The sequence below is a fragment of the Pseudopodoces humilis genome, chromosome 3 (genome assembly GCF_049639895.1).
Source record: "Pseudopodoces humilis isolate 2021_Gansu_Grassland_sample_001 chromosome 3, ASM4963989v1, whole genome shotgun sequence".
Classification (NCBI taxonomy): Eukaryota; Metazoa; Chordata; class Aves; order Passeriformes; family Paridae; genus Pseudopodoces; species Pseudopodoces humilis.
The window spans coordinates 95,473,268-95,545,356 of NC_142202.1; the positions used below are offsets into that span (position 1 = coordinate 95,473,268).

A 72,089-nucleotide genomic window follows, 5' to 3' on the forward strand; every position below is an offset into this window, starting at 1 on the left:
GTATAGATGTTTTTGAATAAATAATTTATTGCTCATTAGTGGGGTTTTTTGTCATTTATGAAATAAATATAAGGTATTTGATAGCAGCTATTTGAATTTTATATTTTATCATCAGTGATTTTAGTGTGTTTCTTACTTTTTAAAATTAAGGTTTTGTAACTAGAATACTAAAGGACTTAGTTGCATTTTCCTTTTCATTCAATGAATCATTGTTAGCTTGATCTTGTTGCTGTGAGGAAGCAACTCAAGCAAGATGTGACCTATGATCAGCCCCCAGTCCTTTTAGTTATAAGCCAGCGAAAAGACATTGCCACAGCATCTTCATTTAGTCATCAAGACCAATTTGGCCATGGAAATCAAGATATGGAGGAGGACATGGAAAGTAATTGGAAGCATTTTCATTTTTATGCAGCCAGTATAAATGCAGCCAGTAAGTATTTACTGAAAGGCATAATGACCACCATATACATTTGCTTCAGTGAGAGATTCAATTCTGAATTGAAGAGTACTAAACAGCAAAATGTCTGCAGCCTTCAAAGCTGGGCATGATTCAGATTTGTAATCTAAGATTTCTTCTAGATTTTTTTCTTGCTTTACTAACAGAGAAAAAAATATGGCACATTAGGACCAAGTCGGCTGTACCAGGCAGATGTTTGGAAAATGAGACTTCATAGAAGTTTTATAAACAGAGATTTTTTTTCTTTTTTAATTTCTTCTAGTATATCTAGCTTATATGAAGAAAACACATCTATATTCTGAAGGAAAAGTATAAATCCTGAATTTAAACCTAAAAGAAGAACAATATGTGCTTGTAATAGAGCTGGACTTACTCTCTTAGATAATAACAATAGCAGTGTCATCAAAGACAACCTGTAAGTTGTCTTTAAGTTAACGCATTTCAGTCACCCATCCTCTTAGTCTTTCAATCCAGAGGTATCCTAGTATTACAAAATGGAATCTGAAGTAAGACTTAAACAACTAAACTAAGACAGCACAGAATGAAAAAGCAATCGCAGAAAAAGCCTTTTGTCCATAGTGGCCTATAAATCTTTGCACATCCTTAATGCAACCAATTTCCCACATATTCTTAAGTGTGCTACATGTAGGCAGAGCCCAGCTGGGAGGAAGGCTGTTTGGTCCACAGAAAGGCTTGATACTACAGTGCATTTTTAGTCAGTCTCCCTGGAAGATGACGTGGAAGCTGCAATTTCTATTAAAATATGTACTGGCAGGTGGGGGAAAGCAGAGTAACACCAACATTTAACTGCCCATTGATTACAGCACTGGGCCCGAGAGGAAGATTTCTTTTAGCAAGAGAGCTCCTAAGGCAGACAAATTTTTTGATGCCTGCCTGTTCCTCTTCTCTGCACAGAAGAGACAGCAGAGGAGAGAGTGTGTACTTGCGTTGTGGGTGGCAATCTGGCATTTTAAGTTCAACAGTCCCTGCAGAGGTTAAGTTCAGGGTCTGGCCTGGAGGGACCAACAGGGCAGGAAGGACAGGGGGACAGGGCAGGCAGCTGGGAGGCTGTGTACTCATTCCTTAGGCATCGACTTCTCTCTGCATGTGCCTGAGCCCTTGAGTGCAATATCCTAGCTGCCTTTATTATCTCAGGAGGCTGCTGTGAATGGCAGCACTTTCTGGCCTCCTGCTGAGGTTGTGCCACTGTGGAGGGGAGGAGGCAGATTTGCTGGAGAGGGAAAGTAAGAACAGATGTAAGTGCAAGCTTTGGTAACCCAGCAGGCAGGGCTGTCACCTGGGGAGGTGTAATCCTGAGCTCTGGTTCTGAAGAAAAATATGCAGAGATGTGAGGAAGGTCTCATTTATGTGCAGCTTAAAGTGCATTTTACTATGACATATTGGACTTTTTCACTTCCCCATGGTAGTAAATTGTGCTTTTCATGGCAATAGATGTAATTGCTTTGCACTAAATTATATTAACTATTTCAGGTGGTTTGTTCTGCTTCATGCTTGGAATGACAGAGCTGAATTACTTTCTACAGTATGTAGTTCAAAAGAGAAGATTCCTAGTTATTGGGGGGGGAAAAAATGGTGTTTTTTCAACTGCAAAAAAAAATGTTAAGACAGTGGCAAATTTTAAAGTATTAGCATTTATTCTTTTCTTATGATTTTTAATACTGGTTGGGGATGGATGTAAGCTTAGTGATTTTTGCAAATGAAAGAAGCTGTTATTCACAGCTAATTTTTATGAAACTAGGTTGTACTCAGTCTGCACAGCAGCCCATGAACTGGGGCTAGCATCATTGCACCTGACAGAGAAATGGGTGGGTTAATTTTTAAGTACCCAAAGAGAAGAGGTTGTTTTCCTTTTCTGTCTTCTGAGAGCTGGACTTTGTTGTTCATAAGCAGCCTTATTTAATGATTCAGGTGCAGCTTTTGTGCATCCAAAGGGGGAACTTTACTTGATAGTGTCAAAAGTAGAGCAAGTAGAGCTTGTTCTGTGTCTCTGCCATCTGTGAAATTCCCATTGCATGAAGTACTTATTGCCTACCCAGCACAAAGGATTTTAAAGCATGTAAATCCCTCCTTGTTCTATGCAAAATTGTGATGGAATTCAAAAGAATGGTTTAGCAACAATTAAAAGACCCACAAGAGAAGAGCTAAGCTAAGGACAAAGAATATTAAGCAAAGCAGGGAGGGAGGAGGAGAGGGAGGGAGAGGTAGAGGTAGAAAGGCTGAACAGTTGGAGGGTGGGGGCATGAGGACAGATTGGAAACTGCAGATAGAATGTGAGGTCTGAAAGGGGGGCATACATGATGACACTGAGGGACGTAAAGGTTGGCGAGCTAAGGGATGTAGGGAGGGTGTCTTTGCCTGGAAAATTGGCCAATGCCTGTACCTTTGGTTGAGAATTAGAGCTCCCTCTCAGATATCAATACTGAGCATTTGGAGGTGTGTTACTGGGGCAGGAAGTAGGATGGAAACGCTGATATGAGCTGGGTCAAAAGGCACTGTCAGGTAAGACATTTCCTGGTGAAGCAGGTAAGTTGATAGAGTTTGTTACATGCATAAAGTTACTCAAAATTAATAGAGAAAGATCACAACTGGAAAGAAGGACCTTAAAAGGTTATGGTCTCATATTTTAATTTCTTGACCAGAATATTTAAATTTTATCAGTTTTCATAGTTATTTTGTTGTAATCTGTGCTCTTATCCACTCACTTAGACATTAGGTGTACTCTAAGGAAAGGCTGAGACAGTTACATCTCAAAGTTTTGACCAATGTGGGGAACACAGAAAGGTGAAACTTCATGAAATAAATGAGATCAAGGTAAAATACAGCTGGAAAGAAAAGAGGAGAAAGTTACTGAAGGTTTCAGCAGAAAGTAGTGAGGAAAAGCAAAATCAGAGCAGTCAGTTAAGGATACAGACAGCTAAGCTGCCTGAACCTATTGCTTTACACACATGGGTCAGGTTAACACTGACTCATCAAGCAGGTTTAAATGACAGATCACAACTTCATTTTTGCAAAAGTATTGTATCTAAGCATATCCAAAGCCTCTTAAATAACTGTTGTTTGCCATTTTGTTCTTACCTGTTTAATTCTCTGAGCATTTTGTTCTTGAGAACTACAGTAGTTGATCAATACAAAATATTCTGAAATATAAAAAAATAATATTATCATATTACTAATAACATTTTCAATTGAGGAACTTTCACATTTCTGTAAGAGAGCCCATGTAACTACGACATCTTGTTCCTGTGCCTCTTAAGCCTTCTAACATTTTCTAGAACATCATCTGGCCTCCAGACCTCAGATAAAGTGTTCAGTACCCAAAACTGGGCAAACCAGTCAGTTCACTGCATAGGATTAGCCACAAAGTGTTTGGGTCTTAATGGCAAGAGATGAGTTCTCAGTCTTCTGCAGCTTCTCCTGCTTGAATACCCACATTGAATCTATATATCCCTGGCATTCTCAGGGCTAAAGGAGCATGTGTACACCTGTGCAAGGTTGTACATACTGGCATAGCTATAGATTCATGTACATCTCCTTCCTGTCTCTTAGAGGAGCATTCCTGCATCTTCTGTCCTGCAGCCAAGATGGGACATCTGTTAAACCATTACCCAGACCTGGCAAAAGTACTATTTTAAAAAGAATGTTATGGCACAAGCAGTGGAGTGCAAAAGTCATCACAAACTATGGTCCCTGTGGGGCTCTAGCCATCTGCTTGCTAATTATGTATACCACAGCCTGGCTATTGCACAGAAAACAAACTTTGCTGCTGGCAGATTCGTTCTGCCATATAATTGCTGTGACTGGCACAGGCAGAATTCCAGGAAAGTTATGTCTTTTTCTGCCCATTGCTGTTGCCATTTTTGTGTGTTCCCCCTTGAAAGGATCCACCTGTTCTTTCTGCCTCCTTGTACCTTGTTCTAGCCTTCTCTGCCTTTCCCAGACTGTGCATATTTCTATCTCTCTGACAGTTAAAGTACATCACATTACCTAAGACATGTTCATTATGTGGTGAGAACTTCATATTAAGCTAAGGTTGATATAGCAATGAAGTATTTAGCATCTTTGTGCATATTGAGCTAGTGTTGATATATCAGTGTGTAGTTAGCAACTTTTATGCAACCATAAAAGTCATCTTTGTAATAAGGAAGATACATTCACTGCCTGGGGAAATGAAGTGTCAGATTAAGATCTCAAGATCTTAATCTTAATCTTAATCTTAAAGAATAAGATCTCAAGAGGTGACAGTTAATTCTGAGCAGCCAGCACTTCTTTGTGGTCAAATCTCCATGAAATACCAGGTTTGTACTCATCAGAACTTTTCTTTCCTCCCCACTGCTTTTGCCTGTCTGTGAATAGCTCTCCCCTCTGCCAGAGTAGTTGTTAACAGGGGACAGTCCACTGCGTTCATCTGTTACAGACAGGCTTGAGTCAGAGCAACCTGTGGGAATGAGCACTGAGGCAATGTCACAGGCTGTTTGGGCTGCTGTTGCACTGCTGGCTAGTTATTCTCTTGCACAGAGACACTAACGGGATGAGTTTTAATTAATGAAAATTGGGTGCTATCACATGCAGCAACTGAAAAAAAAACGGTGAGGATCTAAACCTCTCTGTGCCTTGGGGGAAGAGAATATGGACATCATGCTTAGATTTATGTATATTAAAAGAAGCTACCTGTTGTCATAATAATTTTTGGTTTCAAATGATATATGAAGATTATAAACATGTCTGTGTGAGTTACACACTCAACTTCATACCCTACTTAATAATTTCTGCAGGAAGAGGAGTCATTTCTTATTCATGGTACTTCAAGAGAATTACATTATATTTGTCACATCCCAAAGTTTCTACCGGCCCAGTCATCAGTGTGTTCTTATTTATGAATGGATACCCACAACAAATTGATTAATCATGTTCTCCTGTTAGAGCTCTGGGAAGTTCATTTTGTCCTTCAGAGTGGTCATCAGGAGAGCCTGGGACTATTCTATGATGCAATGAAGATTCTGATATGCTTCTGTCTTCCATAGTGGCCACATTCAATCACCTTGAAAAATTTGAGAGCATCCTATATAAACCAAGCTGTTTCTCTAGTGAAGACCTTTTCATCGCTCTGATAAGAGTAAATTAAACTATATTAGGAAATGGCTGGGACTTGGGTTGTGGCTGACTCTAAGGTAAATTTGTGAAAATTGCCTCTGTTATATTTTTGCCCCAGGCGAGTCAACAATATGTTGAAATGCCCCTAGGCATGGCTGAAAAATTAGCACAGGCCAGATGCTGTTTGTTACAGGCTGTGTAACTATGCTCATCTGGATTTGGAGATCTCCAGTGGTATAGATGAAATCTGTAGTGTTTCACCCACCTTTAATTCACTCTGCAGAAGCAGCTTTCCATTTCAGGGACTCCAAGATACATAGACAAGCTCCACCATATGGCATCAGTACCTTGTACCAGAGAAGAGCATCCTTATCTTCCATGCATGCCTTGTGAATAAGAAGTTCTTTTAAGTTGTGATGACTTTGTTGAAAACTAGAAAAAGGAGTTGGATATCAAAATCCTGAAAAATTGCATAGTATAATATTACAGTAACATATATATGTGTTTTGAGGGCATTAATGAGTCCAATGAAATAAGGTTAGAACTCTTGTTGGGAGCACATGTTGCCAGGGTGCTACAGCTGCAAAAGCTGCTTCCCATGAAAGGACATCTCACTCGAGTGTTTATTCCTCATTAACACAAATTTTATTATTTCTCAAGGGAACAGTGATCCTCCCAGTAGGCAAACAATTCTGCTGCCAAATACTATTGATCTGAATTGAGCATAGATTAGGTTTTTTCTGTTGTTGAAGAAAGGGCTACTTTGTGCATCTGAAATCAACTGCATACCTGAAAAAGGAGGGGTAAATTGTTAGAGAAACCTTACATAGACAGTTTTCTAACCATGGTGCTTACAATTATACACAGAAGTGTCGTGCAGGTTTCCAGCAATGAGCTGATCTGCCAGACAAGAAAGACCTCATCCCAGATTACCTATAATGAAACGCCTATCTACCATTACACACCCTGCAATAAGCTGCTGTGTGAAAACCAGCCAGGCGGGTGGTCATGGACGGAGGATGCCCAGGCAGAGCTCACCTCTGCCTGTGGAAGAGCAGGGCCAGGAAGCTGGGCAGGAGCAGGGGAAGGGCAACAGGTAGGTGTTGCATACCAGTCTGCAGGAGGAGTAATGAGTACATAGGTGGGGAGGGTTAAATTTGGTGTTCTTTCTGTCAATTCTTGGGTTTGTTCTCCTTCTCACAAAGAGCTGGTGTGACAACACTGGACACTGGGACCCAAGGGACTTGTATGCAGGACCCCGAACTCAGGCAGGCCTAGTGGGTCAGGACCCTGTGGAGGTTTTCCTTCTTCCTTCTTCACTGCACACCCTTGTAACCACTTTAAATTTTTAATTGTATTTTTTGCTATTTGCAAGCTATGTTTTATTTCATCTCCAGGGTCGTTTAAATCCAGTACAGCTCATTTTCTTATACCTTTTTCTGCAGAAATGAAAATTTGCTCCCTATAGGTTATTTTTTAAAGCGTGAATATTCAACCACTTACAGTGCCAAACTTAAGCACTTTCACAGAACAAACCAAGTACCTTCTCTCCTTTGATCCTCACATGGTTAAAGCTCACTCACAGTTTGCTGATCTCAGAAGTGGATGTGATGGATTTGTAGGAGAATTACCAATTCCAAGTATTGACAGCAGGTCTTTTTTTTTCTTTCTTTCCTTTCTTTCCTTTTTTCTGTTATCCCATGTTTATTATCCATAAAATGTATTTCCAAAGACAAAACTTTATATTTGACTGTATTAGTTTGTTGGGTTTTTTTTAATTCTATATCTATTTATTTAATATCTATATCTATTTATTTATTTAATATCTATTATTAAATAGTATATATCAGTTCAGGTATGAGGACTTCAATAAAAAATTTATTCTTTTGTTGTCTGTGTCCATGCATATATGTGTGTATGTATATATTTTTTATGTGTGTGTATATACCAATACACACACATACTCTTCCATGTTCCTTCACTGATTTGGTAACCTCAGCTTATGATTCACAAAATATTGATTCTTATTAATACTCATTTAAATGTGATTGGTTTCATGCATGCTACTAGCTACTATTTAATGGTGCATGGTTATTAATTCTTATGTGCCTTTTGCATCTGAATGTTTCAACATAGAAATAAGAAAGCTATATCATCTCCTGTTTGTTCACTTTGAGAGTTTTCTAAAATGTACTTTAGCTACAGAATGCTTCAAACTCACAAGGGCGTTAAAAACAACAGTTCAAGATTTTTGGAACCTTGACATGACGTCAAATAGCCAAGATGTTTTTTTCACTCAGCCATAAGGCTCACTTGAACACTAAATATTCCAGAGAGTAGTGCTTTGTGACCTTTTAATATCAGCACTCATGAAGAATGTTTCATTTAACTTCTTCAGATCATTTACTTTCCTGATTTGTGAGAGACTAATGGAAATTTGGAGATTAATTTGGAAGCATACTCATTTGCCTGAGTGAATATGAACTTGGATGAAACAGTTCAAGAGTAACTCATCAGAGTTAAAATGTGGTTTTCAATTAACAAAATGTGTTTATAATGTAGGATGTGTCTAGTGAACAGTCCATTTAATGAGCTGGTGGCCATCTTGAGATCATCAAACATCACTGACTGTTTCCCTTTACTAGTTCTATTTTCAAACAGATAACTCCAAGTCCAGAATGATTTCTTACTGTGTTAATATTAACCATTGCCTTTATCCTTAAATTGATAAAAACAAATTATTAAAAATTAAATAATAAAGTTGAAAGTCAATGCCATGCTTGGGAAAATGCAACCTACCAGGCAGGTTACTAAAGCAGAACAGCAGAAAGTGTTTAAGTGTGAGGACGAATTCAAGCATTGCTCTCCAAGTGATTGCAACATTTGTGTGTACAGAAGGGCTTCCACATCACAACCATCTGTAATGCCTCATTTTGGGCATGGTTTACAGCCTAAAAACTCTCTGAGGTTTTTCTTTCAGACAGTACAGAGAGAGAATAACACTCATCAGAATGGACTGTACCAACACTGTCCTACTGAGATATCTGACCCAGCTCAATAGAACAGCTGAGAACACACAACTACCATAAAACATTCATTATATAGCATTCACTCTGATCTGCAGGGCAGACTCTGTCTCCATTGATTCCCTGTGCTTCTTCCTTTACAGATGTCACCACCTTTTCTTGAGCACTTTGACTACACCACCTTTTTTTTTCTTTCAAATGATAGGTACAAGATGCAAACATTGTCACTGTCTGGATTTTCCAAGTAAGTTGGACCTGGGAGGCAGGAGGTCAAAGACATTGGTCCAGGTCCTAGTGGTATCAAAAGAGCATCTAAAGTAATGTATCCATTTGTCATGATTCCTACCATGGAAATATTTCACTGTAAAAGCAGGACAGAAACATCTGCCATCCTTTGAGTATGGTAATGAATCACTGTCACTACTTTCACTTCCCAGTTTTCCCTCTGGAATGTTAAATTATTTTGTGGATTTGTCCCTAACCATGCTGAGAACCTTATTCACAGCAGGCTGAATACTAAAAATTGTCTCTCATAATTTCATTATGTGGTCAGTGGTTTTGTTTTGCTAATTCCATTTCTGTTTTCTCCTAAGTTACAAAAGATCATCTTGTTTGTCGCCCTGAAAACTCAGATTTCTGAGCTTGCTAACATAGTTTTCTAAAGACTTTCCCAGGACAGTAACTGTAAACATAGATATGTGTACATTCTTTCTGTTACACGTCTTGTGATGGACATATCTCATGGCCAGTGTGGTTGGGAAGGTGTTATCCTGACTATCCAATCCCTGGCCATGGTCAGAAACCTGTAAATCCTGAGAGAAGAAATAAAGCTCTCTCTTCCTTTCACCACACCTCAAGCTGTGTTCGTGTGACCTATTTAATCTCCAGCAGCAATACTTATTAGCATTTGATCAGCTTTAGAACTACTTGACATACTTACTGACCACCCTTAAATCCAAGACATAAACTTCACCATATGAAACTGCAGTGGTCTCTGCAAGAAGTCCATGCATTGGAAGAAGGCAGAAAGTTCATCATTCAGCTTGCAATTAATCTGTCTAAAAGAGTCTGAGTTTGGTCTGAAACTAGTGCTCTGTGAAGATGAAAGATTAATTTTCTGTCTCATTTTAAAATAAAAAGTTTTTGTGATTCAAGCCACTGAATTTCAGACCTTCTATAGATCTTAAAAATTATTCATCTGTTCCACATCCTTTCACATAAATCATAATTTTCTCATTAGTTAAGGCAGAGTTTTCAAACAGTCATATACAGGATTTGCATGCATTCAGACACAAGAAACTGAGTAGGCTCTTCTCTGCCGTTAAGTTTATCTTTACATAGTTTTGTTCTGCAAGTGGGGTTACTCCAGAACAACAGAACATCCAAGGGATTCTTCCTGTAACTGGTTTTCAATGCTTGCTTGCATGATATAAGACATCAATTTGGGTTTAAATCAACATTTTAACAAGACGCTTTCATGTCTATTGATGTCACATTCCACCTTCTACTGAGAAAAATAAATTTAGGACATGATTTCAGCATCATACACTGACCAAATCCAACTTGATCCAACATGTCCAGATAGATCCCTCTGCTGAGCGTTTCTGCTCTGCAGCAGATCAACACTCTCACCCAAACTGGTTTGATCAGCAAACTGACTGAGGGTGCCATCAATCCCCTTGTCCAAATGACTGATGAAGGATTGGCTCAGCACTGACCCCTGGGGAACCCCACCAGTGACTGGCCATCAACTGGATGTGGCAGCATTCACACCCCTCTCTGGGCCCAGCCATCCAACCAAACAAAATAAACCCCAACAAAACAGAAAACAACACCACCAACAACAAAAAAACCAAACATGTGTTAATGCTAGGAAAAGCCTGTAAAAAAAGGATAAAAAAAATTACAGCCATAGTTAATTTGTGATGCAAGACTCCCTGTTGTAAATCTTTTACCTCATAGGCCTTAATATATTTTTAATTTCAAAAAATTGTGACAATATTTCTATGAACTTAGATGAAATTTTTTACCAGACACAAGCTGTTTCATGGTATAGCTTTATGTTGTCTAAATAACAGTACTTTTTTGTTTGTTTTCAGCCCGTATGACCTTTAGTTCTCTACTGGAATAGACAATGAATGATTGTTGTCTATTCACCTTCTTCATCCCATTTCTGACTTTCAGACACCTCTACAAGATCTTCTCTAGCTAAAGAGAGTAATAGCAAAAAAAAACCCCTTTCCAATAAAATTAAATTTATTCCAGAAGAAAGCTAAGTATTTTGAGTAACTAGAAGTAATGGCATCATTGTTACCCAGATAAATTGATCTTTCCCAGTGAACTACTTTTATTTCACCCTTTTCTTGCCTCTTTTGACTTCTGATATTTTGCTTAACATATTAAAATGAGGCTTATTGCTTTTGCTTCTATGTTGTTAAGCTGGAACTTCAGCAAAATTGCTTCTGTTGAAGTATTGTTCAACAATATCCACTTTTTGCCTCTTCTCTTGCAAGAGTGTTCTTAGAACTCTAAAACCCAGGAGAGATTAGAAACTAATTTTGCTGTTATAGATTAGACATCCATATTAACAGTGTCCTTCACGCTTTGCTAGACCCCAGGATTGTCAATAAAAGCTACAAAATGGTGTAATCTGCTATCAAAAATAGCTCCTGCAGCAGCACAGATTTGTGTTGGAGGTCTCATTCTAATCCAATGCTTGTAACAACTGATGATGCCTCAGAGAGCCTGGCACGGCTGCAGGCTGTTACAGTGCAAATGCAAATTGTTTTGAGATTATAGAATTGTGTCTGCTTCCTGTATCAAACATCAGTTGCAATTGCATAATATTTTAAGTATGAGATAATTTTTCTAAATACCATAGTAGGTTTACAGAAATTCATTTATGTGAGTAATCTGAAATTCTATTGCCTTGAGGTATTTCCTTGAACAGAATTTATCTTTTTATCCTCAACTCAAAGATTTATTTTATAGGTCTTTAACTTTTAAGAACATAGATACAGCACCGGTCTTCATGTGCAGATTTAAATATTGGGAATATAGCAAATTGAACAAGTCAATTTAAAACTTAATAATATGATTAACTGTTAAGGTTCACTGCTGCTTTTCTCAAGAGTTTTGTTTAGCATAAGGACTGTTTTATACTGGTCTTGTAGTCCATGCTTAGACCATCACTGATCTGTGCAGTTTCACTGCAGCATGAAGGTCTGACACCCTTTCTGCTGGAAAAATGGCTTAAGACAAACAGCTAACAGAAAATCTGGAACAAAGGGGCTGCATTCAGCATGATTTTCATTGAAATTTTCTGCACTTACAAAGACAGTATGTGAATCTTGGATTAAAAAAATTAAGGCTGTTCTTGAGCACCTTATTTTTACCCTCTTAATTCTCTTTCATCAGATTTCGATAATCAGATTCTGAATGAGCTCCAGTAAGAATAGGAATGCAGTTGTGCCCATCTGTGTGAGTCTGGTGTAATTAAGACTTCACACAGATTTTAACTAAAACTGTATTTGTGGCTCAGCGGGCAGTTAAATATTCATACTTAGAAAAACACAAAATAAATGTTGCCATTCAATTTTTTCGTCACAGACCAATTTACTGTGTGTAACCATTTGAGGCCCACTGTTGACAAATGCTTCAACTGCAACCAATGAGCAGATGTTGAGATCCTTGTTCAAACAAACCTTGATGTAGGTATGCTCTTTTTGAACTAAATGGGCAAGCTTTGATTTTTGACTGTGAAACAGCAAAGAAAATCAAACCTGTTTTTCACTTTAAGAAAGTCTCTCATCTCTCAGAAATTAAATCTGTAGCACTTGTGAAGTATATGAAAGGATATAGTGCAAGCTTTTTATTCTATTAGGTGTTTGGAATGGATCTGCTTTTCTCAATGTATTGCTGTGCCTTAGAAGTCAATCTCCCTTATACTTTCTTATGTAAGGAAACATAATCTTAAAAGATTTACAATTTGAAGCAGGATAAAGGGGTATTGCAAGTTTGACTTCTTGTCTTCAGTCTTAAATTCTCCAGCCAAGGAGCATAAACCTACTTTTCCAATGGAGGTCTGTTCCCCTTTGCTCTGTGCTCACTTCTCAACCATGTCCACTCACCTTTGCAGTGAACAGGTTATGGATGATATTCCCAAACCTCTGTAATAACATCCTGGAGTTTGTCCTCCAGTCAGTTCACATGCTCCTAGGTTTTCTTGCACCACCATGGACCTCAGCCTCAAGGTCCAGGATGCTCCCTGCTCCCCACCTCCTACTCACCTTATACCCCATGGCAGAGGTCAAAACGCTGATGTTGGCTCCACCTTGTGATCTCCCAGGAGAGATCCAACAGAGTAAATGAGGCACTCCTCAATATTGATTTCAGATCTGATGTTGATCTCTCTGCCTCTATAGGAAAATGGAACAAAACCCAGCCGAATAGATTCTTTAGGTCAGAGTACTGACTTTAAAAGAAGCAATAGGGCTGGAAAGTGTAACTAAAGAAAAGTATCTAGGCTCAGAGAAAAAGACTAAATAAAAAGTGCTGGAAGGAATTAACATCTGGGGGTTAACATCTGAATTCCAAATGGTTCTTTTGGTAAAGCACAAATTATAGAATGCATAAAATTGGACACAAAGCTGCCTTTTTGTAAAATAAATTTTTAAAAAGAAAAACTAATGAAAAATAGTTTATTTTACTGTATAACATTATATATATTATATAATTATTATATAATTATATAATTATATACATGTGTATATATATATATTTATTATGAACTTATTTTCCTTCTTAATTTCATGAAAATAATTCTGATGTAAGAACTGACTACACAGTTATCTTTTGGTTCTCAGCAGGAAAAAAATAAGGAAATCAAGTATTAACGTCAGTTTCTGCTTTGTGGGAACATAAATGTGGCCAAAAAGATTTTGAAAAAATTTGCACTGTTAAAGCTTGAGTGAGTACCAGTGCGTGAAGCTGATAGCATAAACTGGGCCCCTGGAAAGTACTTGGCTTTCAGAATTCAGAACAGTTACTGCCATCGATAAAGTACAGAACTGTGGAAGATAATCTCCTCAGCAGACAAAAGGTCAGACAATAAAACTTTTGCTTGCCATTTTCCAGAAGAAATTCATCATATTAACTCTTTAAATCTAAGGGGAATTTTCACATTGAATTTCTATGGGCAAGATAGTTTCTCTGAATTTTCAGACTTGATTATGGTTTTTTAATTTTGATAGGATATGAAGCTAGAAATATTTAAAATATTTCAATTTCCAGTCAACATAATGCATGTGAAAAATTATACCTCTTGGAGAGTTTATATATTTGCACTGCTGTAAGAACTGCCAGAATACCAATACTGAAATGGAGAATGCAGCTCGCCTCAGCCAACTGAGCATATTCACTGTGCTGCTTTGATACCACAGTTATCTCTGACTAGAAGCACAGATTAGGGTCTGATTAATTGCTATTAGTTTGGCCATTTCATTATCTTATCTCCAGTCACAAATTTACAATCAAATCAATGTCGTGCACAGAGAAGTTCAAACGAATGGGGGTAAAATATTGATGATTTTCTAATATATAACCTAAGTGCTACTGATATTGTGAAAACATATTATGTTAAAAAATAAAGGTATGTGTATCATTGTGCTAGAAGCTTCTCAAAATGTGAAAGAAAAGTAATAAATAAGGAAGGGAAAAAGAGAAAGTGAATTACTTTGAACTTCAAAAACATAGTCAGAACATGGCTGGAAATCTAATTTTAAAGTAAAATTTTCTGTATACAGAAAATTATTTATAGTCTGGCTTATAATTAGAAGATAATGGTATATATATTTTGAACCGTTATCTCTTCTTTCTTGTAGATGAAAGTTTTCATTATTTTGGGATTTTCAGCAGCTATAGCCTTCACGGCTGTTTTCTTTTCTTTCCTTCAAACAGGGAAAGACACCATCTTTGGTAAGTAACAGTAAAAATACGTGTTATTTTCCTGTGTTGACTGTTAAACTGAAAATACTGACACTGAAGATGGTTTAGCAATGGCAGTATAGCTCAATCTCTTTTGTGTGCAAAATATACTACCTGGCTTCTCTGAGAATTATACCATGGAGGTTTTCTTTTAAATTGCAATTTCATAAACTCAGTAAGTAAAATTTTGTATGTGTAGTGTATCTCAATCACTTCCTTGACTTGGAGTGATTTTACTTTCTTAGTGGCATTCATATGTCAGATGACATGTTGCCAAGCACGATTGCTGGATTTCTTTCCCCATCTGATAATCATCCTGGGCTAGAGGCAGTTGCCATAGGATGTCCCACCTGGCACCCTCCTGCTGTCCCACAAGGGTGCTTCTCTCCTGTGGATCTGTTGGCTGCTGGCACCCTGTGGATTTTAGAGCATCTCAGATTGCTGTGCTCCTATGTTCAAAAAATGTAATCTTGTCATTCTTACCATTATCTGCATCTGTTTAATTTAAATCAGTTAAATCTAATAAATTAGAAGTGTAGCAGATAGTAGACTAAATTTTAAAAGAAATCTGCAGAGCCTGATTTTACATTAAATTAGGGCAGAGATAATAAAGAAACAGGATTTCAAATCACAATTTCTTATATTATATAGCTATACACATGATTCATAAGGGATGGCGATATGATTCTCTAGGCAAGTTTTCACCTAAAGTTAGTGTAGAACCACAAATAAAATAAAATTATATGCAAAAAAAATTAAATTAAAAACAAATTCCCAAGCTATTACTTATGAGAAAGCTTTTTTGTACCATCACTTCAAAAAGGAGATCAGGTTTTCTTTCTGTACAGGATTCTTTACTTTGAGCTTCCATATAAATTGTTCGGAAAGATGTGGTCTAAAACAACCACATTATATGTTAATTAATACAAAATGAATCCAAGAATAATAGAATGGTTTAGTTTGGAAGGGACCTTCAAGATCATCCAGGTCCACACCCTCTGCCATGTGTAGGGATCCCGTTCACCAGACCAGGTTGCTCAAGGCCTCATCCAGTCTGGCCTTCAACACTTCCAGGAATGAGGCAGCCACAACTCCTCTGGGCAATCAGTTCTAGAGCCTCACCACCCTCACAGTAAAGAATTTCTTCCTATCTAATCTAAACCTGCACTCTGTCAGTTTAAAACCATTGCCTCTCATCCTGTCATAGAAAAAGTCTCTCTCCCTCCTTTTTATATCCTTCCCTAAGGCACAGGAAAGCACCAATATACAAAAAAATACATGTGTTATAAATAAATAGAATAGATGAAATGTGATTCTTTTTATAGTAAGTGTTTTTGGTCTGATGAGACAGTACAAGATAATATTTATTACTCAAGAACCACATTTTTGAAGACACTGCATTGGTACCAAATTCATACTTAGTAGAAAAGGAAGAGAGACAATGGAATTTAAGTATAGCAACTGGATATTCTCTTTTACATCAGAGTCTCAATCAATATCACATTATGAGGAATACTTCAAGCATATTATACTTCTCAGAGCTAAGCCCCCTAAAAGTAATTTAAAAATATGCTGTATTAAATTCTAAAAGACTTACTTATTTTATGGCCTATAAAAATCAAACTTGTTTTTTAACATAAACTCAAAATGGTTTTTAGAAGTAGTGGAAGTCCAATTGATGACACCAAATGAATCATCTGAATATTTTATTATGCATAGGTGATAAAGAGAAATAACTACTGCTATACTTAGATACTGAAAATTTCAGTAGAGTATAATTTAGCCTTGGAGAGATTACTCCTCATCACACATTTCTCTTCCTCGAGCTGAGTGCCCTATTCAAAAAATAGATGGTAGAAAAAGCACAGCATTGGCTACAGGTAAAACATGCTCCCCTAAAATTACACTGTATATAAATGATGAATGTAAATAAATGATTGTTAGTATTTTTTATGATTTGTTTTCTAAGAAATAAATGGGCCATCACACAAAATTCAGTTAGATATAAACCAGTTGGACTTCAAACACGACTGGTTCTTTTGTTGTAAAGCAACATGTGCACAAAAGAGGGATAAGCTAAGCCTCATAATAGCATTATACAAAATACCACAGCTGAAGTGTTATTATGTTCACATTCATCTTTCCATCAAACATATGTGAAGAAATGGGAATAGGGCTTTCATGCACTGGCCCAATCCCAGGTCCTAATTTTGCTTGAATATGGACTTCAATTCTTCATGTGGCTCAGACCAGCTCCCATTTCCTGTGAGGGAGGGTCAGGTTTGTCCTGTAAATCCAAGGACAGTTTTATTAAAAATACGTATGAAGCCTAAGGAACACAACTGCATACAGAGCACACAACATGTTTCACCTGGACTTATTATATTTGGTCCTATATAACATGTCCATAACTGAATTTATACTTCAAGCAAGGAAATCTAAATCCCCAAGTCTTATAAATTATGGAAGAATTTATTTATCACCTCTACCTTACTTTTAGAAAGCTCAGAAGCCACAACATTAATTTCAGAAATAAAATATTGAGATGGTTTTAAAGGGCAAAAATTGTACCTTAATATTATAAACTTGTGTATTTTCTACTTGTAAGCATTTTAATAAATATGCTATTTATTACCATATTTATCTTTCTTTCTTTCTTTTTGTTTTTTCCCTGCTGAGAACAAATTGAAGAAAACTGCATTACAAAGGCTATCCAGAAAAGTTCTAGTCTGGTGAATTATGCTGCACATTATGACATTAAAAGGTAAAAAACAGAAGTGAAGAAAGTATTCAAGAAAAAACTCATAACAAAAATGTTTGATGTCAGCCTTTTGTTTCTTTGAGAACCCAGATAATCACAAAATCACTGCTCACATTACCTTTGAGAGATCTGGTCTAGAGGATCCCATGGCAGGGGGGTTGGAACTAGGGGATAGTTAAAGTTCCTTCCAACCCAAACCATTCTGTGATTATGTCACTGAACATCTGATGCAACGTGACCTTGTGCATTATCACCATGTAAATTGATCTCTTAAAATTTGAGACAAAATAAGGATCACAAAAATAAATATGGATGTTTTTATGAACTAAACAGCACAACAAATTCCATTAACGTGTGGCTCAAAAATCATACTTTTATGGACCTATTTTTGAACATTAATTATGTTTTTGCCAGTGCAGAGTGAGACAGGAACAACTCCTATGGCATCAGGACCGAAACCCTGTTGCCAATTGGTCTGCTAAAGTGAATTTCATGTTTTTCCTTCCATCTACAACAGATGCAAAAAAAGATAAGGGAAAGCAAATAAAACATTTCTCTTGGACTGTGGAGAGGTAGGAATTTAGGGGAAAGCTCCTGTGTGCTGAGTTACTATATGAAAATGAGCTCTTTCAAGCATTTTCTGACAAGATTTCTGTGCAACAAAAAATGAATTTCTCTCCAAAATTTGGAACACATCAACCAAGTTTTACAGGGTACAATCCCCACAGTTTTGTCTAGACTTCCCTGAAGACTTATCCCTGTGATTTGAAAATGAGTCATGATTTGCAGAGCTCTGTGTTAACTGTTTACATGGACAGAACTTGTCAAGAACTGTTTCCCCTCTATATGTAGAGAATGAGGTCAATCTTGGTATTTAGTGTTAGTATTTTGGTGACAATTCTATTTAAAATTTGAAAACATAGGTCTTAACCTTTCAGTGGCTCAAATGTCCCATGTAATAGATGGAGATGCTGATAGTTATCTGTCTCATAGGATATTGTGTCAATTATTTGGCCAATATCTTAAATATGATACATGCTGAGAGAAGCTAAAGATAAATGCTTAACAATGATTGTTTCAATTAAGAATTGGAATTTTATTAGGAATAAAACTGAGACCACTTACACCAGACACCAGACTATTAAGTTTCCTTTGAAATACTGTGTATGTGGATATATAGGCTTTAAAGAGAATTGGTGCTCAGAAGTCCTATTGATGATTGAGGATGGTCTTGGGTGTTAAATTTCACATGAAAGCAAAGCCTGCTCACAGCAGGGAGACCTCTTTTGTAACTGTCTTGCACAAGGTCTTCCACTTAGTGCTGCAGGCTCTGCTCACCCCAATAGTTTCTTTCTCATCCTACAGGCTTCCCACAAAATGAACTCTTGTGTATGTCCAACAGAAGGGCAGTTTCTCTTTTAGAATTTTCCTGGCAGAACAAGGTCACAGGATAGACTTCCTCTTTGCTTTCCCAGTGTACTCTTCAATCAAAATATACCTTAATACCTTAAATACCTTAAACTTATAACATATCCAGCACAGACAGCTTTATTGTTACAAAAAAAAAAATCTAAAAATGTATACATTGCAAAACTTTCTGTATTTATTTCAATTATAGAAAGATTCAAGGAAGTGGAATGGCAACCCCTACCTTGCTGCTGGCTTTCTCGAAATTTCCTGAACAAGAGAGTCAAGATATTTCCCAAGCAGCTGAACGAATGGAAATGTCAATTCAGGTGCTGAAACAAAAAGTTTGCCAGAAGCACAAACGTTCATTGCATCCAGCTGGTAAATACAGTATATTGACATTGGCAAATCACCCTATTGATTTATTGAATGCTGTCTTTTAGATTAAAGTTCAGTTAAGTTCACTTTTATTTTATTTTGCACTTTCTTTTGTTCTTGAAAGCACCTCAGGTTTACATTTTTCTTTGCTGGAGTGTGGGTGGTGTTCTTATAGTTGAGGAGAGCAGTATTACACTAATGGCATCCTGTGAACTCATGACTGTGTATTTGTATTACCTACAAATCAGCCTGCATATCCCCAGTGTTGCAAGGCTCTTGTTTACAGTGAAATATCTATCTTCCCCAGCAGTTTGGGTTTAGTGCTTGATCTTGTATCACACTATGGCACTGGCATTTTCAAACTTCCTCTCAACATGTGCATATCCCTCTTTTAAAAAAAAATATGATCTTATTTCCAAAACTAATTTTATAATACATTGCTGTTACACATTTATTTCCATTTTAACTGTTTGGTTTTTTTTATGTTAGATGGGGAAAGAGAGATAGTCCAGAAAGTTCAATGCTGTCTAAGTAAAATACTTGCTGTTAATTAGAGATGTATTTCAAGATGCTTGTCTGGTGTCTGGAAGGCCCAAAATATCAGAAACATTGACTTTTTCTCCCCATATATTAATTCTGTCAGTTACATGAAGTGTTCTGTCTTAGTGCTATAACAATTTTTTCCAAGATATGGAAGCATTAGAGTGCTGTAGACAAACATAAAGCTCTACAATTATTATTTCATTTACTTTCAAAAATATCTGGCTTACTAAACTAATGGGACATTTGTAGAACTAATAATATATCTCTATGAGTATGTCTGTGCTTATATTTATATGCACACACATACACAGATACAATTATGTTTTTCTGTGAGATTTCAAAAGAAATTGAATTTCTAAACTGAAGAAGTGCACAAAGCTCTTATTAATTTTCAGAGCTGAAACAATGCTAACAGAATGTGAATAGACACTATACAGTCTGTATACCACAATAGAATAGTTTTACATGAATTAAAGAACTAAATTGACTTTAAAGAAAAATGTGAGTCTACCTAGGCAGCCCAGATAACAGCAAAGCTGGGCTCTGAGTATAACTTTGAACCTGACCTAATACAGAAATACAGCTCTATTCACAAATTTGGCACAAGTTACTAGTAAGTACATAATGACAAGATTATGTAGCCAGTCTAACAATCTATTCCCTCTCTGTTCTCACTACTGCCTTTTACAGGTTCTAACTGCTCAACAGAACATTCCTTGAGCTGATTTGGCTCTTGAACTTCTGTTGTTTGTTTTTGTGGCTCAATATTTCAGTTTGAACAATGGACTAAAACACCTTAGCTCAGAGTTGAATGGGCAGAACAAAGAGATATTGGGACTGGGTGACATGCATTAGCCAGTGGGGAGATAAGGGCAAGATTTATATGTTATCTCTACCCTCACCTTTCATCATGTGATGGTTGTAGTCACTTTGAATGTCAAGGGTTCTCTGAGTTCAGGAATTTTCATGATTCATAGAAGTATAGGAAGGCTTGGGTTGGAAAGAACCTTAGAGACTCCCTAGTTCCAGCCCCCTGCCGTGGGTAGGCTCACCTTCCTCTAGACCAGGTTGCTCCTGTTTCATGCATTCATCCACCTCCAACTGGCCATACATATTTCAGTACCTGCAGAGGTGAGAATAGGTGTCATCTCTCTGCAGCTTACACAGTGGTCTGGCTTTGTCCCTCATCATCAGCTGCTCACTGGGAGGCCTATCTTGGATTGTATCAGAAATGTATTTATAACATGCTGTCTTCTGGTATAAAGGGACTTGATTTTACCTAGCTTCCAAATTCCAGCTAATAATTCTGATTCTCTTCCACTCAGCATTGAATTCTATAGTTCTATAGTCAGCTGCAGGGTCTTTAAATTTCTGCATCTTCCCAGTCCCACGTTTTTCCTCCTTGGTAAATACTTTTGTTCTTGAATGGCATTTTTTACACCTTTGTTGCTAGCACAGGGGCCAGGCAAGCAATGTACTACAACACAGGGAAAGTAGGAAGCAGCAAGCAGATCAGACTCAGTTCTCAGCTATTGCTGGACCTCTTCTCATTCTCTATGCATCAGCTAATAAAACCAGCTCTTCCTCTAAGTCCCTGCACAGCCTCTTGCAGCACTTCTCACTAAGTGCTCTTTCCAAGGAAGAGGGAGAATTCTGTAGATGCTACTGACAATAATGGCCTTTCTACTCTAGCAGCTAAATCCAATAGAGCAAATTGCTTGTCTGGATTCTTCCTTTCAGATCGTTTATCAGCTGATCTGCTCACTATGATTGCTAATATTTCTGGATGTCTGCCTTATATGTTGCCACCAAAATGTCCAAATAATTGCTTAGCTAATAAATATCGACTCATCACTGGTGCCTGCAATAACAGGTATGTATGATAAAAACTGTCCTGAAAAATCTGTCTTTTTCATTCTTTAAACCCTAAAAGCTGTGTTGGCTTTTTCTGAAGAAATTGATGAGGTAGGACTGATGTTAATCAGTTAACTTTGGCATCAACGTGTCTGTAAATGAAGTACCTGTAAAAGTTCCTGGAGGAAGAACTCATAATTTAACCTTTGGTGCACTAGTCTTTGTATTAAACAGGCTTTCCCTCTGAAAGCTTCCAGGATTATGTGAAGGACTTTATATTTAGGGAGAACTGATTTAGCAGATGCCTTCTTCTAAATAAAAAGAAAATCTAATTCTAACCCAGTATTTATTTTTGGTTGAATTGGATAAAATTATATAAAGCAGGAAAACAGTATTACTTCCCAAAGTGAAATATTTTTGTATTTTCCCACAACTCGAACAGTTAGCAAGCATGAATCTAAAAATTCTAGGTGTTATTTTTAGGTTTACGTATCTGTTTGTATCTGTTTAGTGTCTGTTTTTTATAACTAGTACCTACCTGTTGCTTAATCTATTTGACAATTGCTTCCTACAAAACCCAACATAATAGATGTGCCTGTCTTTTCAGAACCCTCCAATGCAATGAGTGTAAAACTGAGAATGAGAGCCCTTTTAAATACAAGGGTAAACAATATTTGTACTGAGCAGCCTCTGGATACATACACCTAAGGCCAGAAACTGAAAGGTAGACTGTAAGTTTACAACTAAAGTACAACAGGGATGAAAATGGAAGGCCATTATCATTGTACAGGTTCAGGTGCTCTGCAATGTGGTGAATAAAGAGCAGTACAATTCTGCAGTTTTATTATTCAGTGAGTCTGGTTTTATGAGATGAATCTGTTTTGCTACATCATAAGTCATTTGCAAGAAACATGCCTGATAGGTTCTTTGCTGAAAGGACACAACCTGATATGAATCAGTGTTATAAATCTAACTATGTGGAAATCCATAATTTCCCCCCAGGCGTGTTCAGAGTTGCTTGGAATCTGAAGTAGCAGCTAGTACAATATTTGCACTGACAACTCCATCAGGGCTTGAATACAATGGCCAAGATTTGTGCAGCGGAACATAGACACATGGCTGAAGCTCTTAATTTACAGGAGTGGCTGTGTAGTCTTTCTCCCTAGAGATGGAGAGAAGAACTCTGCTATAGTTAATGTAAAAGACCTTTTTCTCTTCAGGGACTGATAATGCTAGGATGTGTACAGGCATTTCCATCTTGTATCTAAAGTTGGGTAGGGTAAATATCATTCATTGAGTCTGCTCTGTAGTCACTCTCTTCTACTTTGTATATTTTTATGCTTGTACTGCATTGGAATTTAAACCCACCACTCATATTAGGTGGCATTTTATACTCTTGCTCTAAATGTGTGTAAAAGGTGTAAGGTGACAAAAAATGCTGCAAAACCAAAGGCTTTGAGACCAGTGATTCAGATCTTTACTGAGTCTAAAACTCTTTGAGCCCCTTGAAATACCTCTTGTTCTACTGAAATACAGAAACTTGAAAAGCCCACAACAATGTCATGTAAATAACAGATTTTGTGATGTAAGCCAAGTTCAAAGACCTCAGAAATTAAATGAAATACCAGCTGTTCTTTTCCTTGCTTTACAGCTTCCACTTCCAGGCAGAAAATATATCAAGATCTGTGTTGTATTTGTACTTTTGCTCAGTCTCTGGATATGTAGCTGTACTGTAGATCAGTAAATGCTGCATTTCATGAGTGAAATTTAGAAACAACAACAAAAAAATTATAGCAGAATTAATTGTGTGTCCACAAGAACAATCTTTCTTAATCTATTTAGAAGTGAGCAAGGAAAAGCTTTACAGATGTTCTGCTAAGTCAGTTTGTACATTTGGGACAAATCAGATCAATTACAAAGGGTTTTTTCCACAGCACTGAGATTGCTTTTAGTGTGCACTTCCTAGAATAAAGGTGTAGTAGAATAGCATAAACATGACCTTCTATGGAGAATATCAACATGATATCAGACATTCCCAGCAGAGTTATTATCCACTTTTACTTGTAAGAGATATTTACAGATTTTAGTTTCCTTTCTATCTAAACAAGTAAAATAAAATTGCATTATTTTAAAATGAAGAATAAGGAACAAAAAGAAAATCCAAACTCTTTTTTTGCTTGTTTGTTTTTTATTCCCAACTGGCTAGCATTGATCTATGTGTTTTTTTAGTGTCCAGTACAATGAGAGGAACTCAAGGGTGAAGGAATTACAGGTACTAAAGGAAAGGACTCCCACAGTGCAATTACCTTCACCTAATATTTGATTTCAGAGATCTCTTGTCTTCTGCAAGGCTGCATCTTTGGCTGTTCCTGGTAGTGAGAAATAAGATGGAGTGACAGGATGGTACCCAGGAGCTTTCTGTCTTTATGGCTTGGTGGACAGGTTGTTAGATGACTAGCTTACTTTTTGTACACTTAATATTTGGGGCACCTGGGAGGAATTTTATCTGCAGCATTTCTGTTTCATTGTTGTGTCATTAACCATTCTCTCAGGTAAGGACCTGATGCCCAGTCTGGAGGTCCAGTACCAGCAGAGTTAGGAGTATGGCTCATCTAGTGGAAAGAAGGAGCAATCCTGACTGAATCCACTGGCTTCCATAAGAAGAAATTGAGATGTTTCCTCTAGGTTAGCTATTTCACCCCAATGCAAAACTAAGTGTTCAATTAGTAGCAGGCTTATTTTCCAGAACTGTCCCATGTTTCCAGAAGTCACACTCATGATAACTCAGCACAACTTAAAACATCATGAACTACAATAATTAAGTTGCCATATGGCATTCATTTCATCTACTTGAAACTAGGCAGAACATTAAAATGAGTTTCAGAAGATAAAAATCTGGATACTGAATGGAAGCTTAAGACTCCAGGTTGCTTCTCTGACAGCCAAAAAAAAAAAATCCTAATGGTGGAATTCCAGTATTTCACAAGTAAATGCAAACTCCTTCCATAAACATAATATATAGTATCAAATTTGAGTACTTTATAAAGCTGTATGGTAGAAAAATCTCTTTATTTCAACTGCCTTTTTAACTCAAGCAAGATTCCAAGATATTAGTATGTTTAATGCAATAATAAAAAGGCATGTGTGAGGGGTTTTACTAAAGTAGCATTCCAGTGATCTGCTAAAATACAAAAGCAATCAGGAGAAAAATCACTGGTTAAGCAGCTACATTAACATTTCATTATTTTTAATTGACTGGAATAGCACTACACTATGTGCAGTATTTTATGCAATTTCAATAAAGGCAAATCAACTGTAACTAATTTGAATGCTTTATTAAAGCATACTTCAACCTTCAAGTGTGAATTATTGTGGATAATTAAGCATATTACTGCACCATATAGCTTGGCAAATTGAGTCTCTTCAGTGTGCTGGAGATCAACGAAGTATTAATATAATAATTTTTTAGAATCCTGATAGACATGTAAACATACATATGTTTTAATGCCATGTATTTCTATCAATATTCCAGAAATATTTCTGGTTTCTTGAGGCTTATTTTACAATTTTAGTCAGCTGAGTACATTGCAAAAAATATTTTTTTCTTTTAGTGCTGATATATGTTTAACAATTATGAAGTATCATTGAACAGGACATGTTGAAAAACAACCAAACAAAAAAAGAAATCCTAAAATTTCCGATATTCATGATAGAGGGAAGATTAATTGGGTCAAACCCAAGACTCACTCACTCTACTAATAAATAGAAATCACCAAGGATCATTTGCTGACCCTCAAAATAAATATGATCTGATTCTTGCCACCCTCTTACTTTTACACATTTTGTCTACACTTTTTACATCCCTTCCCCTTCCAGGTAGGCTGGCTATAGGATGATAAACTGGTATGCAATGATGCCAAGATGTGCTCAGGCGGGTGACATTCAGGAAAAAGCAAGTGAGGAAAAAAATTCACTGCAGTTATTGCTGGCAACTTAGCATCATATTTCAGTGCCTGGGCCTGTGCACAGGCCCTCCCAAAGATGGACCCAAGAAATTGGTATAGCTTCAACCAGAGGGAGCATTGCCACTGGATTCAGCTCCCATCTCCTCAGCCCTGGCTCCTTTGGTCTTGCTAAATGATTTCTTCTCTATGTGCCCAGGGTTCCAACATATGACTAGTGCCCATTTTTCATTTCAGCTTTCTTCACCTGTACTCTAGTGTTTCTTCATATTTTCCTCAGTTTTGATTTCCTTGCTGTTGCTCTAAACAAACATCTTTCTAAAGATGCTAGCAAAGGCAATGGAGATTATATCTGACTTTATGGGGAATGAGGACACTATTAGGAACTCACCTTCACAGCAAGTGTTTAGAAAATGTTAAAAGGTAACCAACTTAGGTTATAAACATGAGTAAAATAGTAATAATTCATTAGCAATTTAAATGTTCATTATTTTCCTTTTGAGTAAAATTAATATTGACATTCATGAAGACAAGTATTTTATGTCCTTTCAAAGATTGCTACATGAACCTCTTATTGTAATGGCATATTGCTCTGTGGCTGATGATTATTTCATGTTATTTTATTATTATATTTTTATGGTGAGGTGTTATATTCAGAACATAAATATAAGTAATATATATATATATTTATATTATATTCAGAATATATTTAGAGGTTCTGCTGCAGCTGTTGCTTTTGGGGGATTTTTTTTGTTTGTTTGTTTTTCTTTTCATAGGGAACATCCTAGATGGGGAGCATCCAACACAGCTTTGGCTAGGTGGCTTCCAGCAGCCTATGAAGATGGCCTCAGCCAGCCTCGAGGATGGGATCCCAGTGTCCGATACAATGGATTCCAGCTACCCTTGGTTAGGAAGTTTACCTCAAGATCACTTGAAACACATACACTTGGCTATTATCATACCTGCCACCACAGACCTCCATTTGCATCAGTAAATGAAATATCTGTGTGAAATACTTCAAAAGTGTCTGTGGAACTCAGTTAAGAAGCCAGTGTCTTTGCAAAGCATAAGTTCAGCCACATGGTGAGAGTGCCCCTGGCTGGGATAAGCCCATGGAGCAGTTCAGGGGACACTGACTGTCCTGGGGAGCAGCCCAGCACTCCAAAAAGTGCTGTAGGGGAGAGCAGGCAGGGCAGGAGCCAACCAAATGCCTGGCCTGGCAGGTACCAGGCAGCCAGCACACACAGGGTGATGATTGCTCAGTTAGAGAAAGAGTGCACAGCAGACCTAATTTTTACCTTCCCATGATGAAATTGTAGAGAAGGGGGAGGTCTACAAGGATGCATGCTGCCATGGCAAGAGGCAATGTTCACAAGTTGCTCCAGAGAAAATTTTGCCTTCAAACAAGAAATTAATATTTTTTGAGAGCACAATTAAATGTTGGAATAGGTTTTTGCTGGAATATGGATTCCAGCCCAGAGAACTTCTGGCATATCCCTCATGGGAAATACCCAAGATCTGTCTTTATGGAGCTCTCAATAACCTAATCCCTGCTTTCAATTTAAAGTTGCACATTGTAGTTGCCAGAATTTCCTTCCAGCCTAGATGTTCCAGCAATTTTATTATTTTTTGTTTTAATAATGGCACCTTTATTCAGGGAAGGAGGAGGGGGGAAAGAATGGTGGGTATTAACTAAACCAATACAAAGCACATAGACATGCTAGCATGTGTGCAGGTGTGTGCATGTACACCATTCTTCATAGGCTAGCAACCTTTAACTGAACAAGTGTTTCTGTCAAATCATAACTTCATTTTTTAGTTAGTCCAATGTACTGAACTTAGAAAGTATTGCAATATTTATGGATTTTAGCACCTCATATACTCAAAAAATAGCAGACCTGCCGTAGTGGGAAGTATGGAAAAAGAACATTTGCACAGAGGACTGGGTGAAAAATTCCCCAGTGCAGGTTAAAATGATTTGGACTGGATTTACAATTTGTGATTTGTCATCATTGCTTTGAAACCTGACTTTTAATGGACTCAAAGTCTTGTCATTTTAACCATTGTATGTTTAATAAGGATAAGCAAGAGAATTTAGTGTTAATGTCACCTGCAACTCATGTTATTAATTAAATAACATTGTCTCTAAGTTGCACAATTTAGCACTCAGAGATGAAAACCTGACATTTACACAGGCAAATTTCCAGTAGATAGTACAAACTGCCTTTTCTAGATTCATTAGGGTACATGCTTGTCAAGTAAAACACACTGAAAAAAAGATTGTATAACTGTACTGAATCTGATCATCAATGTCTGACCATGAGCAAGGGTCTCTGCTTTGTTTTGGAGTAAGATAGGGTAAAACTAATGTCATAAATGTTTTTTTGTCATTTACATAATTGTTCTTTTTTTGTACTTTTAGCTATCTAACTATATCCTTTCAAAAGTAATGTGAAAATATTGTGAAAGTGATAGATAAGTGTGAGGATTACTATAAAGGAAAACAATGATAAAAAAAAATTATTAACTTAAAAAAAAAGTTTGTGCTTTGTGGCCACCAAAGCTATTAAAATACTGATCTAATGATTTGAATTCCTGATGAGCTGTAGGTAGCTTGCTGTTGAATATTTCAGTATAAATCTTGATATTCCTAACAAGCCCCATGTTGCCTCTTGTCCTTACCAATTCTATTTAACTGAACCTGCCTTATACATTCATTATACAGCTCTTATATTTATTATAGGCTCTGTGAGTCTATTTTATGTGCTGCCCTTTCAGTTGCTTGAGTTCCAAGGCAGCTGTTACTTACCAGGGAATATTTTGCAGTATGAGGGAATAATCTGTGAATAATGATAACCTTAACATCTCCTCAAACTGAGTGCTGATTTTGCCCTGATGGTTTTGCTTAGTTATTAATATAGGCTGGACAAGTAGCATAGTTATCTCCATGTGCTCCTCCTCAGAGCATCTGTATCTCTATGCATCTTGCACAGAACTGTGTCAGAAATATTTTTTGGCTCCTCCCTGCCTGGGAAAAGGAAGCTGAACTTTCAGCTACCATGTGTTTGCATCTACCACATGTCCTGAGCTGCATAAGCTACTTCATTTACATACAGAGCAGCTCAGACCTTCTGAGTGTCAACAGTGGTTTGAGTTTTCCCAGAAAATCCTTTTGTTTGGGGAGAAAACAGAATACATCGAAAGAAAACTTTTAGACAGTCTAAAATAAATGTGTGGTTTTCAAAATTGTCTGGAAAGAAACAGATCAAAGATACGCTGCTCACTGGAAAACATATAGAAGATTACATATCTTATGTCATTCATATATTTCATAACATATTTCAGCTGAAACATCTTTGAAACTGCTTGTAGCACCTTGGTCTCAGCTCCTGAACAGAAATAAGAGCCTGATAGAGGTTGAATTTCATACATACAAAGTTTTTGGATTTTTTATTTTGTTTTGGTTTTAGGTAAACCATTAGAAATATTCTAGAAACATAAATTTGGAAAGCGGGAAGATAGCTTTTATGACTGTTCCCCCTACATTTTTAGTATTTTATCATTTTCTGAGAAGTAAAAACTGTTTGTCACTCAAGGTAAATTAGTTCTCTTCTCAGGTTCGTGAAGTGACAAGAAAAATTATTCATGCACCTAATGAGGCTGTTACTGAAGACAACCTGTATTCTGATATCATTATGGTATGGGGACAGTACATAGACCATGACATTGCATTCACGCCCCAGAGCACAGGGAGAACCAGCCTCCTAAGTGGGATGGAGTGCCAGATGACTTGTGAAAAACAAAATCCATGTTTTCCAATAAAGGTAAGATTCCAACTTAAATTCTACAAGACAAATTCCAGGCTTTAAAAAGATGAGTAAAGTCAGGAAACGTTAGAGCAGACAGCAATAAAAAAATAGAAACCTGTACGACTATTAAATGAAACAGGTAGACATTGAAAATTTTTTTTGTAGCGATAAAAAACTAGAGTTAATATACTTAATAAAATATCAAATTTTTAACCTAAGGTTTATGTTGCAGAGAAATCTTACTGGTCCCTCCTAGTGTTGTTGTTCTCATGCTTCAAGGTTTTGAGTTCCACTGGGGAAAGTAGCAAAGTAGTCATTTACATTTTCATCCAGATAAAGTGAAAAGATCTTAACAATACTTCTTCCAGTTAATGCAAACTTTTGAAGAGAGCTATCTTTTCAATGTATGTATAAAAATCATCTCCAGGGAGCTGCTGAAACTTACATACATCACATCTTTGCTTTGAGCAGATGGAAAACATGAGTTCAAAGCTTGTTAGAGGGATAGAAGAAACATAAATAGGTATAAATATAGGATACAGCATTTTTGATCACCTTATTTAAAAGTATAGTCCTTGTTTCACTCAAAAAAAATGAGTAGCAGAGTAAAACCATGTTTTTTCTTGTCAAAGCACAGCCTGTCCAACTCAGGCTATAGGAAAGCTCCATGCCTATCATAGCCCTCAGTGATGTTCAAGTCAGCACAACCTAAATTCTCTTACTTGGTGTTGGAGCATGATTATTTATCAGCTTCCCTATGTACTGCCATTTAGGGTTTCTATCAGAATAGAAAACATCTTTTACCTTAGCAAACTGTAATTGATAAACATTGCACAGTCTTGTTTTGCTTTAAGTGCCTCATTTCTCTCTCACTAAATGTAGAGGAAAATATTTGGCTAGCTGTAAAGAGAACAAAATCAGGTTGTGTTAAAAGGTGGCTCATCTTCCATATGGTGAGAGAATTTAAAATACTGGGAAGATTAAGTGAAATTAATGACTGCCTACAATTTCACCAGAAGTAGGTAAATCTAGTCCCTCTCACGCTGGATATATGGACTTTTGAAAGTTTGCAAACATATCTTCAGAGCATTCAGAAAGAACACAGGCTTCTTAAAGAACCACATTCTTTCAGACAGTGAGCAACTGAGAGCACTGTTTCCCATAACTTGAATGGAAAGTAAATCACAAGGACCATAGTTTGTAAGCATTGAACCCTGACTAATTCAAGCCTCAAAATCCCATCTACTTAAAAAAAGAGACAGTGTAAGGGATCTTTAAAAAAGACTCCAAGGCTAGCATTATTAATGTAGTAGAGGCACTCAGTAAAGAGGGATAGAGGGTTCATAGATTGTCATGGCAAAGACTTGCAAGTGCATCCTTCAGTGCTCTAAACAGGGCACAGACTCTGGATTTCTGTCTCGGAGCTGTGACAAGATTCAGAGTGTGTTTCAAGGATGCTCTTGAAGGTGAGTTATGTGAGCATATACTAAATCTATCATTGAGTATTAAATATAGCTAAATCTAGCACTGGATGCTGCTCTTACTCAGCATGAGGATGGCTTTGATGTAGTCATGCAAAAAAATTCAGTCACAACCCTGTAAGCAACAGATGAGTTTGCCAACTTGTAGCCCCTTTACATGGTTACAGTCCCACGAATTTTTCAGCTCCATTTTGTTATTTACCTGTTCACAGCTTTGATGGACAGATGCAAAGATGGTTGTTCTTTTGCTTTTACTATATATGTTCAGTATTTTGTGACTGTTTTTTCTCAAAAAGAGAGATTAGATTCTGTATTAAAAAAAAAAAAAAAAAACAAACAAAAAGAAAGGGCTGTTGCAATAAATAGTGTCATCAGAGGAACAAATTTTTGAACACCAAAACAAAACACTATTACCCTCTAGAACAAATCTTCTTTCAGAATTATTACCTAAATAAATGTCCCCATACTAAATATTTGGAAAACTGCCACAGTTAGTTTCATACATTCATTTTGTATACGAAGGAACTGTAGCTGGTTTCCAAAGGCAGTGAAATCAATAGCATCTTATACAACAATGTAGATGTAGAGGCTGCAGTTTGCACTTTTCCTGTTCCTACAAAAGCTGCACCCAAGGGAGAAGCCACCCACAGAAAAGGACAACAACTGCACATCCTCTCTGGGGGTTTCAGCAAGGAGAGGAAGGTCCTGACTGCACAGGTTAGGAAATCTACCTGGAAAATATTCAGAGTCAGTGCAATTCAATGAAGTATTGAAAGCTGCACTAGTTCATTAATATTAATGAAAAGTGTAGGCAAATGATTCATAGGTTACCAGGAACCATTGTGATTTTCTGTTCTGGACATTTTTATAATAAATGGTATAGAATTTCTCTGAGCAATGCTCACATGGAGCCTGTAGTTTCTGGTAGGGCCTGAACATTCTTTTTTCTGTATATTTATGGGATCCCCTAATGGGGCAAAAATACCTCACACCCACTAGCTTTAGTTTACACTTTTTTTATAACAGCCTGACATGCAGAACAGAGTTGTGGAGATAACTTGTCATTCCTGAGATTATTATTTCAGGTTGGAGCTGAGACATAAAGCATTAGAAAGACTTTCATAAGAGAGCTACTGACTTTATTCAGTATTAATTGCTGCCAATAAGTTAGACACAGCACGTACAGGTAGCATGAGGCAATCCAGAAAAGCTTTCAGTTACCTGAGATACAAAGAGGTGGAAAAGAAACAGTCTCAGAAAAGTGAGGTGATTTGAAAAAGTTGACATGTAACAAGACAGGTTACTGTCTCAGCTACAAATAGATCAGTCGTCTGCACTCAACAACCAGCAAAGTGAGTCCCTGCCTTTTTCTTCTGTTTCAGCAGCAGCAGCTCGCTGTCAGATGGGATCATGGACTCTTCTCCAAGTTGCCTGTGCACAAATAATCATTAATATTTTCCTTTTCTTCAAATTTTCACAGACCATAAGCTAGGTTTTCTCTTAAATCTACAGAAAAATAACCATAACAAGGTCATTTCCCATAGAATAAATTCACAATAAGAAAGATTTTTTCTTTAACTGAAATAACAGTTTAGAGATTGTGGTACACTTAAACAATTATTGCCTTTCATTTTCCTTCACATAGAAGAATTTTACCATTACCATGACTATGCATATATAATAACCAGTTAAATCAAAAGGCAGCTATACAGGAAAACTATTGTGGCCAATCAGGGTTTTGTTGCAAATTTTTTCCCTCTAGAACTGTGTGATACAAACAAAAATGAATCATGAATTTTAGTCATTTTTTTAAAGAAAAAAAAAAAGAAAATAAATTCAGTACCCATTTCAGCAGAAAAGGGTCTCTTTCTTTCACTCAGATTATTTTTAATGTCTTTGGATAATATTATAAGGAACCTCTAGTTTACACGTTCAGCTGCTGACTGCAAACTACTTATCCTACGAAAAGGGAAAGGACAGCATTATGCAGCTCAGCCAGTGCCTTAATGCTCATTATTGCTGATTTTTCTCCCCTGGGGACCAGAACGGATTGAACTGAAATTGCAGAGGTAGTTAACTAAAGATTATTCAGTATGAGCTTCATTCAGTGTTGACATGTTTTTCTGTGAGCCTGTTTAACACCATATAGGCATCTCCTACATTCTTTTCTCAGTGAAACCTGAATTCTTCCTGAATACCTCCTGATAACTAGAATATATACAGCACATACAGGGCCGTGGGTTCAGATATTTGTATTATGAGATGAGTTGCCTGCTTACATTACCAGCTGAAGGGAAAAAGAAGCCATACTAATAGCAAAAGACTTAATAACAAATGCTAAATAGAAAACACAAGACAGAGAAATTATTGATTTCAAAAATCAGTGAAAGAAAATTACTTATTTTCTTCAAATATAAGCTACTTTGATTTGCTAAAACCTAGGCAATGAAGAAATAATAGTAGAATTTCTTTACCAAACAAAATTTAACCATTTCTTAATGTAAAAGATTTGTTGGTATCAATCCCTACTGACATGAGCTCTCAGTACTAAGAAAATTTTACTTGGTATAATAAATGAGGTAACATTATATAAAGTTAATTCATTTCATTCCAAAGTTACTTTGTTACTGTTAACCCCAATTTAAAGACTGTTCTATCTCTGCAGACTGATCTCTGTATTATTAGAAAAATTAAGAAGAAATTACATCACATATGCAGCATTCACTGTCTTCTGCCAAAGTGAAAAATGAAAAGCAAGCAGATAGAATAGATAGAATACAAATAAGGGTTAGCTCGGGTGTCTGCACAAATAATTTATTTTCTCTTAGATTTTTGGACCTCATTATTTGACCTCAGTGTCTCAACTGTGTGGGGATCAAACCAATAAAAGACTGGCAGTTTTTCATTTAGCCAAGTCTATGTGCAGCCTTTGCTTTTTATAAAGATGGTCAGAATTCAGTACCTGTAAGACAATTGTTGCAGCAAAATAATGTGGCAGAAGACTTGTGGGGGACTGGCAGAAAGCAAAATGAATATTTACATCTGTCCTTTTTAGTTAGGAAACAGGATTAGAATTCAGTATTGAACCAAAGCTTTTACAGTGTGCTGCTGCAGACACTGAAACTCCTCATTATGTTTTTATGCATACAGGTAAACCTGCTGTTTCTATTGCTCTTCAGTAGAACAGAATTTGACCAGATGTTCATGTCTTCACTCTGATACATTTTATGATGAATTTTGATTGTAAAGCCAGACTGATTTAGATGTAAAGGTATTACATCAACAGCTTATGATAGAGTAAAAGTTTGGGGGTTTGTCTCTGCTTAAAAAATATTCATATTTTCTCTTTAAATCTAAAGAAAAACAATCTATACAGATTTAGAATATGTCATTCCAGTAGCTGAGATCTGAACAATAAAAAACAGAGAATTTAAGTAAACATTTAGGCAAGACTCAATTCAGCATCCACAGCTGTTCTCCTCACCTCAGAAAATACCCTTATTTTGTATGCAGGTAACCACCAACGATACATTATCTGCAGGGATGGATTGCCTGCCCTTCTACCGCTCATCTCCTGCATGCGGCACCGGTGATCATGCTGTTCTCTTTGGAAATATATCAGTGCTAAATACAAGACAACAGATCAATGGCTTAACTTCTTTCCTCGATGCCTCTACAGTCTATGGCAGCACCCCTGCTGTTGAAAACAAACTGAGGAATTTAACAAGCAATGAAGGCCTTCTTAGAGTAAACTTAAAGTATGATGACAACCATCGGGAATACCTGCCTTTTACAGATCGGATCCCATCCCCTTGTGCACAAGACCCAAGTGCGAGTGGAGGTGAGAGGGTGGAATGTTTTCTGGCCGGGGACAGCCGCTCCAGCGAGGTCACATCCCTGGCTGCCATGCACACGCTGTGGCTGAGGGAGCACAACCGCCTGGCCCGGGCCCTCAAGCGCATCAATGGCCACTGGAGCTCAGAGACCGTCTACCAAGAGACGCGCAAAATTGTTGGTGCTCTGCATCAGGTTGGCTGCTTGTTTGCTCTCATACACATTGCAGTGAACAGAACTCACAAAGCTTCCAATGTGCTTCTGGGAGGGGCTTTTTGAGATCGCATTACCCTTTCTTTCCCACCTATTTCTGTGCTTCAAACATGGCATGTTTAAAGTTCACTTTGCTTTCCACTTTCCTAAATGCAATGTTTCAGTGCTTAGTTTCTCTAGGCACCTCAGCGTTCTGATTTTCATGGCAGTTTCTACTCAGACACATATTTATGCAGGCTTCTCCAATGTCCGTTTTTTCAATAAAAGAGGCTTTTTCAGATTATTTTTTTTTTGGTTAAAGGAAATTATTTATATAATTTTATATATATATTTATATAATGTTCAAAATGTTTACTTTCTCACAGGTATTACGTAAATAATAAATCCCCAGAGTATAAATGCCTGTGACATTCTCAGTGAAGAAGTAATGCACGTACTTCAGGGGCTACTGTTAACAGGAGATAGCAGGAGAAATACCTGTGGGAAAATACAAAGGAGTCCACAAGGATGTTTATAATAGACATGTTTTCATACTCTTAAAATTTATTTTTTTTCAGTAGCAAAGGAGACATTTTGGGAGATAAATTGGGGGAGGATGCAATAAGACACCACTTTTCTGATAAAACCATTTTCCTTTCTTCTGTCACAATAGAATACAAAGCATGTTTCCTTTAAGAAATCACCTGCACTGTTTAATGCATTGTTACTTGCCCTCAAATTCATAGAGCTCCAGAGAAGTAACATACTTGACTTAATTGTATTTAGGCTCTTTTGAAATGTTTGGCTTTTTGTTTGCTTTAACCAAGTCACCTCCTCTACCATATATATGCCATTTTCATTAAAAGAATGGCATTGACAAGTCACAATAGTTAATACTTGCTAGAAAAGAAGTGCAAGTCCAAAAGCAGGCCTCTGTGCATTCATACCCTTCTGGTTTGCATCCACAAACATTATGGCCTGAAAGAAACCATTTTGTGCAAGAAAATGCACTGCATGGATCAGCACTCCTCATTAACTCTGCTGGTATCACACACTAATGAGATTTGCCTATGGCTCATTAGAAATGTGTTTGAGTTATATTTAGTTGGTTTAGAGACATTCATTCAGGAAAGATAATTGGAGCACCTCTATTAGTGTGGTATGTTAACTGGCACACTAATGACAGCTCTGGTGGAATTTACCATGAGTTTTCCACTATCAAGTCTTGTTTCAGTTGCTAGACATTTCTAAAATTCTCTTTTTTTGGAGGGAATACTTTCAAGCACAAGTTCTGCCTGTGGGTGTGTAATTATAGAGAATTGAACAAAAAGCCTTTTCTTCTTTCTAGAATAAAGAGGATGAAAAAAATCTCTCTTAAGACCATAGTTTTCTTCCTGGATGTTTTTTAGCACCACAAATATCTCTAATGACAAGTATTTGATAATAGAAACTTGCCAAAGTCACCAAACATAACAATTGTCTGTTGATATCCTGCACAAAAAAGATTTTTTTGGCTGCATTATACAGTTTCACTGATAAGTAACTGTCCTTTCTATTTCATGGGAATTACACATGCTTAACCGAATAAAGTACTAACACTGCAGTATACAGTGGTAAAGATACGTATTCTGTGTTTCCTCATGTTTTGTGCAGAAAGATATTTTTTCATTGTCATTTAATATCTGAAGAAAAAAATGTTCCGTTATGCAGCTGCTAGTTTTAACATTACTATCTCATATATGTGTAATTTGCACAAACCTATTGTGTTCTTTCTGGAGACAGTTTCTCCTGATGTGCCATTTGGATTATGAAAAATGGAAGACTTGACAGTAGTCAGATAGAGCAGGACATTTGCAGATCAATCTGAATCCAATTCTCTTTGATTTATTACAGTAGCAGAGAAACATCTCTGAATTCATCCAGTTGCTCCCACTTGATCCCAATTTTAGGTAACAACTGCCTTTAGTTTTCAGTGTACATAAAGGCATTTATTTCACTTCCTTCTACATCTGCTTGTTTTGTTTGAGCATCTTGCATGGTCTAAGGCATGGGTTGAAAGTGGGTGACTTCTGAGATTTACATGCATTAACTACTTGGATGAAATTTGTGAAATTAAATTATTGGATATATCCTCTCATAAATATGAAATTATAAAGAATAAATAGATAAATAATATATTTTACTAAACAGTGTGTCTAGAATAACGCCAGAACTCATCTTTATAATGAGTATAGTTTATACTATTAACAGAATTATAATAATGAGTTCATTTTAATTAAAAATTGAACTTTTGTAAAATCACCTTTTAGTCAAAAGTTTAGGACTTCAACATCATCATCTGTAAATCCTTTAGTACTTTCAGTGAGAACTGCTAAGTAACCATGCATAACACTTTAATGAATTAAACATTGTTATACTTGATCGTTCTCTATTATTTTTGCAATCTTCAAGTGCAGAAGTTTCATTTAATTGTTGCCACACTATCTCAGTGAGATACTATTCCTCTGCAGTTACAGCTGGCCAATGACAAGTTCCACTTTTGGCCTTACTTACCCTTATGGTAGTTCACATATTTTTATATTTTCCTGTTCCAGCCATTATTTTTTATTTTCCTGTTCCAACCATTGTGCCCCATTCACACTTAGTTTGGGATGTACTTGGAGAGGTTTTTGCGAGGAAAGTCTCCTGAACCCTATGAAAAGTGATTAAGAATTTCTGGATCTTTTGCATCTATTTGATCATAATGTTTAACATGAACAAAAAGTTTTAAAAAATAAAGTGAAATTGTATAACCTTTTTCCAAATATATAACATGTGGCTGACTTCTGCTGAAGGTTGTCTCAGCTTGGAGAAAAATGCAGCCAGGATACTCAGTGAGTTCATAAGGCTTGGAAACCCCTGCTGTAATTCTGCTTTCTGAATGAGTGCTGCCTTTAACAGTAACATTCTATCTGACTTGCAGTATTCTAGTGTTTACAGGTCAGGATTCAGTTACTTTTTCTGTAAACAGTGCACATGGGATTCATGACATGATGCAAAATCTATACAAAGCCTTTTCTGACACTCAGATGCTGTTTCTGTCTGGATACTTACCAAGCAAGTGGCTGGATTGCTAAGAAATTAGTGTTTTATATTCTCTGATATGACTAAATGAATAAGTCTTAAATAATTTCTCAGTTAATATATGGTTATATAGAATAAAAAGGCCTTATAAAAATGCTGAGCATATGGCCCTCTGTTTAAAACACAGTGCTCATTCGTCATAATTTTCCAGTAAATAATACTGTTGGAACAATGACTACCGTGAGATAGTAGAAATATTGATGTTATTGATTAAAATTTTTTCTTCGTGAGGCTTCTGTAGAGCTTGGATTTGATGCTATGAGGTGATGAATGTAGCCTAAGAGGAGCTTGGATTACCTCTAATCTCATAAATGTCACAAATTGAGACCACTCTGCCTTGCAGGTTCAGACTCAGGATATCCATATACATTCCTTATGCTTCTGCAAACACACAAAAGTTATTTGTCAACTTTTTGTTAAAAAATAGACTCAAAGTAAGCCAGAAATGATGGAGGCATTCACTATACTAGTTTGTGATTTCTTTCCCATATAGTCGCTTTCTGTCTGATTTTGACATATTTTGCAACAAGCACATTCCTTTGTTTACACAGGAGAATCTCATTTATTGAAGGAATACTCTACTGAAAGAAAGTACTGTGCTTATTTATGAAAGTAAATAAACCTTTTATATCATTCTCTGAGAGAAGGGTCTGCATACAAAAGAATTTTAACAAAATTAATTTTGATGCCTGTCAGCTGTTAACATCTTTAAAATTTATGTATGCGTCAGTTGTGAGAACTCTCATAGTGAGCCTCTCCTGGACTTCACAGAGACAAATTTGGCCACATCCAGAGACTACATAAATCCTAGATGCTATTTCAGATGTGTTCTTTGGCAGATTCCAGTAGCAGTATTGTATTCTTCTGTATTAATAACAACTTAGCCTGTACTGTCTAAAACTCACCTCTACTTGGTGGAGCCTCATTTAGCCTTTGGAAGTTTCCATCAAACAGATGCCTCTCCTAGTGCAGGGTAGGCAGGCATAAGACCCCTTTTTACCCTTAGCCTTTTAATTTTCTTGTCTTGAAATGGCAACCCCTTTATCTCTATCAAGGAAATTGGAAATGAAGATGTTGCCTCTGGAGCAAATGAAAACTCTGAGTTGCCCTTTCCCTCAGGGAGTCTGGCATTCCTGAGTATCTTAGCTTGGAATTTCATTTAAAATGAGCCAAAAAATTAGTCATAGGATTTTTTGCATCCATGACTAACCTACTCTTCCATAAGGTCTTTGATTGTAAAAACTATACATCTAACATTAGAACTGTCTTGCAAAACCTTTCTGAATAAAGCAATGGATTAGCTTTTCAAATGACAGTGTCAGTATTAATTTCTTGCAATAATTTCATTTGTTTCATATGCTGCATTAAAGAAGCTGTAAAAGGGATTATAACATATTGTCTTTTATATATTTTGTGCACTGCATGACTTAACCTGAAAACCTAAGCCTCTGCTTTCTGGGAAAAGTGATCAAATTGTGGAAAGGTTATCTTGTCTGTGCTCTGTGCCTAAAATAATGATACAAGTTTTTTATAAAGTCATTTTAAGCCAGCTAGTTTTTCAATCTGCACTATATCGAGTTCAAAGTACATTTGTCTGTATATTTATTGCATATTATATTGAATCTATGAGATATTTTATTGAGTTCATTATGCTTCATATTTATCTCATATTGCTTTATTGAGTTCAGCATAATCTTTAACCTATAATGCATTTTCATTTTATTTGGTACAGTAGAATATTTTCCCCTCTCTCCTTTTGTCATGATTACTCCTGTGCTTTTTCATGCCACTGTAATACTATCACATTATAAAAGCATTTGACAGAAGGTGTTATCAGTCTTTTTATTTTTGAAGTGCATTCTTTAGAAGTCTAAAAATTGGCCTAAGTTTAGTATAAAGTGTCTACAAAGGGATTTTGGGCACCAGTATTTTAAAGCCTCATCACTTCAAATAATAATAAAAGAGGATTTGTGTCACAAATATATGTCTGAAAATAGCATCTGTTCACATTAGAAAGGCATTATAGTGCTTCTTGCTTTCATTGCCATTTTTAAGGCCATTATAATTTACATTTTTAATCTCAGCAAACCTCCCGTGAGCTGGATTCCCCCCATGGTTTGTAAATAAGCAGCACTGGAAATCTCTCCTCAGGAGGTTTTTTCCAGCATTTATGGTAAAACCTAACAGGGCCTTGTTGTTGCACAGATTCTCTCTGGTCATTTGTCCCCTAACTGCAAAAATAAGACTGATATTGTTTTCCAGGAAATACTGCTCTTGCTTATTCCAAATGTTTAGGGTATAAATGAGGGAATGAAAAAGCATTTAGCACCTGGTACTCATTACTATTCATCTCTAGAAAAGCTGAAATATGTTTCTTTCTCTTTTCTTTCAGATTATTACTTTAAGAGATTACATTCCCAAAATCATTGGTCCAGATGCTTTTAATCTGTATATTGGCCTTTATACAGGTTATGATCCCACAATGAATCCTACGGTTTCTAACATATTTTCAACAGCTGCTTTTCGTTTTGGTCATGCAACAATCCAGCCAATAGTGAGGCGATTGAATGCACAATATTTAGACGATCCTGAACTCCCAAATCTTCATTTGCATGAAGTTTTCTTTAGTCCTTGGAGGCTCATTAAAGAAGGTATGGTCTTATTTAAACTGCTTCTGTTGTTTTTTTGTCTTTTTTTCCCCAGAAAATTGTAACTTTTTCTAAATTACTTATCCAGAATTAGGAATGAGAGCATTTATTTAATTAAATAATTTATTTAATTTGTTGGTTGAATTCCAGAGCACTAAAAAGAATGTTAATTATTATTCTCAATTAAATAGTTGACTGAATCAGTAAAACATTACTCTCAAGATTAAAACAGTCTGGTAGATTGGCAATAGAAGGATGAGTGATGATGAAGATTTTTTTAGGATTTTTTTCGTGTATGAATTTATTAACAGGTTGTAAGTTCTTTTATACCTGAAGGAGAGGGAGCTTTTTCATACCACTATTACTTCTACTTTGAACTAAAGGAGATGTGTTTGAATGTAAAAGCCTGTGTGGCACAATGATTTAAAAACATACAAACACATAAGTATTGACATTTATTATGAAAATTATAACAGTTTATACATTCTATAATACCATTTTTTATGTTTAAAGGAGGCTTGGATCCTTTAATAAGGGGTCTTCTAGCACATCCAGCAAAACTGCAGGTACAACATCAACTGCTGAATGAGGAGTTAACAGAAAAACTGTTTGTGTTGTCCAATAATGGTTCGCTTGATTTATCGTCACTGAATTTACAACGCGGCCGTGATCATGGACTCCCAGGTCTATTGCTTTTTCTTGATTTTTTTCTTCCAACTGGTAACTGAAGTAGAACTGCTTATATTTGGGATGTAATCATAAGCTTTTAAATAATAGCTCTGGTAATCAGAAAAATCACTTAAGTCTCTTTTAAAATGTACATTGCTAATATTCTTAATTTTGATGGAAAGTATTTGACAGATTTTGAGATTGAAATTATCTTGTAAATCTGGAATCTAGAACAGTACTAGTGAGTGGATCTGGGTGTGATCAGTGTAGGTACCTGAGGCTTGTTTTTGCTGGAACCAGTTTTGAGAAGTGGGGGTTTCTGCCTGAAGCAGCCATTTCCCATCAGCAAGCTGTCCCCAGCCTGTGGGATAGTCAATTTAGGTACATCTTCACTGGCTCCACCAACCACAGAAGGTGTTGACAGATATCTCTAGGAGTGGTGTAGATGGCTTGGTTAGGTAAACTCTGCATTTTAAGAAATATTACATGTTTGTCTCTGTTTTTTTGCACTAGATTTTTTACTCCAGTCAGCCCAGTGTAAGACTGAACTAACAGTCAAGGAATCAGGCCATGGGTGTACCTGCTTAAGAGGAAGAATGCTGGAGCTTAGCTCAAATCCTGCCATAATTTCTCTGATCAATTTAACCAAAGATGGTAGACTCTTTTTATACATAACTGTCTATGACAATGATCAAGGTTGTCAAAATCCAATGCTTATAAATTTTTTAATTTCATATATCATGCCTAGCAGACAAATCTAATCTTCCTTTAAACATCATACTTGCAGGTTATAATGAATGGCGGGAATTCTGTGGTTTACCAAAACTGGAAACTCACACTGACCTGAATGCAGCAATAACCAATCAAAATGTCACTGAAAAAATCATGGAATTGTACCATAATCCTAACAATATTGATGTTTGGCTTGGCGGTCTCATGGAAGACTTTCTTCCAGGTGCTAGAACTGGTCCCCTGTTCGCGTGTATAATCGGAAAGCAAATGAAAGCACTGAGGGATGGTGACCGGTGAGTTTATTATGAAGTAAAATCATGCGTAGAAACCCAGTAGCAATGGAGATTTTACAGACACTTAAATATGCTTCAAACAAATCATTCTCTACCCATCGCACATTTTTGTCTTAGCTCCTTCAGTTTTGTTGGGTGAGGTCTTGATTATTCTTCTTTGGTTCATACGTGGTCTCAATTCCAGATGACATGGAGTTTGTTTCTATGTTACTGAGGTGTCCAGCTTGCGCTCCTACTGAAAATGCAAGATACCACCAGAAGTTAATTGTGGCAGGGGCCAGCAGCTTCTGCATGGATGGATGTAGTACTGTCCAGGCTTTATTCCCCCTGAGGGCTGCACTGGGCTCAGGAACTGGAAGAACCTCAATATTTTTCTTTGGCAACTGCAGCAAAGTCAGAAGGGATAAGAAAAATCTGTAATTCGGGCTTCATAAAAGGATAATAAAAACACCATGTACTTGGCTTTATGTGAATTGGGACAACAGAGTGTTCCCAGAGTTTCCTCATAGGACACAGCACAGGATGTCACTTCAACCAACCCTGCACAGGTGCCACCAGAATCTTGTGCCAGTACAACACTTCATACCAGAAAAGCAGGGGGAATGCAGCTTCAGGTCACAATGGCATACGAGAAGCTGTTTCTATCTTGCTTCTGCTCATGAAGCAATTATAAAAACCAACTTTTTTTTATTTCTGTCATGTACTTGTGGCAGTAATTTTGGATCTCATGAGATGGCTAATTTAAAACTGCTCACACCATGCTAGCAGGGGTGTTTTAAATACATCTTGTCCTTACAATGACCTTTAAGCTCCTCTTATAAGTCACTGTTATGGAAAGAAACCATTATGGGAATAATCATCCAAGTCAGAATTTAAATCTGAACTTTAAAAAATGTTAATTAATTAGCTTACAAGAAAAAGCAATGCTAATCATAAAGGTGGTATTTGCAGAAACTGTATAGACAATGAACATTCTACTCAGCTGTGTTCAAAACATGGTTGAAAGTCTTCTGAATGGTACAGGCATACTTGTTCCTACTTGGGGAAGGAGTATCTATGGATGTCTTTTCAGCCCCCTTTCTATTATTCAGTACCTTACACTGTTACTTAACATTCAGTATCTCATAATGCTACCAGCATTAAATAAACTTAAGAATAATTTAATACATTAACTCCAAATTGAGAAAAAGAGAGTTCTAATAATGAGTTTCCTGAGTTTCTGCTACAAAGTTTGTGGCAGATAACTTAAATGTGAAATGGTGTTCCATCATTAATAACAAAGAAACCACCTAAGACAAGTTAGAAGTATGTAACAACATGTTATAGTTGTCACATAATAAGAATGGAACAGTCTAGCACTGCAGTGTCTGGTCAGGTAGAGTGTTGGGTGTTATCTGTAACTGGACCAGGGGCACTACATACACTAGATACCCTAACTGACAGGTCTGAATGCAGGGATTTAAAAATAACTCTTCTAATCTACTCTTTAAGTTCAAAATACCTGGAATTGTCATCAGGCTGAACCCTGAATTCTGATAGTCCTAAAACCTTTTTGTCAGTAATCTGACAAAACATAAAAAGTTTTCTTTTCTGCTAAAGTCAGGCACTATCTTAACCACATCATCTGAGACAAATTATTTCTGATCCATCAGCCTTCTTCCACCTCTTCATCCTCTGAATATTTTTGCAATCTCAGGGTTTGAAACATTTGGGCAAAACTTCTGAAGTTTTTTCATTCTTTGCATAGGTTTTGATCACCTGACCCAGACTGAATGGAGTAAATCAAAATGTTTGTTAAAGTAAACACCCATCTGTTGGGTAGATTAAAACATCATTTTTCATTTAGAATTATAGATAAAACCGAATTTTGTGATAAAAGTAGAATAGGTTTTAATGTATATGAAAGGGGACATAGGTGTAGGAGAACTGAGTGGAGAAAAGACTTTGATGGCTTTGTTTATAGGAAGGGGTCTTGGAATCATCACTGAGGTTTCAGGATGCTCTGAGAAGTTTAGGAGCATGCAAGACATGGTGTAGACAAGGTGTAGGAGGAAGGCTCCTTCCTTTTGTTCTCCTTCCAGCTCCTCCATCTCTCCTGCATTTATTATCACAGTGCTGCTGAGTTGTGGGACATTCCTCTACCCCTGGTTCTCTACATTGCCTCCTCCTTCAATGTAGGCAAAGTAGGATGGGTTTTTTTAACAAACCAGTCTTCTGAAGGTAACTATTGGCCTACTAATAAAGCCAGTTTTCCAAAATTTCACATGCACTTACCTTACTTGGCAGGTATGGTCCTGTTGGTAGCACAATCTGATTTGTCCTGAAAAGCCACCCTGAAGCACACTGGCAGTCCTCATCCTCCCCAGAACACAAACACAACTATCAGACTTCCCATTTGTATGGTACATTTACAGGCAGCCCATAAAAATCTTCAAATGCTGAACACATGCCAGGTTTGCATAGAGTCCACTGTCAATATTGCTGTTCCCTTCTAATCAGGCAAACGTAAACACAAACTCACAGACTTTCTAGAAACCTCCAAGCCATGTGCCCCCTGTATTATGAATCATAAGTCCTGTGTTAAACCTGAGCTCAGCTTACACAGTCTGATCACTCCCATGCTCTACTGCTGACTGTCCTCAGGCATGTTACCACCAATCCTGCCTAGTATTTGGGAAAATCCTGACTGGCCTGAGTACCACAGGGAATTAAGCAGTGTAGCAGTGCTTATCGCTGTTCACTGTACTAATAGAGACATTCTATCAAACTCTTCAGAAGTATTTTTGCCATTAATGACATGTCTTTATACACAAAATGTTTGTCTTTCCTTTTCTCCCCAGTGTTTTCTTTCCTTTTACCTTTAAATGTGTATGTATATGTGTATGCATACATATATATTTTATATAATGTCACCATTTAATAAATATACCTTTGTAGTTCCTCTGAACTAGTTCCTCTGTTCTGACACCACACTCCTGATCTGACAAAAATAAGCAGGTCTCTGTTCCAGACAGTCCTCTTAGCTTTATGTATGATCAAAAACATAATTTTGCTTTTCTACTTATGCTTATATATGCTTAAATATACTTATGCTTTTCTACTATAATTAATCTGTGTATCTACAGGTTTCTTAGCAAATTAAGTATTCCTAATTAATGAGAGAAGTATTCAACATATACTTGTTTTCCTAGCAGCCATTCAGTAAGAGCAAACAGAATTCAAAAGCTTTGGTATGAGGAAATCTATTTTGGTTACTCCTCCAATTCCTCTGTAATTTATGCTTTAAACAATTTATGAGTGAACAGCACATATTAGTATATGTAGGAGTAAGGACCAGTTCAATCAAATTTGTCTCGAGTTTTTCTCTCAGGATTGTAACTTTTTTTGTGGACCTGTTCAATCAATGAAAAGCAATTCTGCTGGCTTTAACACATCAGACCAGTTGACCAGTACATCAGACTCACACTAGCTTTTTTATGACTGGTTCTTTATGGTCATGGTGTTTACTTTTATTATTCTTTTATTCACCTATTTTTGCTGTAATTCTTATTTTCGGTATTTAAATAAAAGGTACTGTGAAAGTAAAAATAAGCAGCTCTTTGATCTTTTCAAAAAAGGTTTCTGTCAATCTTTCCAGATTTTGGTGGGAAAATGATAATGTTTTCACAGAAGCTCAAAGGCATGAACTCCAAAAACATTCACTGTCCCGCGTGATTTGTGACAACACAGGAATTTCTGAAGTGCCAGCAGATGCCTTTCAACTTGGAAAGTTTCCAAAGGATTTTAAGCACTGTAACAATATACCCGGGATGAATTTAGAAACTTGGCAAGAATTTTATCATGAAGGTAATCTAGTAGTTACCAATCTTTTCGGAGGGGAGAGTAAGGAGCAGTTTAAGTACTGACTTTGGTTGTGGAAGGTCTTGAGTTACTGGTCTGAATCAGACCTTTACTATTTCTATCACTTAGAAGTGGGATCATATAATCATAGAACTTTTTGGCTTGGAAGGAATCATTACAGGACATCTAGTCCAACCCACCTGCAATGTCCAGGGACATATTCAACTACATCAAATTGTTTAGAGCTCTGAATCCAAATGTTTCCAGGGATGAGGCATGCACCTCTCTGGGCAACTTGTGCCAGTGTTTCAGTACTCTTGTCAAAAATTTCTTCCTTATATTTAATCTAAATCAACTCTCTTTTAGTTTAAAAACATTACCCCTTGTGCTATTGCAACAGGTCCTGGTAAAAAAGTTTGTTCCAATCATTCTTGTAAGATTTGTTTAAATTGACAGGCTGCAATAAGGTCTCCCTGGAGACTTTTCTTCTCCGGGCTGCAACAACAACCCAACTCTCTCAACCTCTTTCTTCAAAGGAAAGGTGCTGCAGACCTCTGATTATCTGTGTTGCCGTACTCTGGACTTGATCCAGTAGGTCCATGACCTTCCTATGTTGTAATGCTAATTTTATGAAGATTATAAGTAAAACCTGTGATATTCAATATCAATTCTTTTCCAGAAATGAACAATTAGTCTTGAGTGAAAAATTTCACTGAAGTTAATATTTATAGCAGTAATGCAGAATACCATCCATTTGCAAGTCTAAGTTGGTAATTTTTTAAAAGCCTGTAATACAAACTTTCTATTTGTAGATGAACTATGTGGAACACCAAGAAGTGTGGAAAATGGTGATTTTGTATACTGTTCAGAATCTGGAAAATCTACAGTGACTTATACATGTCATTATGGATTTCAGTTACGAGGAGAAGAGCAATTAACCTGCACAAGCAATGGATGGACCTTTGAGGCTCCAGTTTGTATAGGTATATATAATAATAATAATAATAATTATTATTATTATTATTATTACTATTTATTTATTTCTGAATTTTCTAACAGCTAAAGTCCACCATAGCTCATCAGATGTGAATTCACTCCTATGCCTTCTTGTAGTTAGCATCCTGGGCTTACAGGTGCAATAACACAAAAATGTGAAACTCTCTCCAGAATTGCTGTTTCACTCTCTACCCATCCTGATTCAGCAATCAAGTTGATGATAAGAAAATGTCACTAAAAATTGCCCAATTAAACAAAAATCAAGTCTATTAACAACCATTCAGGAGGGAGGGGGGAGATAAAGGGAAGGAAAAAAGGCTGCAAATCAGAATTATACATTGCTTCCTCCTACATTCAGCATAAGAGCATGTCAGTGAGTTGTCATTTTCCTGGCATTGTTCCAATGGATGCTCTAGATAAAAGTTGAACTCTGCACCACTAGAGCATGTGTCATCCTAATAATTTTTGTAAAAGTGAAAAAAACAGTCTGTGAAGTGAATAAGTGAAATTAAGGAAACTAATAATCACTACAGGTACAACCTTCCCCTCCCAAATAGCTGTGAAAAGGTTTTCCAGAAGTTAATTACTTCTGCAGGTACAAAAGTAGATCAGATGAAAATTAGTAAAAATATATATTTCTGGCACATTTTCACAGGAACCTTTTCTGTTATTTTAATAATTCTTTCATCTTCTGTGTTTTTTTTGCCTTTTACTGTTTAGTAGAATAAGCTAGAAGGAGAATGTGGCAAACATTACAAGACTTTCACTCTTCATGCTGTGAAGAATGAATTCTCTCTCTTCAACATTTCAAATGTGTTTATAATGAGGGTGTGTGTACATATACTCATATATATATATGTATATATGTATGTGTGTGTATATATTCACACTCCTCTGCTTTATAAGAGCATGAGAGAAAAATAAACCCAAAAAGGCTATATTTCAGAATATATTATGGGTGGTGGTAAATTAATTTGAGTGCAAGTGCTGCAGCTCATCCACAATAAAGTCTGCTTATCAGTATTTTTGTGATAGCAGAATAGAAAGCTCTTCATTCTAATTGTATACCTGGTATGGAAAAAGTCAAATGAAATTTTCAGCTCTTTCCTTTATTCACATCCTATTTATCCACTGAATTCCTCCCACATAAATACCATATAAAGAAATAAAGATGTTAAATGAATTATAATAAAACCTTTTCAATAGATTAATGTTCTGGCAGGGAATGGAATAAATAAGTTAAACTAGTGAATCATTCCTTGTCCTAGTTTCTTTTAATATGTTCAGTAAAGTAAACAAAAGACTGTATATCTGCTATAGGAAAACAAGCTGCTGCATATATTAAAAAAAAATGCCTTTATTAAAGGAAAACCATCATAACCCACTTATGCAGATGCTACTTGAGTTTTACAGTAGAAAGCACTTTGTTCCATGCATGTCTGTGCAATATGTTCCCATTCTTTTAAATATTCAGCAAATTAGGGATAAATCAAGCAATATAATGAGGAGGATAGAGCTTAGCATTTCTGCAGATGGTTTCAAAATTATATGCTACTCTGGAAAGACAGAGTGGCTTGCTGGCAAAAGCATAGGATTCTGAGAGCTGTTAATTCCCTCTTACTAACTTGGGCTTTGACTGATATCATTTCTATTGATTCAGGAAGTAATTTAGTGTTAGAATATGCTACCTTCCTTTATATTAAGTGATGTCATACTCCTGATAACTCTTTGCTTTAGTAAACAACTGCTCTCTGAGGGTTGGCTAGTCAGATCTGACATGCACTGTTTAGTGATGAAGAAGTTATCTAGTTAGCACATAGCATGACTATGGATCTATAGAAGTTGAAGGAGCTCATTTAAATTACAGTGCAGGCAAAAGTGCAGGTTTTATTCCCAGATGATGATTAAGCCAGTGAGCATTAACTCAAAATACAGTTTTGAAAGGAGTAATAATCTGAAATCTTCATCCTAAACAACAGATTCTTTTCCTGCTTCAAAGACATGTTATGAATCTTATCTTTTCTTAAGGGTTCTGAAATTTTATATTTTTCCTGCATGTTAGTCTTTTGACTGTCTTAGCTGATAACTGTCTTTGGGCACAGCTACTTTTTTGTACTAAAATTTGAGAAAAGAAGGCTTGGTTCTATTTCCAATGATGGAAAGTGGTCTCAGTGACAACGCTAAACTTAGTAAAACCAGGTCAGTTTCTAATACTGATTAAAAATAAGAACTTGTATTGAAGTATCAGATCAAACATTGTGGTAGAGAATGAAAGGATAAAACCAAAAAGAGAAGACACTGCAGACTCAACTAGTAGGTCACATATGGGTTTGCAGTGCTTCACACAACCATTGGTCAGAGACATTAAACAAGCTGTCAGATATACAGAACCAATGGGAAACTACCTAAAATAGCATGGATACCACCTACTTTTAGTCAACTGAATTCAGTCATGCAAGTAAATATTACACAGAAAAAAGACACGTGTAAAAATATGAAAAGACCCCTTTCTTTCCCTCACTGGGTATTTTCCTGCACTGCTGTTTCTTATTTCATCACATAATAAGAAAGTGAAAGATCTTGAAAGGCCTCAAGAACAATATATGTATGTACATTTTCCAGTGGATAATTGTTCATCTGCTCAACATTCTGACAGGATATTGTCATTTTACAGAATTTATATAGCATCTAGAAACAACCATCCTTGCAGTGATATCACAAATTATGGTTAAAAATTTTGTAAACAAAGCTAACCTGAAAATTTGGCTCCTCAATGTCATGTCTAGAAGTGTACAGAACTGTGTCTGACTTAATATTTTCATTATCTCTATAGAGAATAGGATGAAAAATTTATAGAGGAAGTCAAATCTTAGGACACAAACACATGAGGACCTCTCACATTTAAGGCTTGCATTTTTGAAAATTCAGCCAATTGCCATTTGTAGCTTTTGGACTATGAGAACAACTTTTCTTTTTCATCATTTCCAGCTTTAAAACAAACAAAAAATCAAAATGAAACAACAACGACCCTCTTCTTTGTCCTTTAAACAGTAACAATACAGATTTTTATCAGTATCTGTCTCATTGAAAATGTACAATGCTTTTCATTTAGGAATCCTTGTAAAAAGTGTTTATGAGAAATTATTAATCCCTTTGTACTTTGTAATTATTATTGATCAGTGTGTCCTCATTTTGCAGACATCAATGAATGTGAAAATGAAATTAATCCACCATGCCCTCCTTCTGCTGTATGCATTAACACTAAGGGTAGCTACAAATGTCTCCCTGACTGATCCCTACAAGCTGGCAGGAGATGGAAGAACATGCTTTGGTAATGGTGAACCTACTGTCCATTAAAATGTTCTCTGTTCCACTTTACAATGCTGTAAAAACACATCAAATTGTGTTTTATTGAAGAGCTGTTAACATATGTGAAAAATCTCACAACCATGAGCATAAAGATACAGATTCTGTAAATCAAGGTGTTGAATAAATAATACCGGTACATAAATAAGCTTTTCATTTCTATTCCTATTGCATATAAACCACTAAGTATTTACTGACAGTGCATATGAGGATGGAATCAAATTTGTCTCAGCATCTCCTAGTCAGTATCTAAATTCAGCACCTAAATATTAACTAAGTTCCTTCCGACACCTTCCAAAACTGTCAACTCTTTCAGAGCAAGTAGAAATTATGCATTTCCTTGGGTTTTTCAACTTTTCAGCATTCAAGTAAGCTGTATGATAGAAGTTTAGGGGGAGTATGAGTGCAGTTGCCCACTGAAGCTGAGCAATACCTGTTCTGGGGAAAGCTGCATGAAAACCTACAATCCAAACTCAAGTGAATGGGTATTTGCTTTATCTAAGTGCCCAAGGGTAGCACATAACCTTTAAACCACTCAGATTTTGCATATAGAGTTCTGTACGCCACACAATCATAAGCACATTGAATCTCACTGATGGCACATTACTTTCTTCCTATTTCAGCAAATTCCTTGGTTATGATGTGGCATTACACTGTCCCTTATTATAAATTACTCTAAGAAAACAAAAAATGGTAATTCCCCAGCAAAAAAATACCAAGTTGCAAACATACAGATATTTTCAGATATGAGGTGCATCCAGTAAGTTTTCCAGATGTGTTTCAAGGTCACATGAGCATATCCCACCAGCGAGACCTCATTCCTCAAGTGACACCTTAAGTGAGGCCATGTGACTTCATCAAAGGTCTAGGAATGAAGTACAATGGGAAACTGCACTAACATAGCAGGCACACCAGTAGAGAAACCTCCCCAAGAGAAGGCTGCCAGAATGGACCAAGTACTCCCTTGCTGTAGTGAAAGCAAATGCAAATTTTCAGGGCCTAATTTTTATGGAATTAGACTAGACAGTAATAGTGGTAGCCATTTAGAGTTTCATCTGAATCAAAAAATAGAAAAAACACACCTTTTTTTTAGGTGTTTCTTAACTTTATTATTTACAGTTTGTTCCTTTATCCAAACAACCATGGTTACATTTATTTATTCCTCTAAATTCAGAGACAAAAATCTGCTTTCAGATTAATTTGATGTGGTTAAGTCACTGATGTTGAATGCAAGAAAGATAGCGTGAGGACACTGCACTGGCATATGGCTGCTGTTGCAGTGGATATGTGCTATGGACTTCCTGATCAGGAAGAAGTAGATGGGTCTTTCTTCAAACAACTGGAAGAATCTTTGTGTTCACAGACCCTGGCCCTCAGGGGGAATTTTACCCACAGTTATAAGGACAATACAGCAGGCCACATGCAATGTAGATTATTTTTGGAGAGCATTGACAGCTTCCTGACAAATGTTGATCAAGAAGACAAGGAAAGGTGCTCTATAGGACATAGTGCTTAAAAATGGAATCACAGAATTGTTGAGGTTGGAAGGAACCTCTGGAGTTCATCTTGCCCAATTCTTCTGTTCAAGTAGGATCACCTAAAGCCGGTTGTCCAGGATCATGTCCAGACAGCTTTTAAATCTCTCCAAGTGTGGAGACTCCGCAACCTCTCTTAGCAAACAGTAGCAGTGCTCACCTACCCTCCCAGTCACACTGTGTATCATTTTGTGCTCATTACCTCTTGTCCTGTCACTGGGCACCGCTGGAAAGAGCCCAGCTCCATCCTCTTTGCATCTTTCCTTCATATATTTAAACAAATTGATAAGCCCCCCACGAATCTTCCCTTTGCAAGGCTAAGCTGTCTCAGAGCTCTTAGCCTCTCCTCATAGGAGAGATACTCTAGATTCAAAATGTCTTTGTGCCTCTTCTCAGGACTCTTTCCAGTATGTCAGTGTGCACCAAGGAGCTGAAATTGCCCACCCAGCTCCAGATGATGTCTCACCCAGAGCAGAGGGGAAGGATCACCTCTCTTGATCTGCTGTCAATGCTTAATGCATCCTAGGATACCATCATCCACCTTTGCAGGAAGGGCGCGTTACTGGCTCATGTTCAGCTTGGTGCCCACCAGGCCCCACAGGTCCTTTTCTGCCAAGCCATTTTCCAGCAAGACATTTCCTCATGTGGACTGATGCCTGAGGCTGCTCCTCCCCAGATGCAGGAGTTTGCATTTCCCCTGTTGAACTGTGAGGTGCCTGTCAGCCCATTTATCGCATCTATGGAGGCCCCTGGGCAACCTGCCGTAGCTGATCCTACTTGAACAGGGAGATTTGACTAGCTGACCTCAAAAGGTCCCTTCCAACCTTAATGACTCTTTGATTCCATGTTTAGGTAAAGACAAAATGAACAGGGTTTAGCAGTGTTTTATATTGTTTCTCTGTAAACTGTGTTTCTTAACATACTAGTGTACATCTCTCACTGTCATTTCTCATACTTTTTTTGAATTGAGAAAAGAGTCAATTAGCTACTTGATAGTAGATTGATCACAAAAATATTTGTATTAACAAGGGAAAGGAGAATGTTACAGCTCAGTGTATTCTAGTTTGTTTAATTTCCATATTAAAAAGCTGAAAATTTTACATAAAACAAGCTGTTTGTGTTTTTATTTCAGATTAAAAGTTTTTATCAAGGTTATTGAGTGGCTTCATTTATTGGTCTATTGTTTTTGCATTTTTAAGGACATCATTCAAAAAGACTAGCTAATTTCATCATATGGTTAGAATGAGGTTTGGGGACTTGGTGAAAAAAGATAGAGCAACACTTTTCTAAACCAACATATTGGTGATAATAGATGAGCAGCTGAAACTGAGCAGCAATAAGAATTTGGGAATCTGCAGTGCAGAGTGATTTAAAATTACAAGAGCACTCCACATTATTATGAACATTTCTGCCTTCAAAAGTAAAAAGCTCTTAAAAATTTTGAAGAGCTCTAGTAATGCTAACTATTCAATACTGAAAATCTATATAACCTTCAATCCTGCTTTTATTGATTGAATTCATCTGTAGCCTCAAGCTGTCTTTGACTCAGATGAAAACTTGTGTAGGATAACTTTATTCAGGAAGTGAATTTTTTGAATTGTGTCAAATCAAAGTTGCTCATCTCTTACCACTCTGGCCCATGGCTTTTGATATTTTTAGAAGTAAATAAAAACAAACCAAACAAACCCCAAATAAAAACAAACAAAATACCCAACAAAACCCATAAAATTCACAATTTTCCATCTATGCTTACTTTAACCACATTAAAAGGACTCACAATTTAAATATCTTCACTCTTGATCCACACTTAGTTTACCTTTGCACAAATGAATTTACTCTCAAGATTCCTCATAGTCATTCAACCCAAAATATTGTCACTGGCCTCTAATTTAAATTAGCTTTAGTTCTTGTTTTGAGTTATATGACAGTGACAGATTGCAACCTTTGGATAAATGTTCTTATCTTTTGCATGCTTTTACTGCCATGTCAAAGGAACATAAATCCTGAAAATGACACTTCCTTAAACTTTGATGGAATTATAATATTGGACCCACTTTCTTTGCTGTGCTGCAGAATGCTGAAAGAAGTGACTCATCACAGCAGGTGTTTTAGTCTGCAAAGTCAGTTGTTACGCTCAGCACTGCACCCTGCAGGGTTGAGAAAGCCAGCTGGTTTCAGATGGCAAAAAACACTTTTGACACTTTCATCAAAACTATAGGAAAAATATGGCTTATTTTGGGAAACACTTACAACAGGAGCTTTGTATTCTATGCTTCTCAGGTGCTTACAAAATTGATCTTTTTGTATGCTTGATTGTGCATTTAGCAGTGGATGGATTCATATTGTTGTAAAGACGTAACTGAGAAACTGAGATAAATAGTGAGGTGTATTCAGGGGTAGGGAAAGAGAATAGAATGAAGCAAAAGAGTTCAGCACTTCAAATTAGATTTGTACTAAACTCAAAACACAGCTTTATTCCACTAATGACTGGGATGTGTAAAACCAAACTAAATACTTGAATTAGAATAGCAGATGATTTTTGGCAGCATTGTTTAGTAGTTATGATATTATTTTCTGACATATGACCTTCAATTAGATTGTTTCAATGAAAAATATTAAAACTATTATGATTTCTGTGAGTGTTCATGGCAATTCCATTGTGCCTTTCAGCATACATAAGAAAAGTTTTTCACATTTATGGTTAGTTAAAAGCATGGATAATTAAAAAGCTAAGTTACCATTGTAATCAATTTTTAAATCTTTAAAACTTCTGGTGAAAAACTAAGAAGGAATGAACATTCTCATTTTACTATTCTTCGTTCTGTCTCACAGCCTGCAAATGGTTTGTGCACCTCTCTTCAGAAGTCACATGATAACACCCTTTGGATACTGGAATTTAAGAAAAAATTACGATCAGATCTCCCATCCAGGAAAGTAATTTTTATATTGGATGGTGCTGTATGGCATTGGAAGCACACACTTCTGCTGAGCTGATGCACTCCCAAAACAATAAACCAATTTTGCTGGGATACAGATGGCAGCTGAAGATGCACGGTGTGCCCCTTGCTGCAGAAGGAAATTCCACCCTGCAGGAAAGTTTTGTTGCTCTATCACCATGTGCCAGTTTTTACTTTATCATGGTTGCCCCACAAAGGCAGACCAGTAGAATGGAAAAGGCAAAAGATACTGTGGCACTTGATGCAGCAGAATAGATTTGTTGTAATGGGCCACATGCTGGATCCCCACTTCCTGCACAGAGCAAAGACATCCAACCTCCAGGCAGACCCTGTTAGCCCAGGCTTAGCTCAGAGTCAAACACTTCAAGAGAAACTCCACCACAAGGTTGACAGCCTTGTCCAAACCAAAGGGCTGAAGTCATGCTGAAAAGCCAGTGGAGAGGCAAAGGTCTGTGTGCTGACCATTTTTCCAGTAGGTGTTTGCTCTCTGTTTCATGGTGCAGCCTAAGCACTGTGATTTTAGACTCCATGTCACAATGCTTGGAAAGGGGTAGGCAGCCCATCCTCCAACAGGATTATCATGCTCTTCCCATTCTCCTTTTAGGTGTTTCATGCACCTGCTTGCTTATCATACACATGACCTACATTCTCTTTCTGACTTTTTATTATAAAACTGTGGAGTCCTCATCCTTCATTTCTACTCATGGTTTCTTGAAGTTTCTATATTAATTTTAGTTATTATTTTACTGATTTGATTGCAGAATGAGACTTGATCACAAGGGAAAGGATGAAAATTATCTTTTGAAGAGCATAAGAAATCTTAATATTGGATGAGTGCCATGAAGGTACCAAGAGAGACTTCATCCAATGCTCAAATAAACTCCAGTTTTCCCTGTTTTTTTTTCCCAGTTCTTTTCTGCCATTCAGCTTGTCTGAGAACTACACATTATGAGTGCCCAGTTTCAGATTTTTGATAATTTTTGACATGACTGAAATAAGAGGCTTGTTTTCCCTTTCCTTTTTGAGCTCCTAAAATAAAGAATAATAATTGGTATCACTCTGTATAGCCAAAGAACAGTAAAGGTAAACAAGCACAGGCTGAGGTTAGGACCCTAGTAGATGAGCTATAAATCAAAGGTAGTGACCCATTTGGGTCATTAAAATCCCATGATCCTTTGTGTGAATGGAAAGACGTAGAGCTATGGATCAAAGTTTATTTCACAATGCTTCAGGGATTTTTTGACATTTTTCACTATGATGGCAAGTAACCAAGATGTCAGCTGGAAAGCATTTAAGAAACACTGGCTTCTTTGACAAAGAAAAATACATCAGCTTCTTTTTTTTTTTTTTTTTTTTTACCATTTTCCAGTCTGTGAGAAAATTTGCAGGATTTTTCTGTCTTCTATTATTAATTTTAAGAAAAATACAAAGCTCTCAACTTCTTTTGGTCACTTTGCAGCCAGAATAGCTCTAGCAATACGCTTAGTTACTTAACTCTGCCATGTCAAAACTTATACTAGGGACTCTGATCTGCTGCAAATGGTATCTGAATATCAAGTAGGTTGACCACCCCAAAAATTTGTGAGCTTTGAAAGAGTGGGTGGCAAGCTGATTAAGTTGCTGCTGGCTACAAAGAGCATGGTCATTGTATCTCTGAAAAACTGCTGATGTTTACTTGTACCCTACAAATTCAAATGTGACTCTTCATTTTAACTAAACTACAAGAAACATGTGACAATGACAGATTTTACCAGAAGGAATTTAAATAATTGTTATGCTTTAGAATTATGCTATTCAGAATTAGCTCTGACCCATTTGGACTGTTTCTGAATTACTTTTCCCATTATATTCCTCTGACATACTATTCAAATAAATTCACTGAATGATGTTATTTCACATGGAACAAGTCCTCATACCGCAGAGTTCTCCCATTTTCTTTCATGGGACAGAAATTCTTCCTTTGGGCTGTTCCCAAGTAAAGCAGTACTATTTTCTTTGACCTCTTTCTGAGCTGGTGATATCTGGCTTCTGTCTGGTGTGTATTACACTTTCAAAATAAAGGGAACCTGTCTGTTTAGTTGAGGTAAGTACCTTGGGAGTATTTAAGTGAGCTTATTATAGAATGATCTTGTGTTTTGTGGAATTTTTACACTTTTTCTTGGATTATTGTAAATTCTGGTGACAATTCTCTTTATGCTAAACATAAGCTCAAATAAATATATATACCTTCAGTGCAAGAAACCTGGCAACAATAGGAAGAAGAAATTTAAGTGACTCATATAAGGTGTCTCTTTCTCCACAGAAACTTGATAAATCTTCCTACAGCAGACATGGCTGTTGATTTCTCACAGTTGAGGACACATTGCTTAAAACCAAAATCATAAGTAATTTGGTTTAAAATAAATGAGGAAAATGATGACACGTGAAGCCACTCATGCTTGTAAAAAGTGCTCTGATGTTTTTCCTAAATGGTGCAACACCTGCTCTTCTTCAAATTTCGTATTAAATTACCAGAACCAACACTTCCATATATATGCGTGTATCCCTATATGGATGTAACCTTTGAAGTGGATAAAGTCAGACAGTTCTCTTTCTGTGATGCTGCTCTATTGATTTGCTTAATAAATACATATTGAATTCTGGCAACATAGTGTTGCATGTTATGATACACTACTACATGTTGTTATTCCATATGCCAGATAAAGCTGGAGAATGGGATTTACACCAATTGATTTTAGATTTCTGACTGTAGCTGAAGTCAGTCCTTTTATGAGGTTCTGGGAGAAATGGACTCTTTTGGGGTACAGATCCTCTGAATCTCTTCTGACTTACTTCAGTTGTCCACATGAGGATGAAGTCAATGCTCCATAAGCTCACAGCATCACAAATCTAGACATATAAAACACAGATATCTACATTAAGCTTAATGAGCTATGCCAGGGTATGATGGGGGCTGGAGGCTCCCTGGGCTGGCAGGGCAGGGGCACTCAGGCAGGGCATGTCCCACCTCGCGACCAAGAGCAGGGTACCGTGGCAGCCCCAGCCCAGGCACTGGGCACCTTGCTGGAGACTGGGGATGGGACAAAGCTGGACTGGGACATGAGCCTACAAGTGAGGTTCATGTCTCACATCAACAGGACTGCCATGGGCATTGCTGTGCTGCATCTGTAGCAGAGAGCAGGAAGGGAGCAAGCAGGAGGGGACCCAGCTTGAAAGCACATCCCAAGCTAAAGCAATTTCAAAATGCATGCAAATGCTAGAGCCCTATTAAATTATTACTTTTCTGGGAAAAATGTGGGGCATTTTGCCATCTTTATGCAATCCTCTTTACCTTTTCAATCTGTGGTTTCTGCCTGTTAAAATAAAGACTGCTTGATATTTAACAGCTGAGACACCTCCTGTGAAAGCTGTTTCCAGGTGATGCTAATTTGTGATGCACCTTAAATAGGTAGACATTTATGTTTAACAGAATGTGTTTTATTTAATTAACCCATCAGTACAAAATCTGATAGACAAGACTGAAATTTGTTTAACAAAATTAAAAATTAATAATTATATGTCTACAAGGTATTTTTCTGCAGGCTTTAGAAACACTTTGGAGATTGGTAGCCCAGTCTGAACTAGCAGTAGGACTCTTACTATTCTTCTAAGTAATTACAGCAATCTTTCTTTACTAGAAAGACTATGAATGAGTTTGTTGTTTTTTTTTTTGAAAAGGAAGCAACACAAATTCTTCAGTTTTAATGGCAGAGGGGAATTAGATTGTCAGTACACTGGAAATTTAGGAGCATCAACAAACCTAACAGTTCAACAAGCCTGAGACATACTGTTCCTGAGACATACTTACATTTTCAGTAAGAATTTGCGATGAGGCAGCTGAGTGTTTATAAAATATGTGAAATATAATCCTTTTACGCTATCCAGTTTGTCTCTGTATGTAAGATTATTGAACATGTGGGCATCTGACTCTTTTCCCCGCTTTTGACACCCAGACTGTTTTCCTGCCTCCAGCAATACCAGATCTACCCTCATATCCACTGTGACTGAACTGTATTCTTACACTCTTGCACTCATCCCAATTCTAGCCTATTATTCATGATGATGCTATTCCGATATATGTGAGAAAAAGAAAAATTAGACGTATCTATATATATTTCAAAGAGTTTTCTGGTTTCTGAAGAAACTGTTTTTTTACATAACACCAAAAAACTTTAATAGTATTATTAAAAACAGGAAGAGTACTGTGACACTAAGGTAATGCTAACTACAAGCCTGGATTTACTTCTCCTTTCCTGTCCTGAATCAATTGTCTTTGTTTCACTTCTCTGCCCTCTTTCTCCTGAGTATGCTGTCTGCAGCATTCCTTCAATACAGTTCAAGAGAGAAAATCCCCTTGTTTTAACACTGATGTATTGCAAACCTCTAGGCGTTTACAGGTAACTGATTTTTTTAATAAAGATTGCTCTTTTAATTTGCATTTCATACAAGACAGGAATTTTCACAAACTACTGGAATGTCCTGTGCTTATTCCAAAGTGAAACTATATTTACTGTTCATCATTTCAACAGAAAATCTTGGTTCATTTTCATCAGACAGTATTTATAAAAGCCAAGGCCTAGGTCAAGTACAGCAATCAAGCAGCTAAGCCTAGGCTATCCTGAAACCCCAGTTCCTGGCTGATGGAAAACGCATTTCTGCACCCAAGATCTAAACCTTAGATTCTGACCCTGAGTTTTCCTGAACAAATAGCTGGGATCTGTCTTTTCTTTTGCAAAAACCCTTATCCCATAACAATTTACATGTCAGAGAAAATAACATTTCACAGGCACTCTACAGCAACGTGCAACTCATCCCAGGAGATTGCATTTATCAGGAGACCAGGCATGATGTTGTTAGAGTTGTGCTATGGTTTAGCAGTATAAGGAGGCCTTAAATTTTTATAGAATTTTATTTCTGGTTTTATTAATATGTGAGATTAATTGCTTATGTAACATTTTAAAATTATCTCTTAATTTGTTTCCCTTGCCATGCCTGATAGTATTGCTGACCCTTTGCATAAAAAAAGTGGTAAGTGGACTCTATAGAATTAAATCTTTTGGTGGCCCTGCAGGAAGTGCAGACTGCATCTCCATTAGGCGAGAGAAAAGGATCAATGTAATCACTCCTGCACTGATCTAATTTGCATGTTTGACCCACTTCTATGATCCCCATGCATAATAGCCAACCTGCTTCAGGACAATTGTATAGATCATGAATTAACATTTGCTTGTCAGCATCCTCTGATAATATTGTGTTGAATCCCTGCCCTAAATTCATACAGCATGGAGAGAAACACCACTGCCAAGATCTTTTTGTACTTAATAATAATTCTGTGACTGTAGGTGCAGACATGTGAACAAGATTCAAATTCACCTTTTTTCTTTTCATTTTTTCTTTCTTTCTAAACACACCTTTTTTCTTTTCCATTTTTTATTTCTTTCTTTCCCCAAATTGCTACTGAGGAATCATTTTGATTTAAAGATCCTATCTGAACTGCTTAAATGTCCATAACAAGGAAAGCTATGTTTACCAGTTCTATAGGGATTTTATTGCTTGCTTTACAGTAAATTACTTTGAAAGGAAGAATGACTGCAAAGTGTTAAAACTGATCTGTTTCCTTGCCTGTGCACATGTGGGTGTTTGCCTGTGTGCACATTTGCTCTTTGGCAAAACACTTGTCAATTAGTTGGAGTAAGATGAAAAACAGAGAAGTTTGCAGGGTTTTAGAAGAGTGTTTTGAAAGCATTTCCTCTGCCCCGCTTAACTGATATAAAGGAGTCAGAAACTCTTTTCAAGAGCTAAGGCAGAAACCTAAACTATCCAGACAGCCACCAGCACTGGCATTCAGCTCTCAGAAGCTTCACAGAAGTATTTCAGTTACACTGTGTAATTTTTCTTTTTCTTTTAATGTTTGAAAGCTGATTTAAATAATATATTTCTTTTATTTCCAAATTTTGCTCAATAATTTCTTTAGGCTTTACCTGAAATGACCCAGAAGATATGTTTTGATTCATGCTGAATTTCTTACTATTGGCTGTGTGGAAGTTCAGCATGTTTCCTTCTTTTGTTTTAAACAGGACATATTCTGTTAGCACATCAGGTCTGTTGAACATATTCAATAGATGGAATTAATCTAGTCAGTAAATAGAGGCTGCAAAAAAATGGCATGAACGAGGAAGACATCTCAATCCACCATACTGGCCAACCCATCCGGTAAGGTCTAATGTCCCCAAAATTAAAGCATAATAAAAAATATTTCTGAAGCAAAATCTTACATCTGATCAAAGTTTTTCCTACAGGGAAAATATTTACTGAACTCAAACAATACCTTAACAGAAGGGTGGGCATATATACATTGAATTATCTGTTTTCCAAATCCAGGGTAACAGTGTAGAAAACAGAGGAGTTGATGATGTGGAAGTGTTTATATGAAGTCTTGCAGATGCATTGGGACTTGCTTACATGTTTTACCAATGATTTATTCGTTAGTTTTGAGCAAATTATTGGGTTTTGGTTTTAATATACCTTTGAAAAAAAGTAAAATATTTGAATTGCTGTCAGAGGCAACCTGTCACATGCTAATAAAACAAAATTTAATCTCACCCAGGAACTTGACATCAAGTGAATTCTTCTTTCTTTCCACATGAGGTACCACAGAAAGGAGGATTACAAATAAGCCTTGGAGACTAGGGATATCAACAGAACACTGAATGCAAATTGGTGTACAAACCTGCTTGCAGACTGTTCTCTGAGCTGAATACTAAATTAAGCAAGGAGCTAGTGAATCTGTATGAGATTGTATTTAGCTGGTTTTTGACACTGTGGGTTTTAGCACACACATGAAAAGGCGGATGACAACTGTGCTCTGAAAAAACTAAGGAACATGGATTTGGGGATGCAGAATTTTTTTTTTTTTAAATCCAAAGGGAGAAAAGATGAGTGGGTGCAGGAATCTATCAGCAAGTTGCAGAAAGAGCCATTGTTACAGAGTGGATGCTGACAAAGGTGCACAAAAATTGCAAGTGGCCCTCATAGTTCATGGCATATATATTGTACTAACAGTGAAAGTTACTTTGGGAAAAAATACAATCAAAAGGTAAAAGACAGAGAGAAAAAGAAAGAGAAAACTCTCTTCAGTGGTCAGCAGGAAGAGAAGTGAGGTTCCCAGGTAAGCCTAACTCACTTGCAATAGAGACACAAGCTCTATGTTTGAACTTCTGTTGAGTTCCTCACTACGTGATCTTTGATGTGCTGACTGGGGCTGGTGCTGCATCCTCACTGTTACACTCAGTATTATGCATATCACTGGATCTCCAATTTACCCTGAAGACCCAAAAGAGGTGAAAATAGGTCAAGATTGAGTGTTTCTCCTGCCTGGCACAACTGCTTCCTTTGAGAGCCCACCACTGCCACACTACCAACTTAGCAGGTGCAAGGCCGCAAGAACAGATCATGGAGAGGAAAATCCAGGCTCAGGACCCTGGAGATGCTGTCCAAGTGGCTGGCGTGATGAGAACCCTGACACTTCTAGGGGAAGGCAGGCTGTACATCTGCAAACAGGAGGCTCTCAGTACAAAAAAGGCTACGTCATCCGAAGCACTGTGCAACACTCTGCACGCACACAGCAAATTAGCACCAAGCATCACCATTGTCTGATGAGGCTGAAGAGTATGAAAATACTCTTCTGAGCTGTGAGTCACAAAACAATTTTGTTAGTGCACCCATTAATCAGCCTCAGCTCTCTAAAATTAGATACTTGGGATCCAAATCAGCAAAATATTCCCTACATGTGCAGGGAATTCAGGCAAAGCTTCAGATGCAAAATTTAAGTATTCTTTTCCTTGTCTTTAGGACTATCATAATCTACCTACCATGTAAAAATCTGAAAATGTCTTAGAAGACAATGGAAAAATTCAGAAAAAATTCATTATTTTGGGAACATTCAGTGTCCAGACACTTTTAAACTTCCTTTATCAAAGAGATTGCATAGTTGATTTTTTCTTACTTTCAACATTTTAGAGTTTTAGTGTCCTTAATCATTACTAATATCATAAGACAGACTATGTTAAAATTTTATATGTGGGCTCTTCCAATGCTTCCAATAAAGTAAATAATGAGCAGTACAGTATTTGCTCTGGAAAATCCGAGACATGCTCTTAGTTTCTTTGTGAACAGAGATAAACAGCTCTATTTTTCTCTGGCTCCAGAGAATCTTAAGTAAAAAAAAAAAAAAAAACTATAAATAAATATAAATTAACAAAATAATAAATAAATAAATCCCAAAAAACAAACATCCCCACAAACTGAGATACTCTCTCAAAGTCAGATATTTTAATTTCATTTCCATAAATGCTTTATTCTCAGCCACTAAAATATGCACTTGAAATATATCTTCCTTGCTCTCTTTTCACCCTATTGCCACTTTTACATACTAGCCATTTAGAATCTTTAGAGATTCTGCAGTTTAGTAATTTTTGTCCAAAAAATAAATTAGGAACTTATAAGCAATACAGATTAACATGTTAAGAAATGCAGATTAAATTAATTGCAGTTATACCAATGTATGACAATATTTCATAGTCTCATTTTTGCTGGTATTTATATCCTCAATGATCTCTGCACGTGACTCATGGCTAATACGTCTTGATTACAGTTATGAAAGTTTGAAGGTCACTCTTTAGCTTTCTCATGTGCACAGCTACATACAAAAATGTCTGATTTTTTATGTTTTTTATTAATTTGACTGTGTTTTCAGAAAGGTATTTTTATTATTGTGGATTGAGTTAATTTTAAACACAATCCCATTGCACTCTAATAAAACCTGCACAGAATCACAAAATGGGTCAGGTTAGAAGGGACCACAGTGGGTCATCTTGGCCAACCACCCTGTTCAAGCAGGGCCATCCCAGAGCACATGGCACAGCATTGTGTCCAGATGGGTATCTGGAATATCTCCAGGGACGGAGACTCCACAGCCTCTCTGGACAATCTGTTCTAGGGCTCAGTCACCTGAACAGTAAAGAAGTTCTTCCTCATGTTCAGGTGAAACTTCCTGATTGCTTGGCACCACCAAGAAGAGCCTGGTCCATCCTCTTGACTGCCTCCCTTCAGATACCAACAGACATTGATGAGGTCCCCTCTCAGTCACCTCTTCTGGAGGCTGAACTGGCCCAGCTCCCTCAGCCTTTCCACATAAGAGAGATGTTCCAGTCCCTTAATCATCTTTGTAGCCCTCCTTTGGACCAGCTCCAGGTGCTCCACATCTCTCCTGTCCTAAGGAACAGCAGTCCAGATGTTCCTCACCAGGGCTGAGTAGAAGGACAGAATCACCTCCTCTGATCTGCTGGGAAAGCTTTTCCCAACACACCCCAGGATACATTTGGCCTTCTTGGCCACAAGGACACACTGCTGGCTCAGGGACAGTTTGTTGTCCACCAGGACCCCCACGTCCTTCTCCACGGAGCTGCTTCCCAGCAGATCAGCCCCCAGTCAATACAGGTTCATTGGGTTGTTCCTCCCCAGGTGCAGGACCCTGCACTTGCCTTTGTTGAATTTCACAGTTCTCCCCAGCCCACTGGGGTCCTTCTGAAGGGCTGCAAAGCCCTCTGGGGTACCAGCCACTCCTCAGAGATTCGTGTTGCTGAAGAAGCATCTGCACCGTCATCCAAGTCAGTGACTTGGATGAAATAAAATAAGTTTCAGTAAATTAAAACATTCTTAGTCCAGTATTGAGCCTTGAGGGACAGCATTAGGGATAGGCCTACAACTAGACCCCATTCCACTGAATAAATCCTACAGGACCTGCTGATCAGCCAGTTCTCAATTCACCTGAACTTACCTGGTTCACACTTTCTGAGTTTACCTATGAGGGTGTGTCAAAAGCCTTGTTTTGTCTATTTTAGTTACTTCTCCTTTCTGAGCTTCTCTCTGGATTTTTAGGCACCAGTATGTGTTTTTTCACATCAAATAGTCATTTGAAAGAAGACGTGAGATAAAAAAAATATTGTAAATGATTTTTGTATTTAACTGTAGAAGACAGGCAGACAATCTGTAAATTCATTTAGAAAACATTTATAGCTTTGTTTGTTGAATGCAGCAATTAGAAAATAACCAAAACCAGACTGGATGCAAAATATTTTTCCTAAAGATTATGAATTGTTAAAAACGTGAAACCATGCATAAATCAGGAAAAGAACCCCATACTCTAATGTCATGTAGACCAGAAATATAGTAGGAATTTAGTTACAAATACTGACAAAATATTGAGTTTTGTCACTGTCAATGGATATCTAAAAATATGTTTAAAGTAGTCACACTCAGATTTTTCCAACTTCACTGTGCTTTCAGTTTTTCTTTCCTTTCTGTTTTCAAATTCACATTGTATTTTCAATGGGATGGTTGAACAGTGCCCTGTTTCTGTATTGTAAGACATAATAGCAATGTACTGTGGTACAACTGATTTACTTTAAGGCATTATAAGATAACAGGGAACTTCTAATGAGGTCCATTTATCACTTGAAAGTGAAAAATTCAGCCACACTATACAGGGAGAGAAAATATTAAACTCTTGCTACAATACTAAAGAAAAAAAAAATAAAAAAAATAAAATAGAAAAATCAATTGGTCTTGAACTCTTGTTTCTTGCAGTAAAAAGAATCAATTACATGTTCTATAGGGTCTAGAGTTTAAATACAGAAGCACAAAGAAACACTCGGTTTAACTCTAAAAGAGTTGTTAGTTCTGCACAACACAACATAAAGACAGTGTCTCACACTTCTGGATGTATCATTGAGATGCCAACTCTGGGGTTCTACCCTGCCAAAAGCTACCTAGGATGTTGCAGATATACCCATAGGCTTCTACAGATTTGTGAGTTTGCCACAAGACTGACAAATTGACATCTACTTCACATTATCCCCAGAAGGAACCAGTCAATAGCAGGGCTGACATTGTTCATTATCAGCAACATGTACCACACAAAATACACCTTCAGCAAATGTGCAAATGATGCCAAATTAGGAATGACACATTATCAGATGGTATTATCTGCAGCAGAATAAACACTGTCAAACATGTAGGAAGCTTACAAGCACATGCAGCTCCAGGACTGCTGCAGACAAGAGTTGTCAGTATAAAGAGCCATTTTAGCTTTGTACATAGGCTCTATCTGCATTAGGAAAGAAGGCCCAGGCTTGTGGTTGATATCTGTCTCACAGTCATCCATGTGGGGTTTTGACCCATAGCACTAAAAATTCTGTCTTGTTGGGGTTCTGAGCATCATTTCCAGCACCCAATCTGATTTGCTCCAAGACTGCTCCAAGACTGACTTCTGAGATTAAGATATTAGCATAAAAACCACAAACAAAGGAATCATTCTGAATTAGAGATGAATTTAAAAGGTGTACAGGGACTATGGCACGAGGCTGCATATTGAGCACAACAAGGCCATAAGCAATGCTGTACTGGTTTGTGTGGAAAAAAAGATACAATCATATAGCTAAGCAAGAGAAGCATAAACACAAGGGACAAAAGTCACAGACAATCTTCAGAATATCATCTCTACTTGAATTTGTAGTCTTAATAAATTGTTTTCTTGTTGTTGTTGTTGCTGCCGGTTTTATGTAGCAGATTTTTTTTCTTATTTTGGCCTGATTTCCTCTACCTTCCTGTTGCAGATCTTTTGGATAAGAGGATATAAAATTCTGCCAGAAGCAGGAAATTAGCTTCCAAGAGTATGACTATCCAGCTCTATGAAGATTTCCTAGAGATAGAAATAAGGAGAAGAGTTAGAAATCACTTCCACATTGCATACCTGTCCTGGACTGAGTTGGCTCCACTCAATTTTTCTATTTATCTCTGTGTTGATTTTACATGGCCTGGTTTTTCGTGGGGGTGGAGGGGGAGGGGAAGAGTATAGAGGTGGCTTCTGTGACAAGATGCTGGAAGCTTCCACCATGTCTGGCAGAGCCAGTCCCTGATGGGTCTGCAGATGGACATGCTGCTGGCCAAAGCTGGGACAATGAGAGATGTGGGTAATGCCTCCATGATAATATAGTAAAGAAGAAAATCAAAACTAAGTAGGCACAAACAATTTTTCTTCTAGTCAGAGAAGAAGGTGAGGTGAGACCTTGTGAAGGAAAACAACAAAGGGACACCAAGATTGGTACAGAAGGAGGGACAGGAGGTGCTCCAGACGCCGGAGCCAAGATTCCCCTGCAGGCCGTGGTGCAGCCCATGGTGAGGCAGCTGTGCCCCTGCAGCCCCTGGGGATCCAGGGGGGATGCAGAGATCCACCCACAGCCCCTGGGGATCCACGGGGGATGCAGAGATCCACCCACAGCCCCTGGGGATCCACAGGGGATGCAGAGATCCACCCACAGTGGGACAGGTGCCCACACCAGAGCAGGTGGGTGCCTGGAGGAGGCTGTGACCCCGAGGGAGACCCCTGGAGAGAGAGGGCCCTGCTCCCAGACTGGAGCAGCCTGTCCTTGGAGGACTGACCCTGTGGAAGAGTGACCCACATCGCAGTGGTTTTCGGATTGTGTGCCCGTGGGAGGGACTCACATTGCTGCAGTTTTGGCAGGACTGTGGCTCATGAGATTTGGAGCCACTCTGGAGAACTTCAAATTCAGTTCATCCTACCTGTGGGAGAAATCCCACAGTGTCACAGGGGGAGGATTCCTCTCCCAGAGCAGCAGAAGAAAACCTTGGATGATGAACTGACCAAACCCCCTTGCCCTGTCTCCCATGCTGTCAGTGGGAAGGAGGGAGGGGGTAAAAAAGGTGTTTTTTAAGGGCTTATTTTACTTTTCCTTATCCTCCTCTAACCCTGTTAGTAGTAAATTCACTTTCTATCTCTAAGCTGAGCTTGTTTTGCCCTTGGATTTTCTCCTGGTCTTTATCTCCACTCATGAGCCCTTTGTTAATTTTTTCTCTCCTCTGCCTGCTGTGGCAGGGGAGGGTGAGTGAATGGCTTTTGTGGGTGCCTGGCATTTGGCCAGTGTCAAACCACAACGCCCTCTCTCCCACATTTCTATGTGAATCAGGATGTACCACAGTGTTGATGCTGAAACCCACCTCAAGTTCACAACTACCTCCTGCCTCTACTTCCTCACTAGTTTTTCTAGCTTTGACAATATCAACATTGCAAGCATATATCCCTGGTTGGTATACTGGTAAGAAAAAGAGTACTTTAAGATTTTAAAAAATTTTGCAGCCATTGGGAATTCTGCTCTTGGTCTCAGTGAGACTGAGATATCCTCCTGAATAATCATTAAATGCTGGCCTGTTGATTCTAATAACCCTTTTCATAATTCATCCATCATAGTTTTCTTAAACATACTTTAAATGGTAGCAGAATTTCCAGTTCACTGTATCACATGGACCCTGCAAACAGGCAGTCTTGGTAGAAATTAAGTCTAGACTTCTTACCTTGGTAGAAATTAAGTCTAGACTTTTGTGAGTTACATAAACCAAGTTTCTATCATGAACCCTCCTTGGCCTTCTCTGCACATATTTAATCAGCAGAGACATACAGATTTAGGCTTGCCTGGCTTATAGTCACATGTCATTGGGGTAGGGCTCAGTGCTGGGAATCAAACTTTCTAACCAAAGACAGCTTGAGTGAGAAATCACTAGTTTGTGATTCCTGACAGACTAATTCCTGTGTATGGGGCTCCATAATCATTTGTCTATATTGATCCTGACTATGCAGTGTGAATTGCTAATCTAAAACCCTGGAAATCCCTGTATTGTGCTCTACTTAACTGTGTAAATGTGCTTCTCATTTATTGCAGAGCTTTTATAGTGATGGTTATTCTGCATGATTTCAGGTAGTAGTATTGGGAAGAAAAAGGAAAGAGGGATTCTAGAGATGATACATCTGTGATCAGCCAGCTCTACCAAAATTTTCACGCAGAATTACAGATGAGTACTACAACTGCTTGTCTCAGTTATGTGGGTTGTTTTTGTTGTGTAGCAAATCCTCAGTATGAGCGTGAGGTTTTGTAACTTTTAAGAAATGTCTTTATATTATTGGTGTGCAAAACACTCGTTTGCGGTGAGAGATTTCTCCAGGGTCAAGCTGTTCAGGTATAAGCAATTTATTTTAAGGGTAAAGAGAGGGAGATACCCGTGTCCGCCGCCAGCCTCGGCGTCCACGTGGTCCCGGGGAGAGGGGAGAGAGTGCGGGGAGAGCAGGAGAGGAGAGGAGAGGTTGGAGATGGGGAGGGAGGGACCAAGAGAGCATGAGAAAGATCGGGGAGAACCAGGAGAGGCTTATGAGAGAGAGGGTGGACAAGAGAGGGGTAAGAGGGGGAAAGAGGGAAAAGCAAGAGAGAGAGAGCAGGGAAAACTAAGAGGGTAAGGGAGGGAGAAACTAGGAGCGGTGTAGGAGCAGGGAGAGGGGTAGGGAAAGGCTAAGAGGTGGGGAAAGGGGTAAGAAATAAGAGCTAAGAGAGGGGTAGAGAAAGGGAAGGGCTAGGAGAGCGGGGTAGGGAAAGGCTAAGAGCTGAGAGCTGAGCGTGAAGTTCTTGTTACAATACAATATATCTTTTTCTATACTGAATATTCTAATTCCCAGTAATCAATCACTACGAGATACACCCACTAAAGAATTTACATATATCCTATGAGCATCCCCATATTAACATACAGTGTTGCATTTTAAACTCTAAAAGCTTTACAAATTCTTCCCTTGCTTCTTGACCTTTGGATTCTCTATCAGCAGAAGGACATTGTTTCATCAACAGGGATTCTCCTTTAGCTGTCTAGGCTATTGTTCTTTGGTTATATAGTAACTAGTACTCAGCATCATGACTCTAAGCAGGCTTTCATTTCTACTTCGATTCTAGCCTTCATATTTTCAGAATCTTTTGCCAAACAATCACATTCATAAGGTTTCCCTGCTTCACCCTCCCCAACATATATTATTACCTCATTGACAGTTTTTCGTATGCAATTGCCATTGATTTAGGCAACATCCTGGGGAAGCTTCTGTGGAAGCTTCATTTGTAAATATTTTTGAAAATCATTATATTTGGTTAAGTAGTCAGGAAAAGCAATCACTAGCATAATTTTCTACCATTCTCCATGGCATGGAAACAATCTTTCCTTCATCAAGAAGAACTACTGAGGGAAGAAGGAATTAAGACAGCAGCAACAATGAGTGTGGTTGTCTGTGGGTCTGTGAGAACTGTTAAAGCTTTAGAGATAAACTAAAAAACAGAAGTAATGAGAGGTTTTCAACTACTTCCAGTGATTTCAGACACGTCATGTAAAGTCTGCCCTGAACAATGACATAGACAGTGATTTTGACTCCAGTTATTTTTGCAAATGAGCTTGATCCTGCCACAGACGTTGAAAATACTGACAATAAAGAAGAGAGGGGAGAAGAAGGAGGAGTACAAAAAGAAGGGGGGAGACTGGTATAAAAAATTTGCATTGCCACAATTTGTAGCAATATTGGAATAAAAAGCATAAGGCTTCTTTTTTTATTTTTTTTTAATTTTTTTTTTTATTTTTTTAGCTATATGAAAGGCAGAGGAAGTGGGAAAGAAAGAAAAGTAATTCACACAAGAAAAATTGCTAGCATAGTTGGAAATAAACTGAGTCAGGGATGTTAAGCTATATGTAATTTCTGTTTAATTTTCAAAGCAAAGCCTACCTGCCACTGTAATAATTTATCCAGCTCTGTAGCATCAAGAAGTCATAAAATCATTCAGGCTGGAAGGGAACTCACACCGTCTGTACTGCAATCTTCTGCTCAAAACAGAGTCTGCACCAAGTTCAGGCTAGGTTTCTGAGGTCTTTGGCCAGGTGGGTCTGTAAAACCTGCAAGGAAGGGAGTTACAGAATCTCACTGGGCAACTTGGTCCTGTTTTGCATATCGACTTGTTATTCCACTCCTCATGGACTTCAGCACAGAGCCTGTCTCCATGTTCTCTGTACCTACCATGCAGATGTTGCAAGGCTGCTGTTGGGTTTCCCCAAGGCCGTCTCTGCTCCAGGCTGCACAATCCCATCTCCCTCAGCCTCTTCTCTCAGGGCAAGTGCTCACACCCCCTAAGTATGTTGGTTCCCTCCAATGAACTCATTCCACTTTATGCTGGAATCTCTCCTGGACAGAGTAGACCAGAAGCTACTTAACAAGTGCTGAGGGAAGGAGAACAATCCCTTCCTCCTTAGCACAACCCAGGATGCTGTCGATTGTTGCTGGTGCCAGGGCTCTGTACTGGCTCAGTCTCAGGTCACTGCCCACAAATGAATATACCATGAATGGCACTGCATGTCATGGGAGCCACTCTAACTGAACAAGCTCTTAGAGAAAATGACACTGCATGCCATCAAGATCCTATGCTGCTGAGCTCTGCCCAAAAATGCAACTACATCTGACAAGTGGAGCTGAAAGAAAGTTCCTGAAGCCAGCACGGACATTTCTTTCCTTCAAGCCTTTGCTGTTAAAGCTGAAATTTCACAACATTGCTCTAAATGAAAAAAAGGGGGAAAAAAGTCTCTGTTCTTATATGCTCCATCTTAGACTCCATAATTGCCTTCGTTTGATATTATTAGAGCAACGTTTAAGATATCTAATAAAAAACTATGTTACACTGTTAATCTTCAGCATTTATTGCAGGGTGAACATCCTGCAGACAGAAATGGTTTAACTACAGATCAGATTTACCTCTGCTGATAGGTACACCAGGCACTGCAGGCTGGCTGGGAGCTTGGTATCTCTAATATTTTTCATTCCTCCTTTTTATCATTTAGATGTGTGTGTTAAGTGGAAAAGCACAAATTATAGTAAAATGATCCCACTGTTTTTTCTCTCAACTTCAATCCTTGAAAACAAAACTGGGAAAACTTGTTTGGTTTTCCCCTTTCTCTTGCATATGAAGTTAATATTCACCTAAATGAGAGCCTTGTCAAGTTGTTGAGTGTATGGAATCATTTTGAGTTAGTATATTTAGTGTTTTCCAAAAAAAGTTTTAGTATCACAGTTTAGTTATGTGGTATTTTATATCTGATGTAAATATCATTTGTATTTGAAAGAAAATTATTTCAACATGGCCTTCTCCGAAGGACTTTGGCAT

The 72,089-nt window shown here is 37.4% G+C and overlaps 1 protein-coding gene across 1 annotated transcript; it reads left to right on the forward strand.

Moving 5' to 3' along the window:
• The first annotated feature begins 6,588 nt into the window (after nt 1-6,588).
• Nucleotides 6,589-50,459, forward strand: TPO (thyroid peroxidase). Its single transcript, XM_005521932.2, is given in 13 exon segments — nt 6,589-6,665; nt 18,960-19,129; nt 21,410-21,542; nt 26,262-26,391; nt 29,103-29,309; nt 34,289-34,804; nt 40,317-40,575; nt 41,086-41,256; nt 42,029-42,266; nt 45,904-46,112; nt 46,919-47,089; nt 50,301-50,386; nt 50,388-50,459. Coding segments are annotated over 13 exon segments (2,439 nt in total).
• The last annotated feature ends 21,630 nt before the right edge of the window (nt 50,460-72,089 follow it).